The sequence below is a fragment of the Colias philodice genome, chromosome 14 (genome assembly GCF_061535455.1).
Source record: "Colias philodice isolate Cphi_HAF_F1 chromosome 14, ilColPhil1 Martin Lab GWU primary, whole genome shotgun sequence".
NCBI lineage: Eukaryota > Metazoa > Arthropoda > Insecta > Lepidoptera > Pieridae > Colias > Colias philodice.
In genome coordinates, this window is record NC_143099.1 from 8,110,385 (window position 1) to 8,182,473 (window position 72,089).

Genomic DNA, 72,089 nt, shown 5'->3' on the forward strand with positions numbered 1-72,089 from the left:
GTAGAGATATTACGTGTGTATTAGGAATCCAATAATAAACTAATATGAAGACAAATTTAAATGTCATACTACTTCCTTAATTATTGTTTAAAAAATACAATACCCATGAAAATAATTGCATCTAAACTAAGTAAAAGCCCCCATCCTGTCTCCTATACGTGCCTATACTCCCAATAATTCATTCACCCACACATACATACCCTGTATGTACAAAATTAATCATACAAGTACAGCTTTTTCATATAATTACGCGAAATGAGCGGTGGGCGGTAACAAAGTACCTCCGTCCTACTGAATATGACGACATTATCATAAGAGCAGCTGTCACTGATGCTAGCACGATAAATGTGTATTTATAACGCGTTTTTATTGAAAACAGTATTAATGACGTGCAAAATATCGTAAAGTTGCAAAGTATCGTGTTAAGGTTAAGGTTTCACACGCTTATTGAAATAAGCGAATTTTTTTTTGGTAGTTGCCAGTAAAGCTTATGAATTTCAATCAACAAAATATTTATGCGTAACTTTATCTTCCTGAAAATATGCTATAAATACTTTATACAGTAGCACCTCGTTAAGTCGAACCTCGATAAGTCAAAAACCTCCAAATCTCGAAAAAATGTTATGTTCCCTTCCCTTCAAACCCGAAAACCTCCGTTACTTGAAATCTTGACCCTCTGTTAGTCGAAAATATCACCAAGTCCCTTCAAGCCATTTTGGTACAAATTTTCACTCTATAACTCGAAAAATTAAATTTGAACTCTGTATCTCGAACATAGCCACGTTTTATTTTACAACCTTTACAACTTGATCATTTGGAATTTATTACCTCTATTGTTCCAACAAAAATAAGTTACCAACTTTAACAAATTGCCGACAGTGCAAGTACACTATTGTTTCTTAGAAAAAATTTTAGGAGTATACGATAATAAATTTATCCATCATAAGAAGAATTTTCTGCTCTTTATAGATAAGACAATGCTAGAGAACAACCAAATTATCTAAAGCAAAAAAAAATACTGACTTTTTTAATGCCATTTTTTTAAACTGATTTGAAATAATGTTGATTTGTAATAAATAAAAACATGTTTGTCACCTCTGCAAGTTGAATTTTTATGTACTTTACCTCTGTAACTCAAAATTTATAAGAATAAACCTCAAACTCTTTATGTCGAATCAAAATCCGCCTAAGTCGAAATCCTCCATAAGTTGAAAACTCTATAACTCGAATTTTTTGGCGTCTCCCTTGATATTCGACTTATAGAGGTGCTACTGTAATATACCTTCAAGATTATAACATCCCCAACCATTTATTCCTGTACAAGATCATATTTGAAAACAACATGTTTCATATCTGATGCAAATTCTCATATAGTTTTACAGTGATTACATAGTGATTCATGAGCCAGTTTCAAAGAAGTTTTATTTAAAGTCATAGCCGCTGGCCACTAGCTTGTGATATAGCGACTCATTACCTGCAGTATTAAGTACTATGGTCTGCATTCAACGCCACTGGTTATAAGCTTCAAGGATAATATTTAACATTTAATATGTAGTAAATTCACAGGACTAAAATAATATCTATCAAGAGTAATAGTTAATTTAGATTTTTGGAATGTATCTCTACAATTAAGGCAATAAGTTACTTCACATAATCTAAGTTAGCAAAAGTTGTCATATTATTCATGTTTTATAAAAAAAAAATTGCATCGGTCTTTTATAATGAACTATAGAAGCGGCAAGAATAATGTAGAAAAAATTAATCACTACAAATAAAATTCAAAGAATCCCATAAAATAAATAGCAATTTGAATTATTCACATAACTCTACTTTAATACATTTTCTTATTTTATAGAAATAACTTTTATAGAGCTTTTCTAAAACATCCTGTAATTTTCAGTTCTTATCCACTATAAATAACACTATTAAAAGAGAGTATGTACATTTATATAAAAAAGAAATAAGTATATACATTAAAACATTACTACGCTGCAGTTAGATGAAGGCATACCAGAATCGGCCATTACGATTAGAACATAGTTAGCAATCAGCAGTAGCCGCCGGGTTGTATTGATTAAACCGTGATATGTTTACGTAGGTAATTGCGAAATTACTGCACATTATATATGTTATCTAGTTCCTTGTAAAAGTAGCTTGTTAGCGAGATTTAAAATAGATAGCGCAAGGCTTCCTGCTCGATATTGACTGTTGATATGGAAATTATTTTCAATTTGTTACGTGTTTTTTAACATTGAACGTTCTCTAAGATGCTGTATGAATGCCAGATAAATTTTAGCCTAGTGTGATCGGCGAAATTATCCGAAATTATCCCCATATTACATACCCAAATGAATGAATACACCCTAATAGTCCGGGATACATCGCCCATTTTTGCAAGTGATTACTATCAAGCTAAATTTTCGTGAGTAGCTTTATTTTGATGAGATGCCCAATAATTTCATGTATGAAACTCTCGATTGTGGTAGCTACCAGAGGAAACAAGGATAAAATATTTTGATTTGATGGTTCTCAAATATTAATTACTAACTGAATGTTTTTTTTTTGTTCAATCTCAAGATAATTATCTAAATTATTCGAAAAAATATTTGTCCTACAAAATCTATGGTTTGATCAAAGAGTCCCCCTTTCCAATGTGTATCGATAACGAAGTCATCATAAATGATTAGTAACCAGCTGATTTTTTTATTTTCACTTATTTAATACTTATATAATTCAACAGACATATTGTCCTACAAATTGCGTAATAAATATTTGAGAACCGTCAAATCAAAAAATTTTATCCTTGTTACCTCTGTAAGCTACCACAATCGAGAGTTTCGTTCATGAAATTATTGGGCATCTCATCAAAATAAAGCTACTCACGAAAAATTAGCTTGATAGTAATCACTTGCAAAAATGGGCGATGTATCCCGGACTATAAAGTTAATGTTTAGAGCTACTCGAAATAATAGTTCGCGAACATTTCAGTTGGTCATGTGTATCAATCTATAATTTCTAAATCTTGGTTCAGAAATAAGCCATCGAGATTTTCCATTTGTATAATCCATACTAATATTATAAATGCGAAAGTAACTCTGTCTGTCTGTCTGTTACTCAATCACGTCTGAACTACTGAACCAATTTGCATGAAATTTGGTATAGATATATTTTGATACCCGAGAAAGACATAGGATAAGTTTTATCCCGGAAATCCTACGGGAACGGGTTTTTCTCTGAAAACGCGGGCGAAGCCACGGGCGGAAAGCTAGTTATTAATATAATGGAAAATTATATACTAATATATAGCCATTTATTCCTAAAAATAAACCTTCTACTTATTATACAGATCAATAACAGTACATTCTAAGAAGCAACCTGTTCTCAAAATTGATTGTAACTGCATCCATGACATTCTTTTACATTTGGCAACATAATATCAGCTTACTATTTACGAAGTATGTAATCAATACGACCACACATGATATTCAATAAAATTATTACAAACAATAAAACAATAAGAAACGATCTCATTTCATTGGTTTATAGTTTATACAAATCATTGGATTATTGATGGTAATTAAAAATATAATTTTATGATTTGTAATGGTGAGATGGGAGCCAATGGTAATAAAGTTTTAAATGTAATCTATATTGGTGCAATTTATTAGTCTAGTAATTATATTTTAAAGTGTAAATACTTATAATAAACTCAATAATATAGCTTACAGTGTGTCATTGACATATCTAAAGGGATGTTCTATTAACTTTGCGTTTGCTTTCAGCTTAAATGTAAAGACAGAAAATTTATAGATGCCTAATATATTTTAGAAACATTATACAAAATATTTATTTCATCAACTAAATTGCCCCGTAGTTAATTCAATTAATTTGGAGACGAAAGTATATAAAATAAAAACATTTCATAAAATTCCATTTCGTATTGAAGCGAATGTCTATATATTTTCCTTTTATGACGTACTAACGGTAAATATGATATAATTTATCATCCATTACCAATGTTTTCCAACATACGTGGTCGACCGCCTGGTGGGGCGCAGTCTTCACAAAGGGGTCGGAGTTATTTAAAATCCAATAAAGAACTAATTAAATGTTCCTTGATGGCATATAAAATTATTGGTAAATTGATAGGTTGATGTATAATTGTTTTTGTTTTTTTACATCCAAAACTGTTATGTGGGTTAAAAAAACCTTTTTAGCTTGATAACATTTCAGTAGAGGTTTTGATTAATATGAGACTTACCAACTTCTTTGTGTAATCTATATAATCCGCCCTTTGCATCAAATGTCCTGTCTGTGTGTGTGAAATTTGTGTTGTATGCAATAAAGATTATAAATAAATTAATAAATAAAATAATATTTTCATATTTAATATGTAAAAAGGCGGAACTATATTATACTATACTATTTAAAATACTGCATCGCCATTGAATATTATTTAAACAACTATTGCGTGCTAAACAAATTAAGTTCAAACTGCACCTAGAACCACGGCAACAATTAACCGAACGATTGCCTTAATAAAGTCATGCAACTACAGAAACTCTGTCAGATCTATGCAAATAAAATGATATATCACTTGCATTTGCACTCCGATACATTGCAATTCACATTAACAGTCGATATTCTTATGGACAGTATACACTGGCTTAGTAACTAAGTGCTTGTCACCAATAATGACAAGTAACAAGTAACTGTAGGAGCTAGTATAAGTGACCAGCCAATCGAAATGGTTTTTGTTTTCACTTTCCGGTACAACTCTTCTCTAATTAACTCGTCGAAATGTTTACACGGTCAGCAAGCGATAACTTCGCGGTCAAGTAACGACTAGTCGCTTAGTAAATATAATCTTAAACAGATTCACCAACACTAATACTAAGCACATATCTACAGAATACATTTTGGAACGTAGTATTAGTGACAAGCACTAAGCACTTAGTTTTAAGCGAGTGTAAACCGACCATAATATGCAGCTATTTCACAGAAACCGTTAAATAGCAAATCTATATCGCAGATTCAAGTGTCAATTTAGGTTATGGAGCCTTAATACAGTTATGTGCAAGGTTGAGCGAAATGTATGTGAGAAATTGTTTTAAACTTTATTTATATAAAACTAGATCGTGTTTTTGTATACTAGCGAATATATCTGTAATTAGTGTTAAATAAAATACGTGAATGAATTATTATATGTTTTGTTTTCTTTTGACCCACGTTTCTTTGTAAATTCTTTATTGTAACAATTTTATAAAGATTATTACTGTTTTTTTTTAATATCTAGTATTAAAATAAACCAATATATCTTTGTTAAATATTAACAATTGAATTTCCAATCTCGATGTCGGTGGTCGATATAAAACAATTGGTTTTGCTATTTTATGATCTTAGCTGATCGTGTGGAAGTTTATAACCCTTTTACTGTTCAGAGTTCAAGAAGCTACATACTTTAGAAAACTGTTTCTTACAAAGCTTTTAAGACTTTGCGCAGCTCTTTGTATAATATGCTAAAGTATAATTGTATTAACATATTTGTATTTAGTTTATTTCAAAATCAAACTCAAACATTTATTTATTCAATTAGACTTCTTCTAGAAGCACTTTTGAATCGTCATTACATTTTTTTAAACATTTACCACCGATTCGGAAAGCATTATCTATGGAGAAGAACCGGCAAGAAACTCCATATTTGCTCTTTTAAAATCATGTCAATATACAATTTAATTTAATTTAATATTCCTTTCTATTTAGAAAATAGGCTATCATTATGCGCAAAGTCATTTTCATAATTTATTTAGAAGTTTGAAAATTTCTCACAACACAAGAAGAATACCAATATTTTCTTAGTATAGCTTTCAATAATTTTCCCCTTAAATGCCATTTATTAGAAGAAGGAAACCGGAAAACCTTTTTGAGTACATCGATTCCAATCGTGTAAAATTTCGGGTCACAAAACAGTGTGGATATTATCCTGACTACGTTAACTCGGGGTCCATTTTTTCAGTCCATTGATTTTTATAGGTTCTCATGAACTGATACCCACGCGTGCGATTACCATAATAACATTAAATGCTTGGATGTTTCTTCCATTATACATAATATTAGAGCATTTAACTGGCCTGAAAATTTGAAATTCTGAATATTTCTTAATAACTACACAATAAGATTAAAGTTTTCACTTCTCGGGTATCTCGGTATCCGTATGTATGTATATGTATACTATGTATTATAGTCTTATTTATTTAATGATTTTTATGTTTTGCACCATCAACCTCATCATAAAACGTAATTCTCATGATCCTCGACTAAAGGTTGTCTGGAAGAGATCGCTGCTTTAACGATAAGGCCGCCTTTTTGCACGTGTTTATCTTGTATGTGTTTTATTTCGTATTGTTTCCTTGTTTTGGTGCAAATAAAGTATTTTCATTCATTCATTCATTCATTCTCGCGAAGAAACGCCTGATTTTACGTATCATTTGAGAAGGGTCATGATTTACTTAGATTTAAACTTCAAAGCCAAATGTCAAAACCAAATAAAACAGTAATCTTGTGCACTAAGATCATCATATAGAGCCAGGCGCTTACATTGTTATCGATACATATTTACATAACTCAACTGAAGACACGAGTTCAGCAGAAGCAAGCGTCATGTCTGTTTGCAATTAACGATGTACTCCTTTAAGTACATTGTTCCAGCATTCTTTCCTTTAATAAATATCGCCGGTGCTGACGTCATATTCTTGTGCGGTAGAACAATCGCCAATTGTTTATCTTTCTTATTATGAGAGGTGATCTTAGTGCTTTCTTTGTTTGTTATTTATGCGCTGGCTCGTGCAGTTTGAATTAAGTAGTCGGGATTTAGTTACGAGCGTCTTGGAATTCTGAACTATCAACAATAACAGTAGGAGAAAGACAATGGTACATCTCGGTGCAAGTAGGTACTCATAGAGTAATAATACAATTAGTTATTAGATTAATCGATGGTTTATATCTAATAATTGTTTCTAGTAATTATTAATCTGATATGTTACTGACAGGAAACATCAATTACGATATAAATTTATAATATTTGTTAATAAAGAGTTTATATTTACGACGAAATGTTAAAAAGTGTAAAATAACCACCAGTTTCGTACATAGCTACGAAATTGGTATCAAAATCTCTTCTACTAGATCACATATTTGTTATTCGTTGTAGTGAACATATCATATAAACCATAAAACGCCATAAGCACCTGCAGAATCGTGTAAATACTAAGAAAACCGAGTATCTTACAAAACACAGCACAAATACCTCAAGATTATCTCGAATCACATTTTGATAAGAACGAGTTTCTAAGCTCAATTTTCTTTTACAAGTGATCAATAATGACGATTCGAATATGAAAATAGGTCCCTAGCTCTGTAATAAGCTATGCAAGAAGCAGAATTACTGACATGCTAGAGGATAATTTCTTGTGATTATAGTATTATTTATACCGTCTAGTGACTTGCATGCGCCCGCGATGCGCTTTCAAAGATTAAGCGGAAAGTAGAACTGACACTGAGATTATGGGTTTTTGAATTGAATTGGTATGAAAATAGGGGGTTTATAATTTGATAGTATTGACAATTACACAGTGAAATATAATTTTTGTGTTAGAGGAGATAATTATCGTAAAAACAAAAACAACATTTTAACGAAAATTATTAGGGAAGACAATTTAGTTACTTATTCGTTGGTTTGATAAAGTTTAGTACCTATAAAATATTCTACGAATAGCATAGCTTAAAATATGATTTAACAAAGGTACACTGTAATAAATACAATCCGATACAATCACGACATAACTTACGCGCTATTTACTAAAATCAATCATGTGCTGTTACGTCAATAAATTCCGACTTTAATTTTTATTCATAGATACTTAATTATTCTCAAGGTGTAACAATAAAGAACATCAGTGGTCTTTAAACTGTCAAGACAATCTTTATAATATTTCTCTTTGCCCCAATTCCCAACGCGCCGCCGGCGAAGCAACCTGTTCAAACCATCATTGAGCCGACTTAAAAATTATTCCGACGTTATATAATAAATCATAGTAAACCGGTAATTAAGACACTCTGAACCAGAACTTTAGAAAATATAGTTTTTTTTCTTCCCATTAAATAACGATTTCGACGCTTAGACGATCGATAAAGTATTTTTAAATACGGACGTCGGTTTCCTTGGTTTTGATGAATGGTCAATTGTTGGTGTAAATAATGCTTGAATTAATATTTCTTTTTATTCACACATTTAAATGCTAGGTAGTTCTTTTATAATTGTTTACAACGGTGAATACAGATTTTAATATCTTATTAGTTTGCTTCCTATAAAATTGTTTATCTAATCGTTTCCTTTATTACTATTTACATACTTTCTGTCTCACTAGGCAACTTTTGATGCAAAACTTAATGCGCGTTGAGAGTAAAATTAACGGTCGTGTCATGGCAATACCATCACGTCATGGATTAAGGCGACGATTTTGCTATCTTTGAATCTTGCTAAAGATGTTTCACACGCTCTTTTTTTTCTAATCACGCTCACCATTATTCAACAAAGTTAATACATATATACACGGTCAATACATTCTTAACATTACTCTATCACACTACCAGTTAATATACGTTTTATTACACTATCACACTTGACACTACAGTAACTTGTACATTACACAGCTATAATTTGCAATATACACACGCCTTCAAAATATTGATTGCATTAAAACGGTACTTATATTGATAAGACGTCAATCACGGCTAATCAAGTTCCGAATTGTTACCGCAGCTTGTCAGACATTACTGCATATTGGTGTTTATTTCAATGGATTGACATCTATTAATCATATTATAACCTGCGTTAATAAAGAAAACCATCTAACCCGGCGGTCAAGTGCATGCCATCTCTCTTGCACATGAGCGTTTGATATCGTGCTATCTCGCTCGCACCTATAAGGGGTTATAATATTTATGATTCACTTCTATTAGCCGGGTTATATCTTCCGTGAATTACCGTTATGAGCTATGATTAGATTCAGGTAAAGCTTTGAATGCGTTATTCAAGGAGCTGGTAATCACTTTATTCAGAATCTAAATGGATACAGCACATTAAAAGTTTATTTCATTATTTAATCGTTTAATATTATTTAAATAACGTTGTTATCGTATTCACTGCAATATATCACAGAAACTTTATTGATGCGGCAATATTCAGCTTATTTTAAAAGTGATGAAAAAAATCCAAGACTTCTTATTGATTGAAAAATAAACACGCATTATGTGTTTGAATTTTACACTTTAAATACCTACTAGACAAAACTAGGAAAATTAGCAACATAAAACATCAATTCAATATGCACCTCTATCAACAGGCTCTTTAACATTCTATCAAGTTTTAAATATGAACAAAAGCCCAATATAACATAAACAATGCCCAACAATAAGGTACGTGTTAAGAATCACCGTGAGCTACCGTTACCCACTAAAGCATGCTTAATCGCTGCCACGGATGCTTCAATCAATTCTGGTAGCCGGTGATAAGAGCTGATGAATAAATTGGAAACAATGATTGGTAACGTTTTTAATTAACATTGAAAAAATGTGTATTTTAATAAAAATTTGAAAGAAAGTGAAAATTGTGTTTGAGAAGAAAAGGGGTATTAATATTATCATAGGGATACCTACAGGGAAAATAATATATTATAATAAATACCTAATATTAGAGTAGGTACACATTGGACAGCTTTACAAATTAATGTCTAGCAATACATTTTAATTTCTAGTTTAATTTAGAATTGTTGAAGAGTAAACTTTATTTACTAATAATTATAATATTTTTATCAATTATTAGAATATTTTCTATCATTCGTAATAACATCGCAAGTTATCTACGACACATTAGCACAATGTAGCGATTCACTAATAAGGATGAACACGGTACCGCTCTAAATAAAACGAAATATCAAAATAAACTACGACTCTTAAGCTATATTCTTGGCCATAACACCACACTACCCACATTGATTGCCCTTCCTCCTAAACATAATTTGCCTCAATAATTCTTAAGAGTCGTTCAGTTCTTTAAGTAATTTGTACACGGGTTGAGTAATTTAAAACAAGCAATTATTACAAATCATCAGCCATTAGGTGGTAAAAGTCAGATTTCTTTAATTCACGTTATAATTCTATAATTAATTGACGCTCCCGGCACAAAATTAACGTTGAATGAAATATTATACTATAAGTCGTCAGAATTTAGTCGAATACATGTTATATGCCCCTTAATTACATTTAAAAAATAATTTAAAATTAAAAGTTACCTTATCATCTAAATACCTTATAAAATAATATAGAAATAATTTATTTATCTGCGTTGTAAATGTCGTCCTTCCCAAGGTAGTTCATTTCACATTCTGAAAGTTCTATATTAAGTGAGTATTATTTATTTTATACATATTTTAAGAATGGTAACGGCTTAATAAATAGGGAATAAAGGGATGTTTAATTATTCCAACATAAATTCCAGATAATTGCACGAATAAAAGAAATTCAACATTAATCGGTAACCTCTTTAAACAAAGTGCGAAAATCGTAAAATTGAGACGTAAAAAGTTTTTCGAGTTCCAAACGTTATCCCAAGTTTTGAATAAATTAGTTTTCGGAACGGTAGAGCCAATAAAAGTTTTAAACAAAAGAGTCATAAAAGGAAAGGTCCGACTTGAGCACAACAGAAGCTTCGATGATTTACGAGTGGACTGGGACTGAATTGCCTAAAACTTTTCAAATAAACTATGAATAGATAGTATTTACATAATATGTTTTATGACAATAGGTTTAATATTTTTAAGACAATAGGTATACGTATAAATAGTTCGGGTTGTAAAATGTTCGAAGCATACTAAAATGTATGATAAAATGCATCTGGCATTTATGAGATGATGTTTTAAACATGATTTATCAGTGTATGTAGGTCAGATTAAACATAATATTATAAAACCTACGTTGTTGTGTTTAATGTCTGTTCTGTGTGTTTAATATTATTAATGTAAAAGTCAATATAAAATAAAATAAACGAATAGGAGAGCAAACACACAAATTAATTTATATTAGTCTGTAACTTGTTTTAATATTATGTTATAATTTTTTAAGCTTAAGTATGAAATTATTATAACTAGATAAAATAAATATTTTATAGTTCAAGGAATGAAGATTTGTGGTATTTATGAACGTTTTCGTTTCAATTTAATTATTTCCTTGTATATATTTTAATATGAAGATCGATACAACTTGCAAAATAATCATATTTTTCATATCAATTATCTGTTTTAAATTTCTTTAATTCTAACGTTACTAAGCAAAGAAAACTCAGCTTTACATTAACTTAAGACTAAGAGACATTGGTTCCTACATCATTTATTATTTATTACTAATACATTCTTATCAGTCAGGATCAGAAGTATTACTGAATCATTGATGTTTTACCAAATTCATAAACAACCCTATTTTACCATTAGCCATAATTCGGCATCGACGTTTTTAAGCACAAAGGGGAGCATTTGACATAAACACGCCATTACAAAGTTACCGCGCAATAAAACTCAATGTCTATGCGTTTGATCGGTTTCGGTCTACTGATTCCGCATGTGTAATGCCGGTATGTTACAAAAACGACGAAAAACTTCGCCGTATGTGTCGTAATTATCGGCGCCATCTTTGAAGTTTTGAACGTCTGAAATTCTTTTGATGAGAGAACTGCAGCGGAAGCTAGATGCGCTTTTTAATTATGAAAAACTAGACTAGAATTATGTGGTTATTTTTATAATTATGGATATACAGCTTGAATTAATCTTCATTACAACTTTAATTTTTGTAAAAAGATGATTATTTAATTAAAACGTTTTGTGTTAAAATATTATATACTAATATAATTGTTAGAAACTATAAAGGTTATGTAAGGTATAGACTGGTTCAGTGTTAGCGAATATAAAATATCGTGAGATCCAATTCTATTGACCTGTTTTGTTTAATAATAACACGTACCTCCCTTGTTTATATAGAACCGTTACACTTAACTCAATATGCCTTCGGTCTTAATTACCCTGATTTAAACCGACAAAAGTAATATAATTGAAAGCGTCAATAAGAACACAATGGTAGGTTTCACAACAGCTACCGTCCCTTTATTTAAAAACAGAAGCAAAATGTTCATTGTTTTCGCGTCAAAACTAAATAAAAAAATCTTTAATGTGTAACAATGTTGCAATAAAACAGGGGACGTTTACAGCTCAAATATTGTTGCGTTCGGTAGCAATACAAACTTTTATCTTAAAGTCTGACGGGGGACATTTATTGCCCATTTTGCCTTTTCTTTCGGCATTTTTTCCTGACTTAAATAAGACATAATGTTCTTAGAAACGGAACATTAGAACGGACGGTAAGCTTTCTCTTTTTGTGACACGTACGATGGATTTTATGGTCAATTGTCTTACTTGCTCGGCAAAAAGATGAGCTTCCGAGGCTGTTCATTTAAAAAATGCGTAATGTTTGAGTGTTGAGAAAACACATTTTACGATCAGTGGCAATTCCTACGCTTAAAGATGTTTTGTTCAAAACTATGTTACTGGTTTCTTAGTACAATTTTTAGTCATGTGCAAAAAGTCTTATACATTAAATTATTCTAATTTATGAAAAAATAAATAAATACTAGAATGAATTGGTACTTAAATTTTACTATAAGCATAAAAAGTATAGTTTTATTCCACACAAACATTCTGTATTGAAGCAATAATGTTGAATAGTGCAATTAGAGGTGGCTTTTCAAGTGAATTGTAGGCTGCAGAGGTCACACAATTACTTAATGAAAGTATAAATTGAGTATATTAGGTAGAGAAAGTTGCCGAGACATTGTCATTTCGCTATTAAAACGTTTGTGTGGTATTCTTTGCAAATTAGCAACCAGCGAAACGATAAGAATGTGGGAATTGTGTAAGAAAATATTTATTATTTTCCCAGATTTACTTATCATAATAAATAAGAATAAAAAGTTATTTAGATTGTAATTAATTAAATTTTGAATTTTTCACTAAACCTAGTGAAAATTTTGCTACCTGCACTAGGTATTTACCTACATAAGTCATAGGTAATTAGTAAAAAACAGGTAACTTAAATGTCATATTGTTCTCGTTAAGTACTGTACCTATGTCGCTCCCAATAGTCATAGATCAATAATAATTACTTGACAGCTGCTAGAGCCTAGAGTACAAAGCTGATCGAGCTTTTAACTGTTCTCTCAGAATCAATGACCTTGAGGATTGTTATTATGATTCAAACAAACCAATACCAACTTTACGGTCGCGTACGAAACACGACAAAACGAAAGAGGTATTTAGAGATATTTTTTTAAACATGCCTCAAATGGAGCATGTCAAATTAGTGGTTTAAACCACGATTAAACATCGTTTAACCCTAGAACCGTACCCATATTAAAATTTCATTAACGGTACCCAGGGGTACAAGTGTACCCCTATGAAAAAAAATAGATTACAAAAAGATTATTAACTTTTTTGAATGTTGTCTTATTAAGGTCATCTTAACATTCATTTAGGTCATAATAATTTAATTTATAATGGAATTTTTATATTTTTTCTACAATTTACACACACTTTACGTTGGTGATCAAAATTTATTAAAAGTTTTCACTTCCTGCATTGTGTGCGGGGCTGACGAAATTTTAACGTGGATATTCACAGTTACATCTCAGATTTTGAAAAAGCAGTGGTCCCTGCAGTTATTGGTAATTGTTGTCCTAAAATATCTCCATTACTTATTTGTAGAGACATTGGCAAAGTTATGCACTGAAATCATTCTTCTAGGTGAAGTTTTTATAAGAAAAAAATTAAAAAATTTTCGTCAGGTTCATATTTTGATGCCTCACCAAGTACCAGCTCTTTTTGTTATTCCACCTCCCACAAAAAAATCAAAATTCATCCATTATTTGCCATCAAAAAAAGAAAATGAATAACTCAGGTATTCAAATCATGCAGCAAATCATAAATTTGTTAAAAATACAAATTCCTACACTATTTAACAATAACAGTATGTATATAACATGAATGTAAAGTAAACTTATAATTGTACATCAAATTTATCAATAAAAAATATAAAATAAAAGGACCAAAAGGCGAAAAAATAAAATAAATGAACCTTGAAATACTTACGTTCGTAGTACCCAGGGGTACTGGAGTACCCCAACAGGTTCGTACGACGTGTTCTCAATAGCTTGACCACTGATCGAATACGGTATCTACGTGTCTCCTCATCCCCGATAAATACACGAACGCGCAAAAGAAACCGTTGTTTAGAAAAAAAGATATAGAAGATTTTCTGAATTTTTTTTCATTTGTACCCCAGGGTACGGTTCTAGGGTTAATAACTGAACGCGAAGTGAAAGCGTTTAATTTAACCAAGAACATGCAATATACAAAACTAATGTTAAAGAAAGTGTCTCAACATATTTATTGTAAATTGTAATGTACCGCAAAAAATTGATGCAAATTACAGAAATACGAGAAAGTAGTTCGAATGTTATAAAAATTACGCCTAAATACACATAATGGTGGACATCAATTTATTTCTATGGTTGGCCGAGTCAATTTTATTTTATTATCAGTAGTAAAAGTAAGGACGTAACTTTAAATTCTCCAAATATATCATACAAAAGTATTGAAAGTTAAATATATTTATAAATTGTACACACGGTGACATTTTTTTGTTTTATTTATTTACCTATTGGCGATATTTAGTGTAGTTATAATAACATACTTATAAATTTCTTGTAAAAATACGTGATGAAATTTCTTACAACGGGTTTTCCTAGCAAGCGGTTAAACGTCTAGTAATTATGGCTAAAGAGTGATAATATGTACAAAGAAATAGCATATTTGCAGTAACATAAATAAAGAAACATAAGAAGAACGTATTAATACCAAGAATACCATTTGTTATTGCGTGAGTATATTATTGTTTACAAAGAGAGAATTAAAAGCAGAGGTGCTAATGTACTTCGAAATTAACATCATTAGTACGAGCTTAGCGATTTGAGTCGATCGGAATTTTAGTTTTGAAATTTGTAATGCTTCTCAAATTATTACGAAGTAAAGTTAAAAACTGTACGTGTTTATGATTTGTTAAATGATGTAATTTATTTATTTTAATAGTAAATTAATAATTTATATAAGGTCACTAGCGCTTAATATTTATAATTTATATTATTAAATGCAAGCTTATTGTAATTTATTTTATTAGAATTATATCTAACTAGCTCACCCGCGGCTTCGCCCGCTTTGTCTAAAACCTAATAAATTATATACTAAAACCTTCCTCTCGAATTACTCGTTCTATTAAAAAAACGCATCAAAATCCGTTGCGTAGTTTTAAAGATTTAAGCATACATAGGGACATAGGGACAGAGAAAGCGACTTTGTTTTATACTATGTAAGTATGTAGTGAAGGCTATATTCATAAACTTACAGAGGAAAAAAATTTCAATCTATGATGTATTTGACACTCATATCACTAAAGAAAAACTCTACAATTTACACCCAAAATATCACAATTATAACTATATTCCTAAAGCTTAAATACGTGATATATCACACAAATAAAACATTTGAAATGAATTCCACAGGGAACATATTTGTTTATAACAAGTTCAATTCACAGATTCTACGATTCTCTGTTTTATTTGAGCAGGACAAACTTCGGCATTGGTAATTTATTGCAAACATTTGAAATTGCCTGTCGCACTGAAAATTAATGATCGGCTTAACAAACTGAGTTTATTTAACGCCATTTCATTACATTCAGTGCATTCGATGTCGTTTCGAAAAGAGCTTTTATTCGGATATGATTTATTGGTATATTGACTATTTGTAGTAGGTATAGTTTCATCATATAGAATAACGAATAAAAAAGAATGTAGAGCGAAATTAGAGCTAATATTTTGGCATTTATAGTAGCAAAGCATCTTGTCTCGAAAGTCGAAACCTTGAAGAACTAGACCTATATGTACTCGTCATATTATATTCTGTATTTTCGTTTATTGTTAACAACCCCTTTGTTCACATCTAAATACATTTTGTATAAAGCTTTCTATATATGTACCTATGGAACTAGCCTTATCTGTATCATAACATTAAATTGTTAGGTACATAAGTTCATAATTAGTTACTGTAAAAAATTGAGAACATATCAACTTAACATAATGAATTGTTTTTATATATATTTTTTATCGAGTTACTTGCCAGAGGTAAGTACCTAATATGAAATGTATAATAATTATTATGATCGAGTGGGCAGTAATAAAAGAACATATCAAATTACGATCTAATTGAAATTAATTGACTTTTAATATACCATTAATTATTATAGAAATTAGTTCATAGGTATTCAGAGTTTTATGATTAAGGGTAGCTCTACACTAACGCTATTCAATTAATCTATAATTATGATTTGAGTTCATTATTTATTGCGTTAATAAATACTTTATTAGAGTTATTCAATTAACATAATGAATGCGGTTATTTTTATTAGTAGTCCTAAATTTAATTTTAATAGAGCATAGAGTCAAATAGATTTTTTAAGAAATCAATTTTTATCTAATACCGCTAGACTGGACCATTGTATTTATAGTAAAATTTATTTCATCAATAGATACGGTTTGATAAGCAGTTACTAGGATGGAAGCAATAATTGAAAGTACGTAAGTATCTACTAGGTTAGATCCCAGGTAGAGATTTAAAGAAACCTCACACTGATGAAATACAAAAGATACTGCTGATATTATTGAATACTAGCGGCCTCGCCCGTGGTACATGTTTAAGTTTTCTCTACATAAGAACCATCCTAGTACCTACTTCAAGGAATATAATAAAAAAAGAATTATCGAAATCGGTTCAGCCGTTCTCGAGTTACGCGCTTACCAACACATTTTGCGATTCATTTTTATATACATATAAGATTATAGATCAGAGAAACAGATGTTATATGCATCTGCATCTGACCCATACCCCATAAGAGCACACAGGATTTTACAAACTGACAACTTTAATACAGAGAGTAGAACTAATGTATATATAACATATAATTCTCTATGAAACAAATAGTATGTATTCGTATAAATATCAGAAAATTTTATAAACCTTCTACCGTCTATAACCTAGTCCTAATACAAGCTTTAAGGAGACACGAGACGCAAAAAATTCAATTTGCGTCGCCTCACGGACAAGCAGATGTCAAAATTTGTCGTACACGTGTTTTGCGTATAAAATCTACCGAACATAAACAAAAAACGCTATGGTAATATACATATTTAAAATCATTAAAAGGATATTTATTATTCAGTTACCTACTTAAGTAAAAAGTTCGTCGGCTTGTGATTCAGCTCTTTGTTCAAGTTTCATAAGATGATACCTTAAATAATTTTAAATTGGTACAAAAATAGACTTTATTGTGTTGCTTGAGCTTGAAATAACTTCGCACTTACTGAATATTGTTCTTTCATTATAAAGAAGATATCTACTTAAGTATATCATTATAAATAAATTTAAGTAAAAACTTTTCATTAAGTTCCAGTATTAAAACTTTTCATCAAAATAGAAAAGTCTTGTTTACATTTTACAGACAACATGATAATTCAAACGAATAAGTTTTACGTAAAAAGCTAATTCTAACATTCCTAAACATCGTAAGGATATCTACCATCACACAACACGACATAATTCGCAATTGTAGATAAGTACCTACATAACTATACCTAGCAAGTTATTACTCATACGTCATAGGTACTTAAAAAGTTTACGTCAAAAGCTAATTCACCACTACATATTCCTTCGTAAGGACATCGACCATCATACAACACGCTATAACAATATATTATTATAGCAGTCGCGTTCATTGTGACACAAAAGTCAATATAGAATTATAAACAAGGCTCAGTATACGCCGACTAACTAGACGAATCTGGTCACGTGTGCCAGCGGATATCGCGTCCGGTGGGGAAAAATTGTATTCCTGTTTGTCTCTAGAGTTAATCCTTTATCATTGCCCTATTAATGCTAATCCCGAGCTAGACTTTAATGCTTGTAACAGCTGAATGAACGTTTAGAAACGCTTTTTGTTGCTAAATAAAATTTGTTAAACAATCTAGTTAATTAAATGTATGTAGTTGTGTAACCGAAAGATAAAAAGGATGGTAGAGTTGAAAATAGTTCCGAGATAAAATTGAGAAGCGACGTCAATGAAACAAGAACAAAAGATTGGGTTGTAAAAAATCCTTTTGTTCCAGTCCGTAAAGCAGGCACGCGATTTGACGCACTTTTTACTGAAATACAAGTTGCGAGTTGCGACAGAGCCCCGGTATGCTGTAGATTGTAGAATATATATAAAGAAAGTTGTGAGGATAAAAACGATAGAAGTAAGGCACGACAATAAATAGTATTTATCTAGTTAAACTATTTAGTATTTATCTAAAGTGAATGTTTTAAACATGAATGCATTAGCTTTCAATAAAAGTGGAGCCGACAATTATTATTAATACAATGTATAGAATTTGATCGATAAGAAATGAACTTGAAACTTTCGATGTTAATAAATTAATATCAGGACATAATTATCATTTGGTATATGTAAAAATAGAAACGAAAAAATAGTAGGTATAAACAAAATATTGAATGGAATAAAACATATTTTTATTTATTTGTGCCAAATTACCAACGAATTTACTAGATTTGCGACGCACAATTAAACTCAGTCACAAAAACAACACATTAAAACTTAATTTAAATTATAATAGCTACCTTATAAAAATACTGTAACAGTATGACGCATTGAGAATAAGAATCTAAGACAAATAAATGCATTATGAAGGAACTCAATCTGGGTTGGAGCCAAATTGAATTTCCGATTATGGTAACTACTAACTACAATACTTTACTACTGAATGAAATGAGTCCATTCTTATGATTTGTGTCTTATTTTATTTGTGTAGGCTTCCATTCTAACGGGATTATAATGTGTGTAATAAAAACTATGAGTGTTTCGTTGAGATAAATCTGTGTGCGAATTTTGTTGGCAATTGTCTGTTCAAAAGTGTATTTTGCATAATATTGTAATAAAAATGGGCATTGTTGTAAGAATATGATCTTCTATTATAGGTTAAGTCAAAAGTTATTGTTTTATATCAACAATGAACAAAATATACTCATTTTAGATTTAATTTGGAAGTCAATTTGACAAATAATTATGGCCCAAATTGTGTAATTAAGTAATCAATATTAATTAATTAAACTTTACAATGACAGTTTACGGTAATTAATTCGAAACCTTGAACAAAACTGAAATAAATGATTTTACTTTTAAATATGTAGTTACTTTATTGTAAAATATGATACAGCTCAATTAATTTAGAGCATTATAATGTTTATTGAGTAGTATATGTGAACTTTAAAATTTACTAATTTCATTGAATTTGATTGAGAAAGAAGGATAAAATCAAAATGCAGAGATATAAATCATCATCATTTTATTTTTTATTTGTATAAATAACGCAATATTACTGATATTCATGTAGTATCATCACTTGGTTTTGCTATTTACAATATTACAATATGCTACAGCAGTCTTTATAAATTTATTACGAAACCTATGCACAGAATAACAAACAGGCAATAATAAGTTCACTTACATAAAATTTTGGTTTAGCACTTAATAACTAATAATTACAATATTTACATAAACATATAAACATCTAGGGAAATATTTACAATGTGACTGAGAATGAGCTTGTAAGCTCCTAGACTAGGTAAGCTTGTACGGCATTGCCCGTGTCAACTAATGGCGGTGGAGGGGGCCACTGACGAAGGTCTCGTCTTCGCCCCGGTGCCATGCCGTGTTCTAACGACGAATAGTCAGAATCTATTGATGAATAAATATGATCTGATATTGGCCTCCCATCGGGGCCGTACGCTACTCCCTGCGTCTGTCTCACCGCCGAAGGCGATTGTCGTACTTCAGTACTATACTCGGGAGGCGCGCTAGCTCCCTGCCCCGAGCCACTTATCACAGGCGATTTATCGGGATATGGCAAAGTTCTATTACCCCCGCTCGGTACAGATGAATCTAAAGTATACGTGTTGATATTTTTTCTATAATTATGCGTTCGCGTCTTGTGGTTGGGATGCGAGGCGTCTGGCATCATATACCTGAGCCGCTCCCAAAATCTCTTTTGTCCCCATCGTAATCGGGACCCCGTTTTAAGATACGGCCGCAAATCGGGGTCGCACATTGCGTCCGCAACCACGGAGCACTCTTCTATTAGAACTAATTTATAAATGCATCCTTTTAGTGCTTCGTGGAGCCCTTGTCGGAATTCGTACCGAGACCATTCTGTTTGCATAAAGTTTCTTGTTAGCACTAGTATTACTCGTTTAGAAGCTTCCGCTGCCTCGACCACCGGCGGCGCACATTGCATGTATTGTGCGCCGTGGTGCGGTATGTCTCTATAATGAAGGCAGAGGTGGTAAGACGGATTTCCATTTTCTAACTCATTAGCTAATGATTGTATAACGAATTCTTCGTCTTTAGGGCTGTAGCAAATATACGCATCATAAAGCTTTTCAGTTTCTTCAAATGTACCATTTAATGCAAATACTCGAATCCCACAATTAGTATACAGCCAAACTCGAAGCGAGTCTCTGAAGAGGAATAGCACGACAAGGGCTAATAAAATTAACATAAAACCGGTAAGCGTCGAGACCATCATGGGAACATAGTTTGACACTAACATACTTCCGATGGCGGAGTTATTATCGGCATAATAATCGCTGCAGGCGGTGCCGTTTAAATTAAGCTCTTTTTTCTGTGGCGGCCGCGCGTCACCGTTCCAGCACCACACGTCGGTAATGTCAACAATTTTTTGTGCATTCTCAGCCAAATACGAAGTCAGTTCTTGTAAGTAACGGCATTTGCATGACCATAAATTATTACCGAGCGATAATGCTCTCAAATGAGGACTACTGCTAAGCGTCCACACATCAAAGTCCACTAATCTATTCCCATCTAAGCGTAACATTTCTAACGACTTCAAAGAGAGAAATGATATGTTTGCGATATGGCTTATTAAATTATTTTGTAGGAACAATTCTTTCAAACTACTGAGTTGATGAAATTCGTAGCCATTTAATTCTTTCAATTTGTTGTTTCCTAAATGCAAGATCTCTAAAGCGTTGAGGCCCGCAAATGTTCTGTTTTGAATATTATCTACATTACTATTATTTACATAGAGAGATCTCATCTTTTGACGTCCAATAAATACATGATTTTGTAACTCTTTTATGTTATTACCATCTAGGAATACCTCAGTTGCATCCATGGGTATTTTATGTGGTATCTCCATGGACGATTGGCCGGAACAGTCGATGACATTAGTATTCCACAACGGGTCGTGATAGCAGGTACAATTTTGTGGACAAGTCATTTCACAGTCACACGCGTCGTAATCACAGCAATGGCAAATTGCAAAACAATGAGTTTCGTATTCGCACAAAAAGTCCGATGTTTTGAGATTAGGCAAGGGAACATGGGTACCACTACGAGTGTTCGTCATTTTACACATAACATTTTCTAAGTCCATCACACGCGGGTACTGTCTCATCGCGGTCATATTGTTTATTATTGGAAGCCACTCCATCGTACAGTCACACTGGAATGGATTACCGCCGACATAAAACTCCGGCAGCGTTCTATTACCGGGAACGGTTGATAAGCGTAAACTATTTAATTCTAAATGCACTAGTTCATTGGCGTACATGTCCACACGCGTTAGATTCTTTTTATCGAAAAAAGTGTTCACATGAATACTATTTAGATAATTGTTATTAATAAAAAGTAACTCGACACTGTTAGGTATGGCCATAGGCGATATTTCCACTATTCTATTATGACTAACATCCAAAGTTTTTATATGAATTTCGTCTTGCAATTTGTAATAATTGCCCAAGTGTTCTATAAAATTGCCGTGAATGTCCAACCACTTTAAATTACTGGGCACAAACGCGTAGTCGAACCACACAAGATGATTTTCAGACAAGTTGAGCCACAGCAGACTGGATAAAGTTGAAAACACACCGTTGATATCCGTTAAAAAATTTCCATCTAGTCTTATAGCTTCCAGTTGAGCGTTTCGTGTGAATGTCCCTCTTTCTATGGCTTGAATTTTGTTTTTCGCTATATTCAGCACTTGTAAGCTTGGTAAATCCCAAAACATGCCAACACTCAGATTTCCAATCTGATTATCGATAAGTCTTAATCCGGTTAATTGATTAAGGTTCTTAAATGAACCATTTCTAAAGTCTGATATTTGATTTTCGCCTAAATCTAAAGTCTTCAAAAAAGGCAGCTCCCACAAAGCATCCGGAACATCAAGTAATTGATTAGAGCTCAAGTCTAATTCTTTTAAATCGGAACAATTTTTAAAAGCTTTTCTATCAATGTTCACTAACAAATTATTATTGAGGGTTAATTTGCTAAGAACAAACAAGCCATTAAATAAGTTTTCATCGATTGTATGTAAACGATTTTCGGCTAAATTCAATGTATGTAAATTGTACAAAGGCAGGAAAGCATTGTCTTCGATGTATCCAATTGAGTTGTTTTTCAAGTTTAATATTTGTAATACAAACAAGTCTTTGAATGTTTTCCCATCAATTCGTGTTAACGCATTGTTAGACAAATTTAAAACTATTAGGCGAATCAGACCGAGAAATGTTCCATCATCAACGTGATTGCTAGTAAGCTGATTACTCGACAGATCCAAAACAATCAACTGTTCAAGCCGATTAAAAATTCCACCTGCTAGTTCAAACAGAGAATTGTCATTGAGGTAGATTTCTCTCAACTCTCTCGCATTCGCAAATATTCCCGCCGGTAATGTATGTAATCGATTATGTGATATGTTGAGAACCCTCATAGATACGAGGCCATCAAATGCTTCGCTTGATATGTCCGTTATATTATTATGTTGTAAAAATAGATGCTGCAAACTTCTTAATTTCAGAAGTTCTGAGTCAGCTGGCAGTGATTTAATTTCATTATGGCTTAAGTCCAAGTTATGAAGGTTTGAACCGCAGCCTTGTCCAAATCCAATCTGGCCGACGGTCCTTATTCTATTATGCGTCAAGTTCAAAGTGTTCAAGTTTTCCAAAGAACAGAACACGCCGGAAGGAACAAACTTGATGTTATTTTGAGCGAGATCTAACGCCTGCAATTCCGATAATCCATTGAACGAGTTCAAAGATAACTCGAGATTCTTGGTAGGACTCCACTCGAAGTTTTTCGATCGAAGCTTTAACCTCCTCAATTTTCTTAAATCATTAAAAGTGTTGTTGGGAATGTGTAGTAGTTTGCAGTTACTAATTGATAATTCTGTGAGACCGACGATAGAGCTAAAATAATGTGCCCTCAATGTGCTTTCAAACAGTAGGAGATGATTGCACTCAATAGCCAAACGATGTACATCCGTAGACACTGAAGTTATACTACTGCCATCAGATTCAAGAGTCCTTATTTTACACAGCACGCTACTTTCAGAGTCTCTTTCGTTTACTCGCACACATTTGTCTGAGCCGTAGGGGAACACGGCCGATCCGAGTTGTAGCAACGCACAAAGCACAGCCGTTACACTGAACATTATCACAGACATATTTTTTCCACAAATGAACGTCTCATAAACACTCTCCGTGGGTCGATATCACCATTTCCGAAACTAGGAACGTAGACCACTCAAACGAAGGATAAAAACTTGCTAACATTTCACTTCACTAAAGTCCATTTTATTGTACAATAATTGTCCGTTTTGGGTAGCACAAATTTAATTTTTTATACATCGACAAGTTTGATACTTGACAGTTTTGTGTTATTAAATATTAAGAGCGTGTACGGAAAATCGGTGCGCGTTGTGACGCGACCTCTCCGCGGCGCAGTTGCGTTGTGACTGTCAAGCGAAGTGCTTAGCACTTGGAAGTACTGACGAGGAACACGCAAGGAAGCTCCTCACCCCGCGCCCGCAAAAGCTTTAACAATGAGAACACGTTACGCCATCTAGTGAGAAGTAGCTCTAAACACGTTTTTTAGATATCCTTTGACAATTTTTTGCAGCTTTCGTTTACCTGAGTCTTGAATAGTTTTATTTTGACACAAAACTTTTGAACCGTAGAGATAAAAGATAATGACATCGTGCGCTATCTTTTACAATCTAAAAACGAAATAACATATTTAAAATTTGTAAATGTAGACAAAATATGATATAAAAAGTCGTATTTTGTTTCAAGTGTGCTAAATAACTTTGTGAACAATTTAGATGTGGATTTTAAGTTGTTTTAAATATTTGGTTTTTTTCATTCCGATTTAATACCTATACCTACTAAGCTGGTTGGGTAACTGTAACATCACAATATTATACAAATAACAAAAGCTTAAAATGTGTATCATATGTTGGAATTTATCAATATTTTGCAACAAGCTTTCGTATTCATCTTTCTGGCTCGACATCTAAACTAAGATGTTTGAACATGTAGAGCGAATTATTATCTATTATTAGAGAATAAAATCTAAGTATGGAGAGTTAATTTATTATTATGTAAGTATATTTAAAAAGGATGACTATTAATGTAGGTACTACAAAAATATAATTTTTATTACCTTTTCATAAACCTATCTTTAATAAGGAATTGTTCTTAGAAAAAATATGTTCATGTTCACGTTCCAATTATGACTATTCAAACAGAGATGGCGCTAGTTTCCTTGCCAGATAATACACGCTTTTATTATAAACAATTTAGAACGCATTTAATTGACCATTACCGGATATATTACAAAAATTTTCAAATAATAATCATTTTTGTAGGTACGTAATATGAATTTGATAAAAGGAAGCGTTGTTACTATTATATTATATGAACATAATACCTATTTTGTATGACTGGAATTTTTACTATAAGCTTAGCAGGGATATCGGTCGCTATTTGCAATTATTATTCTCATACCAATAATCTATTGTATTATTTTATACTATACACACATTATAATATGGGCTATAACTTATTTAAATACAATAAGAGTTTTCTAAAGTGTAAAAAAATTACGTGTTCCCATAGCAACACTGCTCATATTTACTAGTATTTTTCCAATACCATTTCGCCTCTTTGCGAGAAAAACGTGATATTTCGCAAAATGTTTTTTTTTTTTTATTTGATAATCGAAACCGCCGTATTCAACTTTATTTTGTGCAAAAACGTGGTGTTTTAAAAGTGAAGGACAGCGAGACCATGAGCGAAAAGGACGTCACTACAGTGGTACGTTGCGTTATCGCGTTGTCCCTTTCATATAGTACTCTGTTTTCAACACTGTGACAAGTTAGTTTTCTCTTTAAGCGCCAAAGGTAAGGAGCTCTCAGTTTTCTGCAAAAACGTGATATCACGAGTGTACCACAGTTTTATTGCAAACATATCTTTAAATTCAGTGATATTTTTTGTTATTATACTGTGGTAAAGCAATATAACTCGGTTTTCTTGAAAAAATGTTTCAAATGCAACTTTTTATAAAATCTGATATCACGTTGTTGTTGAAATAATAACATTTTTGAATTGTGATATCATAAGGTGTAACATTGTTGATGATGAATGGTTTTTTATTACAAGAAATGAGTGATGGTCATTTATTGTTGTTCCGTTTTTATAGATATGTTTCTTATTTCAATGCAATACATAATGATTTATCACGTTGTAAGCACTAAAAGAAAATACTATTAAGACTTATTTTTTCAGATGGGGACGCGGTCCAAATACTTAGTTTTATTAGCAACAAAAGAAAATAATGACGGAGAACACAGCAATTCCATTTCTCAAATGGAAATACATGAAAATGAAAGCGACAACAATAATATCGAGCAAGGCGATTCAACTTTTCCAATGGAAACTAACTATGAAAGCAACCGAAATGAGGAGGTGACTGGTTGCAGCGCTGCAGCAGTTGCCGAATGTAAGTAACATTATTAGTTAATTTTATTGTATGTAATGTTATTCGACGCCCGTCTTTTCGTGTGTTTCGTGTGAGGCTTATAGATGGTAAAGTGAAGCGTGGAAAACATTATGGTAGTTATCATAATATTTATCATTTTGATATTGTTTTAGACAAAGAAGACTCAATGGTCACTAATCGTCGCCGTTGTGAATCAACTAGTAGTAGCACCAGTAGTTCCTCAAGTAGCAGTAGTTCATCAAGCAGTGGTCCGTCTTTCTACGAAGGTATAAATTTAATAAAACTCATATTATTGTGGGTACTCGATAACTGTATCTTACATTTATTTACTGACTTATAGATAATTGAAAGTTTAATAGATTTTTTTTGGTTTTTTTTTAGATAGTGATGATTCCGTAAAAGACCCCAACTATGAAATTATGAAACCAGCACGTGTGAGCTCTTCAGAATCTGACGACAACAATGACGTCTATACCAACATCGACTTTCGAAAGGATCAAGACGTTTTTCATTCTAGTGCAGCTACTGTAAGCACAGTACTCAATGCTATAGACCTGAATGTGACCCCAACAGATGAGCATGAAATTGTATTTCATACCGTAAATCAACAGGACCTGCTAATATCAGAAAATGAACCACCTGCCGTCGAAAATGTTAGCACCACGCAAGTAGAGTCAAATGAACCAGATAATACCCCTACTAAAAAAGGTAAAAAAAGGCCCAAAAGAGAATTATTATGGAAAAAAAATGTTGCGAAGCGACTAAGAAACTGTGGAAAATCATACAAATCAACAAAAACTAATAAAATTATACCGGAACGTAAACTAAAACCATCTTGCAAAGAAACATGTACATTTAAATGTGGATCTAATATCACTGAGGAGCAAAGACAACAACTTTTAAAAGAATACTGGGATTTAGGCGAGATTGAAAAGCAATGGTCTTTCATCGCAAACAATATCGAAGTAGTCGTCCCTAAACATCGATACGTTAAAGTTAATCCGGACGGAACCATAGCATTAAATCGTGATAATAATAATGCTTTCTTTTTGACTGTTTCTGGAGTGAAGATTAGAGTATGTAAACTGTTTTTTAAGAACACTTTGGGGATTAATAATCGCCCTATAGAGACGGCTTTAAAGAAAAAAAATAAAGATACTAACATTTCATTAATGAAAGATAATCGTGGGTGTCATCAAAATCACAACAAAGTGGATGAAAATATAAAAGATGGTGTAAGAGTGTTTATTGAGTCAATACCAAAAATTGAATCGCACTACATTCGTGCTAACTCGAAAAGACATTACATCGATGGTAGCAAAGCTATTACAGATCTCCATAGGGACTATGTTGAACAATGTAAATCCCAAAATACCCGTTTTGCAACATACTTGATGTTCTATCGCATATTTACACAAGAATTTAACATTTCATTCTTTATTCCAAAAAAAGACTTGTGCGATATATGCGAAGTAAATAAAAATAGTACAGCTGAAGAGAAGGAGTTAGGAAAAGAAATCTATGAGATGCATCTAAGAGAAAAGCAATTGTCACGAATTGAGAAGGCAAACGACAAGAATAACAAAAATATTTTAGTTGCTGTTTACGATCTTCAAGCAGTCTTTCAATGCCCTAAGGGTGAAATTTCAGTTTTTTACTATAAGTCAAAACTGAATGTACTTAACTTGACAATTTATAATATTCAGACTAACAATGCTGAATGTTTCGTATGGGATGAATCAAACGCTAACAGAGGCGTAAACGAAATCGGCACTTGTGTATTCAAATATCTGATGAAAGTTTCAGAAACGGCCAAAGATCTGGATGTTGTCTTCTACTCAGATAACTGTGCTGGCCAGCAAAAAAACAAGTTTATGATAGCGATGTACCTATATGCTGTACAGACTTTGCCAAATCTCAAGTCAGTGACACATAAATATTTAATCAAGGGTCACACACAGAATGAAGGCGATTCAGCCCATTCTCAAATAGAAAGAGAAGTAAAACGTCAGTTAAGATCAGGTCCTATGTATACCCCTGACGCATTTATTGGTGCCATAAAAGCTGCCAGAAAAAAAGGGGAGCCTTTCCATGTGAATGAATTGAGTTTCTGTGATATAAATGACTGGAAAAATGTATGCAACCTGATGAACTATGCGCTGGTAAAAGATGAAGATAATAACGCAGTGAAGTTTTCAGGAATAAAGGTAATACAAGTTAAAAAAGAGGACCCTAATGCCATATTTTTTAAAGATTCGTATGCCGACGTACAGTTCAAGAAGGCCATCGTTTTGAAGAAGAATAAGAAGATAAGTAACAATACCAATATTGAATTGAAAAAAGCTTATACTCGGAAACCTGGATTAGCCGAAAAAAAGAAAAAGGATATCATGGATTTGGTTAATAAAAACCTCATCCCAAGATATTATAAGCCATTCTTTGAAGCCTTGTAAGTTTTAATAATACTGTTTTGGAAATGAATGGCATTTCAGCACAAAATATGAGTGATATGGTTTTATCTATTTAAAGTTTTAATAGGCGATTTTTATGTTTTTTGTTATTATAATGTTTAAGATTTTGCTCATAGAGGAGATTTATGTTTTGATAATTATTATTTTTTGTTTAGAATTTTGCTTACTTTATAAACATACGTTTATAAAGTAAGCACTTAATTGTGCAAATTTACTGATTACTTAGTTTATGACCGAGACTGAAAACTTAGATTACTAGTTTTTTGAGATTATATAATTAAGATGATTACAATGTAAGAAGAAATAAGCATAAAGTGAAAAGAATATTGATTACATTCAATAAAGGCTGACTAACTGTTGATTAGTAATAGTTTTGTCCAAAGAAACCACTGTTTAGCTACAACTATTTCATCTGTTTAATAAATGTTTCTAATTTCAACAATGTGTTTTTATATTATAATTTAGCATAAAATAAAAATAATAGCATCAACAACGTGACAGATTAATTTGCTACATCGTTCTTCTTATACTTTTTCAGAAAAAATGTGACATATTTTTTCCTTTTTTTTTTAATGCTTTTTTTGTCCTAAAATCTTTTAAATTAGGGTATTTTTTTTGCATTATGCAATAGTTAATAAGATAATTCATATAATTTGTTATAGATGTAACCCATAAAAACGTTCATTTACCTAATATACCTTTTTGAAAGTTTAAAAATGCTCTCCTGTAAAATCGCCTTTTTCGAAATAACACGGTTTCGTCGCAAAGAGGCGATTTACATAAGTGTGAACACAACTTATTCCATACTTCACACAGAGTCTGATCGATTCAAAAATTCAACTCAAAATGACTATTTCACAGCGAGCATTCATCGGTATTCAAACGTCTGCTCAATCCATGTGTTATGCAAATAAAATTATGTGAACGTCAATATAACACACTTTAAAGTCAATCATCCAATAGGAGAAATGTCTTACGAGGGAAACACGGGTATCTTGCTGTATAACATTTACATAAATCACTTCAATGTGCTCATAAAAGCTATCAAGATGCTCTCGGATTTGAGAGTTTAGACGCATCAAAGGCGTTTGCATTTTAGATTTCTTTGTTACGAAGCGCTTTTCTGGAATATTTTTGTAATGGGAAATGCAGATGTGTTGTCTAATGGTAAAATATAAACGCTGCTCAATGTTTAACTACAACACCTTGCTATTTTTGCTATATAATTTTAAATATATGACTATAATATGGATAGGAAAAAATTCTTAACAATATAGAATATGATGCGAATCGTTGACGCAGCGCCATCTTGTGTTAAAATATATACCTAAAGCTATATACCTGACGTGAGACAAAGTACACGTTAATTAAATCACTGATCAATATACTATACCTATATAAAAAATCCGATTATTATCGATTAATTAAAATTTTCGTACACATAATTAAATATGTAGAGCCAATAACAACAGGTATCTACAAAAGAGACTCTTTAGTCATGATCACATAAACACATGCCGACCTTTATAAAGTTATGAAAACATAATAAAATTTTAAAATGATATAGAATCAAGAGTTGTACAAACACAATTCTAACAAAAACACAATAAAACTCAACAAAGCGAATTCTCTAAATTTACACGCGATTTATTCATTTGCATTTTACATAACGCCATTATTAAACCTAAGCTTTTAAATTATTTTCATAATGAGTAAGAACCTGAAACAAACAAAAATATCATAATAACGCAATATATTACAATAAGTCAAATACACGTAATTTTCATATTATAATTTCATAAAATCTTGAAAAGCAGACTTTATTACTAGATGTATTTGAATACCATATGTGGATAATACAAAGAGAATATTGCGAAGTTAAATTGTTAAGATTCTACGGTTGGACGCATGATATTATAATATGTACTATAATAGGAAATGTTTGGGCTAGTTGAATTTAATTTCTGTTGATACTGTTTATTACTTGTTTTTATACGTTGCACAGTTTTAGGTTTCTTTACTTTATTTTGAAACTAAATAGTTATGTGTGAAAAGCGCAAATTTATATTATTGAAACGCTAGAAACCATTGAAATTAGTATTTGGTTGTATTTCAAGATTTTATATTGATAGATAATATTTTCTATTCTCAATCTCTTCAATTAGTTTTCTATTGTTAAAAAATTGCGTAGTTGGCCTGATTTCATGTAGATTATTCACTTTAAACGACAATCTCAATCAAAATAACTATATATTATATAATAATTATCGTACTAATTATATTTTTAAGAAAACAAAACAACATCAGTGACAAAATTTCGGCAAAATATAAGAAAAGAAAGTAGAATTTAAACAGGTTATAAGCAAATTAGTGCATTAATTAAACACCAATTTCGTTCATGTAACCTCATTTCGTGACGAGATACAATTAATTAAATGTTATCTTACAAATGTGAAATACAAATAAAGTTGACCCAAAATGTCGCTTAAAACATTCACAGTTATTTGTGGTAGTAAATTACATGTTTAATAAATTAAGACTCGAAAGCTTTAAATTAAGAGCTTTTTGTTTTTTAATGAAAGAATGTAATTTTTCTTTCATTAAAAAACAAAAAACGTTTCGTATTTATATTTTTGCTCCCGAAATAATCTCAATTTAATAGCGACGATTCTTATCTAATCAAATTAAAATTACATTTACAACAGACATTAAAACGTCAAACTAACATAGTAATAAACAAATCCACATTCACTTAATGCCGTAGAAAGTTATAGACCGGGAGATACTGACACAAAATTTCGAGTCATTTGTAACAGGATGGCGGTTCTACAGGGGTCTTAGTACGCAATGACAAAAAGAAAAATGATGGTGTGAACGCTGGTACCGGTGGGTTAGTCGCGTGGGCGTTAGTCGAACTCGTCGGAAAAATAGCGAAAGTCAAACGATTTGTAACACAAAAATTTTAGAATTTACCGATAGCCCATAAAAAAGAAGTAGGCGGTAGTGTCATGCCATACTTTTCCGGTATGACTTACAGCCCGCCATACCGACGCGAATGTGTTGATTTAAAAAAAACAATTATTCAACCATTTGTACCAAGCTAACTTTTGCACAGGTAACCATCGTCGTGCAGCCATTTACGAAAATCGCCATGCCATACTTTTCGGACGATTCCAAATGGTCGCCATACCGCCGAAAATCTGCAAATTTTTTTTATTTCGCCTATCTTTTTGTACCAGTATTGCATTTGGCTTTTTGGAGAGTATTTGATAAAATGTGACCATTATTATATTTGCCATACTTCTAGTAGGGGGAAAAAGTGCTGTCATACTTGAAAAATAAATTTATTATTAATTTATATATGTTAAGATTTCCAACACCTAGATCTTTGAAATTTTGTATTTATATTCGTCGATCCTCAAACTTACAGGAAAAATAAGTGCCATACTGTTACAAATCGTTTGACTTTCGCTATTTTCCGACGAGTTCGACTAACGCCCACGCGACTAAGCCGCCGGTACCAGCGTTCACACCATCATTTTTCTTTTTGTCATTGCGTACTAAGAACCCTGTAGAACCGCCATCCTGTTACAAATGACTCGAAATTTTGTGTCAGTATCTCCCGGTCTATTAATAAAACCGACTATAATTTCGTTCAAACTAAATGTTAACCCTTACACTGCATCCGGTGTTACGTAAACACTTTGTAGAAAGCCTAATCTAACCCTCCATTAGCACTTCTTTGAAACGCAATTGTTTTTTTCAATATTTAGTTCTCACACTGATGATTCACCTGACTTACCTTCCTCAGGTTGATAAGTGATAATCCTAATCTGGGATTAGCCATTTTAAGGAGGATTCCTTTGTTATTGTATCTTAACATTTCCCACATTTGCGTTTTGTTTTACATAGTGTGAAACGAATTTAGATAACCTTCAGAGAAGGGTGTGAAATCATAATTTTAACTGAAGTTGAATTAAACGCAAATAAAGGTTCATGACTCATAGAAATCTGAGATAACGATAGAAACTTGTTATTAAAAATTTAGAAGATAAATTCTTCAAATGTGCTTTATAATATAAGTAAAGCACAGTTGAAGAATTTATCTTCTAATTTTTTAGCTATTGATTATATTATAAAAATGACATTATTTAAATTATATCGTACGAAACGTACCACATTTTCAGTCAACAACAATATTCAGTCTTACAAGTTTGTGTCTCATCTCGTATTTAAGGGGGGTTAGGCGGTCAGCGAAAATTCAGCTATTCGGGCCTGAGGTAAGCGGTGAGGGGGTCCGCGTTTAGTATGGAATCAACGTGCTCGAAACTGAAAATCTTAAGCGCCATTCACATTTTTATCAAAAAGTGAATGAAAATATTTAGTATTTTCTAAATCTAAAACAGTCACGAAATCGAGAAGGTAAATACCTATGTATTTGTGATTTTATACGAATTATTATCGTAAAATACAGTTGTAATGAGAATTTATATGATATTTTAGAGGTAACTTCAGGAATTTTTTTTATCGAGCAAAATTTTTACAATCGTGTTTTGGAAACAGTCATCCCATCACACATACGTTCTGTAATACATATTAGAAATTTCAGTGCGAAAAAACTTCAATATTTTCAATTATAGCTCATAGAAAACAGTCCATTTTTCCGTTTTCACCTACTAAGGGCCCTTAACGATATTACATAAAATATAACGTGGGTTACGTTATAACATCAAATTCGTATCAAAGTAGTACATAAAACGTAAGCACTCGTATACCTCCAAATGAACAATTGTAGCAGCGAACGGGTTAGTATCAAATAAACATCGCCTGAGTCTATTAGGTACTCGAGCACGCCCGTAATGTGTTGACATCATTATATACCCGCAATAAGAGCCTGACAATGCAGATACAATCCCTGTTTGGAAACGTTAGAGGGTTAAGCTAAATTTGTATGGAGAAGTTTGCGAATAAATTTAAACTTGGAATCGCTATGAATTTTGATACGTATAATTGCGCGTTTACTTACAATCTCTACTTATAATATTACTAGCGGTCCGCCCCGGCTTCGCCCGTGGTACCTACATGTTTAAACTGGCTGGAGGGATGGAGTTGACCTTGGCAAAAAAAACAGCGTTCTACTGTCTATTGTATTATAACGATAACGATTATTTTGAAGGATATGCAATCTCATAAAATACGATAGATAGAATATGGTAAGATATACATAACCTCTATATAAAAACTTATACATTGTTCGCCTGTGTAAAATTACAATAAAATATTTACCAAAAGTTGATAGGAGATACCTTTTTTCTGTAGGTACTCGTGCTTAAAATTTTTAATACGAACGTAATCGATCTCTAACTTTCCCCTATAATAGATTTACATAGGGTGTTCCTTTAAAACTTAAAAAATACAATATATAAAAGTTGTGAACGTTCAATCCAATTGATCTTAATCTATTTAAAGACATGTATGTCTCTATCGAGTAAATTATACACAACATTAAAAAAATCTAAATAAAAGCAAAACTTTAAGTCATCTCCATACTTTCACAGCACACACCGTCCCCATATCTTCGGTAGTGTTTCCTGCTTCGACTATAGCCTTACAAAGAGATTACATACGCTATACACAAATAAATAACATCATAATGTCTGGCTATTGTGTACCAGTTAATACAAGTTCTGCAGTGTTTTAATTCTTATTGATTTATTTTTACTACAGTTAAGTACGAACTGGTTAAAGCTAGGTACAGATATTCTCGCGTTGTATTGTTATATTTGAATACTAGCTGTGCCGCGTGGTTTCACCCGCATTGATCCGCTCCTATTGAACTTAGCGAGACGATTGATAGGTTGGAATTAGCCTATAGCCTTCCTCGATAAATGAGCTATCTAACACCGAAAGAATTTTTCAAATCGGACCAGTAGTTCCCGAAATTAGCTCGTTCAAACAAACAAACAAACTCTTCAGCTTTATAATATTAGTATAGATTAGGGTAACAACATTCCATCTGCGTTCATTTTATAAGTAACATGTAATTTTTAACTGACACCACGAAATGGCGGAAGTTCTTTAATTGAATAATATGTTTAGTTTAACCCATTCGTTTGTAGGGTAGGTCTGATATAATCAAGTAAAAAGTATTGAATAAGTTATAAAATGTTTAGCACTCTAAAGTTGTATGCTTTTATCAAGATCTATAAAGAAATACAAAAATATGTTATAAATGTAAGAAATACAATGGTAAATAGTTAAATTTGAAACTTGTAGAGACGTAATTTCTTTGAACATGTAGAGCTTTCTACCTGTCTTCAATATTAAACAAAAAAAATATGTAAATCCAAATCTTATTACGTTAAAATTAATCCTTTATCCAACCACATCTAAATAGAATTATCTGAATAAAATTCAATTAGAACATAAAATAGAATGTCACTGAACAGCTCAATAAGAATGTTCGTTAGTAGTAATAATTATCACGGTGTCTCATACAACAAACTACATTCAAATTCCGCATTGTTTATTCAACTTAGTTTCAGTGAGGGTGCCTCGCCTGGAAACTTTAATTAATCAAGATTAATAGCTGACAATTTAGCACCGCCCCAAAGAATAGTAATTAGGTCGCAGACTCGGCAATCACGTGTATTTTTTCACAAAAACAGCCGTTAGGGAAACATAAAGAGGGTAAACAAAGAAACTCGATTTTCTACCCTTCGAGAGCTTTAGGGGTCGTATTAAATTTGCATTAGGTGAAATTGAAATACGCCTTCCAATGAGTTCTTACAAGGGAAGAGTAATAATGTCGTCAATTCGTGAAAATCTTCAGCGTCATGCCGTGTCTGTTTGATTAATTGAATCATTTTTTATAAACCTCCTTAGTGAGATGGAATTTGTCAATGCTAATATGCCGGGGTGCATAGTTAAGTCGTGTTATAAATTTGCAAAATATGAAATTGCAATTCTCATGAAGCGTAAAGCATTATGGCTTATGAGATTATTGTTAGAGTTGAAACTTTTTTATTAAATTTCAAACAAAATTTAAAAGTTTCAATCGAAAAAGTCTACGTAATCAAACTATGAAGAGGTGATTCACATCTATTATTTTTTTATTGAAAATAGAAATGGGTGAAAGCTTAGGTAAGGTATTTAAAGAGATTTACTAAAATAGGAATTTTAAATTTTCACCATTTCTTCAAAAACAATAGTTTTTTCGTCTCTGCCAAATATCACGGAGATAATTTTATTCTTTAACTTTACGTGTTCGACGTCACGTGAACTATTTAACTTACGGAAATGCTAAAACAACAAAATGCATTCATTATAATGAGTGATATTAGCACTTATCACGGGATTAATAATATTTAAGTATCTAATAGAAACAGCTTTCATTTCTTCATTCATAGAACTATTTTACTACCTATAGCTTGTGTTTTAATCGTCTCCGTATATCAGCCTATTAGAACCTTAGCTCATAGCTACTTATTTATTTATTTATTTATTTATTTGGAGATCTTACAGAAACAATTAAAGGGGTATACATAAATTAATGACATAATCAATAATAACATTAACAATTGTTTCCTCTACGTCTCACAGTGAACATAAATAGAAAAAGTAAAAGAAAAAAAAAACACAATACAATTATTATCTGTTGCAAGGTAGCCAAATATTTAAAACCAATACAGACTTCTGAAATATTAAACCGGGAGAAAAAGCATTAATTTAAGCATAAGCATAAGCATAATTTAAGCATGTACTTATTCAAAGTTAAAGGTTTATACATATAATTGGTTTATTGAACATTTGAAACTATATCGGGAGCATGAAAACAGATCTATTTCATTTAGTTTGTCATTGTGTAAGACACACATTCTGTGAAGTGGCGCGCGTAGTCCTGCGTTGGTTCTGGTATGTTGTATGTGGAAAAGACATTTGGAACGAGTTGGTCGCGAAGGCACACGAAAGGACAAGTCGGCTAGTAAGTTCGGAGAATCAATTTCACCCACACAAATGCTTCTTAAAGTGACAGCATCAGTTACTGAACGTCTGTTGGACAAGGACATCATGTTATATTTTTCTAAGAGTTGATTGTATGAGCATCTGGGAGAGCATAAGCGATAGTTAAGTGTGCGCAGAAACTTCTTCTGTATCATTTCCAATTTATTTATATAGCAATTATAAAATGGATTCCATATAGGAGATACATAATCGAGGTGTGATCTAACTAATGATTGGTAGAGGCAAATAAATGTATCCTTTCGTCTGAAATTCTTAGTAATTCGGGTGATGAAACCCAACATACGGTAAGCTTTATTCAATATGTAGTCAATATGTACGTTCATTGTGAGTTTAGCATCAAGGTAGACGCCTAAATCACGAATAGAAGAGTCGGTATCAAGAATGTGTTCTCCTAGTTTAAATTTTGATGGAATAATATTTATATTTTTAGTAAAACGGACATGTTTGCATTTATTATAAGATAGGTATAGCTTGTTGTTTTTGCAGTATTCGCCTAACCTATCAAGGTCTTCTTGTATAAGACGAATGTCATTATTATTTGAAATGGAAAAATATATTTTTAAGTCGTCGGCATATAAAAGAAATTTTGAGTGAATAAAGCAACTGGATATATCATTAATAAATATAGTGAAGAGCAAAGGGCCGAGAATAGATCCTTGAGGAATACCAGATGTTACAACTACTGGAGAAGATGTAAAACCGTTCATTACTACCACCTGGACACGATTTTGTAAATATGAAGAAAACCAACGGAAATGATTGCCTTTTATGCCATTGTAGGACAATTTTTTTAAAAGCAACAAGTGATCCACTTTGTCAAATGCTTTTTTAAAATCAGTGTAGATGGTTTCTATTTGACACTTCTTATCCAAACCTGTAAAAACATAGTTAGTGAATTCAAGCAGATTTGACAAAGTGGACCTGCCTCTTACAAAGCCATGTTGTTCTGCAATAATAAAATGTTTAAGACTAGAGGATATTCGACCGTGAACCAATCTTTCAAATACTTTTGGAATTGCTGACAGTATAGATATTGGACGATAATTTGCAATATCATTTTTGGACCCAGATTTAAAAATAGGGGTTATAAAAACTTTCTTCCACTTATTCGGAAAAATTCCTGTTTTTAAACAATTATTAAATATTATTTGTAATGGCAAAGATATACTTCCACTTACATTTCTTAAAAATATGGGACTAATATTATCAGGTCCTGAGCCTTTATTAGGATCGATATCCTTTAATGCTTTGTATATTTCAGTCTTATTTAAGTTTATATGATGCAAATTTAGTATACTATTATTGTCTAAGAGTTCAATGGCATTGTATGCTCCAGGGGTAACAGGTTCAAATACAGATTGAAAGTAGTTGGAGAACATTTCGCAAATTACGCTGGGATCGCAAGATGAAGTGGTTGCTAATTTCATGATTTTAGGATAACCTGAGTTGGTTTCTTTTAAGTCAGATGTGTATTTCCAGAAATATTTGATGTTATCCTTAAGTGATGATTCAACGTTAGCTATATACTTGGCGTAACAATTCCTAATAAGTAATTTTACTCGCTTTCTAAGCAGATTGAATTCCTGATAGTCTCTTAGTGATTTATAGATTTTCCAACGCGTCCAAACTTTAACTTTCTTTCTTAAAGTAGAAATTAAACCTTTAGAAAACCACACTGGATAACGTTTAGATTTAGTTTTTACTAGGGGTACATGTTCCTCAATAATTTTATACATATAATCATAGAAATGATCAACCGCATCATCAGGAGTGAGGCTACTAAGTTCCGATATCCAGTCTATTTATTTATTTATTTTATTTTATTTATAAAAAGATACCTTACAGCTTATAATACAATAAATAGTAAATTAATAATTAAGTACGCCAATAACAAGGTACACCAATTATCAGTTCAACTTAAGTGACAAAAATAGAAAACAGTGCTTAAAGTACTTAACACTATACAAATTGGAATTGGTTATTATAATTAAATAGCAAATTTCAACCCAAAACAGGTATGTGTGTATGTGTGTGTGTGTGTGTGTGTGAATGTGTGTGTTGTGTGTGGGTGAAAGAGAGTGGGTATGAGTGGGTACATTGAATGTAGATATAGTTCAACTAAGTATGCAAATTATTTTTTATATTCTAAATTAATCAAGTCAAGGATCGCAGTTTTAAATTTAGCGCGAGATAAGTGGAAAATGTCGACAGATGAGAATTTTTTATTGTAAACGTTGGGAACTCTAAGAAACGGTGTGTTTTTAAGATAATTTGTTGATACAGCCGGTACATGGAATAGGGGTGTGTGGCGAGTTCTCTGAGTAGGTGTGCAAAAGTTGATGTTTGAGAGCGCTGATAAGAAATCAAACTTATTACTTACGATATCATGCAATAGCATCATATCAATAAGATTTCTTCTATCTTCTAAGGTATTAATATTAAAGTGTAAACAAGCCTCTGGGTAATTTGTTGAGAAATATTTAGTTTTAAAACTTAATTTTTTAATAAAAATCTTTTGAAGCCTTTCTATTTTCTCGATGTGGCATTTATATATTGGACGCCAAATGACACTAGCAAATTCGAGGATGCTGCGAACATATGCAAAATAAATTACTTTAAGACAAAGGATATCATCAAACGGATCTGCCTGGCGAAGAATAAAACCTAGATTTTTATATGCCTTTTGGGTTATTGTATTAATGTGTATGTTATAAGAAAGTTTTTCATCAAGGATCACACCAAGGTCCCTCACAGTTGTAGCAGCCGGAATAATTTCATCGCAGATTTTGTAGTTGAAAGATATAATAGATTTATTACGAGAGAATGATATTTTTTGACATTTTTGGATATTTACGGATATTTTATTAATTTTATAATAATTCGAGAGTCTATTTAGGTCTTCCTGAAGTAAAAAGCAGTCTTCTAATGTGTTTATTTTCCTAAAAATTTTTTTATCGTCGGCATACAACAAGAATTTTGAATTCAAAAAGCAGTTAACAATATCGAATAAATATAAATTGTATAATAAGGGACCGAGATGTGAACCCTGAGGAACTCCTGAGGTTACATCGACGAAGTTGGATTTAAAGCCTCCCAGTACGACTGATTGACACCTGTTTCGGATATATGATTCTGTCCACCTAAGAAGATTTCCCCGTATTCCGGCTGCAAAAAGTTTACGCATTAAGACATTGTAGCTAACCCTGTCAAAAGCTTTCTCAAAATCTGTGTATATGACGTCGATCTGAACACGGTTATTCATATTATTATTTATGTAATGTGTTAATTCAAGTAGATTAGTTACGACATTGCGCGATTTAATAAATCCATGTTGCTCGGAAGGAATACAGCTGATAGTGTGGTTATAAATCTGTCGGTATACTAGTTTTTCTAACATTTTTGCGAATATATTCAGCAGTGATATCCCTCTATAGTTTGTTATACATTTTTTGGAATTTTTTTTATGAATAGGTATTATTAATGCTTCTTTCCAGCAATTTGGAAAGATGCCTTCATCTATAGATCGTTGGAAAAGAATACGTAAAGGAGCGAGAAGACTAGTATGACAGCGTTTGATAAAAACTGCGGGTATACCGTCAGAACCCGCTCCTTTCCGACCGTCTAATTGTTTGAAAAGCATCTTAAGATCCTTATCTTCTATGGCGATGGTAAATAAATTGTTAGTAAAGGGAGACTCACATACCGAGGGCAGAGAATCCAAAGGATTATCAGATTGAAAAACAGACTGGAAGTATTCGCTAAACGCTGAACAGATGTCATGTCCATTCGTTAAGTTACGATCCCGGTAAACCATACTACAAGGATAGGTACAGTTACTACGTTTGTTGTTTATGTATTTCCAAAATTCCTTAGGCGTGGATTTAATTGAATTTTGACAACGCTGAATGTATCTCGTATATGATTCTTTTTGTATTTTTTTAACTCTAGTTCTAAGTAACGAAAAAGCCGCATAGTCGTTAGGATTTTTATGAGTTTTCCATCGCGAATGAAATTTATATTTTTCTTTAATCATGTTAATTAAAGCTGGAGTGTACCATTTAGGATATCTATGGCGTGATGAAATTTTTATTGTTGGTACAAACCTATCGATCACATTATTCAATACGCTATAAAAATAAGCAGTAGCTTCATCGACCGAACCCGAATTTAGAAGTGAACCCCAATTAACTTTGCTGATTTCAATATTTATTGCATCATAATTCGCACTAAAGAATTTTTTTAATTTAATAAAATGAGGTCTAAAAGGTTTAATATAAATATCATTTATAGTTATGACTAGGGGCCAGTGATAGCGGTCTATATTAACAAGTGAATCGGAGCACACAATGTTATTACATTCTATTAATAAATTCGAAAAAATAAGATCTAGGATATTTCCACAACAGTTTGGAGAGAAATTATACTGTCGCGCCCCCATTAAATTTATAATATTTAAAAGTTCCAATGCAGCTTCCGAACATTGAGAGTTATTGTTACCAGTTAAATTATACGTGAAGTTATCACTCCATGAAATAAAAGGTAGGTTAAAATCACCAGCGACTAAGTACGTATTATTAGGGTAATTTTCATAAAGTGTTAATAGGGCGTGGTTAAACTTTATTAACGTGTTAGGTAAATCTGAGTTTGGAGGAATATATACGGCTATTATTTGAAAATCACCTTCGTTTTTAGTAAAATGATTATTAAAAACCTCCGCAGGAATTGTGATCCAAACACTTTCTACGTCGTCGCACCGTATATTATTATTAACATATGCCATTAACGATTTTTTAACGCACAATAAGACACCACCACCTTTATTTTTCTTTTTTCTATCGAACCGAAAAACGTCGTAGCGAGCGTCACAAACTTCCGAGTCCAAAACACTGTCACATAACCAACTTTCCGTTATAATTATAATGTCATAATTACTTGATGCTATGTTTTTATGCAATTCTGGTAACTTAGTTCGTAAACCACGAGTATTCTGATAATAAATATTCAAACAACTACTTTTCGAAGCCATTTTAAGACATAGTCAAAAATTTTAATCAATATATTAATGTACCTATAATTATTTAATATGTAAGTTAACTTTACAGGCGTAAGTAAAGATACAAAACAACGATAGAATAAAATTGTAACGTAATGTACGGTAAGTAACATGATGTTATACAATTGAATTGCGTAATAATCATTAAAATATAAAAATAAATTCTTGTGACAAAAAATATTGCGAGAAATGCGGGTATTTGAGAAAAAAGTATTCAAAGTTGTGGAATGTTGCGATCGTACGATGAATATTAGGGGTGCGAAACCTTTTGTATTTATGATAATTAGAAATTTTATGCAGAGTATAAATAAATTTTTGATTATTATTAAAGAGGTGAATAAAGTTGTGTTCTGTATTCGATAATTAGAGTAAATGTAAAAAGTGTATGTATGTGTGTTAAAATGAGTTAAAATTTGCGTTACAATGCGGATAATGTAATTATACAAAGGGCACACTAAAAAGATGATTCTAAAAAAGTTTTTAAGTCCTCTTCAGACGAAATAGCTTTGGCCGGGGATTTTTCACTCACTCGCAAATATATTGTGCAGTTTTTCACCCAAACAAATTTAATGTTCCTCTCCTTGGCGCGTTGCTTGCATGAGTTTAGTAAAATTTTATTAGCTATGGTCAGATGCTCATTTAAAAATATTTTCAATGAGTTACCTTCAAAGCCAAGGTCATTCGATGTTAATCCCTTCGCTTTATTATATTTTCTGAAGTTGTTAATTAGGTTATCTTTAATGATCTTGTTCCTCAGTTTCACTACAATCTTACGTGGAAATCTATATTCGAGAGATCCTGGTTAATTAAATCATAGTTAGCTTTAAAAAAGTTTCGTTTTGTTTTGGGAGCGCTACACATAAGCTCGAGTTGAGTATCTATTTCCACTATGGTATCTAGGGGTGGATGGTGGGGAACTACGTTAAGCAACGGGTCATCTGCAACACAAACAGAAGTTCCTACATTATTACTTAGAATAAGGTCGAGTATTTTATTATTCTCATTTGTAATAGTGTTATATTGCTTTAAGTTAAGGTAGGACATAGTGTATGATAATAACTTAGCCGTATCCGTGTCACATGATAGTGGGTCCGACGAGGGGCAGTCCGATGACCATTTGAGATAGGATAGATTAAAATCACCTATTATAAGAAAATTACTGAATGTACAATTTGTATAGATGTCATGGAGTTTGTAAAAAAATCTATCGTAAATATTATTTCTAGAAACTGGCGGAATATAACAAGCACATAAAAGCAAATCTGAGTATGATGGAAAATGTAAATATAATTCTTCTAGGTTATCGGCCTCCAAATCAAACCTCCTCAAGACATTAATTGAACTTTTAACCATTATTAAAACACCCCCACCGCCTTTTTTATTAAATATACTAAGATTTCGATCTCGGCGAAACATAGAATAATTATTAACGAGTATTTCCGAATCAAGTATACTATTGGAAAGCCATGTCTCCACCAATATTACAACATCGTAATCAGCCGCAAGTAAGTTTAATTTTAATTCATTAAGTTTTGTTTTTAAGCCACCACAGTTTTGGTAAAATATGGACAATTTACTTGTTTGCATTATTAAAACAAAAATAATATAATATGTCAGAAATATTTGCAATACTTTTTTTGAATTTTGTTTTCATGCTTCCGGTTAGTAAGACGTACATAATATGAATAACGATATTCTATAAGAGTGTGACTTAATCTCAACAATAATAGTCACTTTATTTTATCTAGATCACAAATATCTTTTATATGAATAGCACGAGATTCATCGGTTTTCCGTATAAGAATACAAGCATTTTTTACCCACACGTATTTATAGGACATATTTTGCGCATGTTGTCTAACGGATCTAAATAACATTTTGTTCTTGAGTGTTAAATGTTCATTTATATAGAAACGCGCACTTTGAGAGACTGCGGTGGCGGCAGATGTTGGAGTACCGAGCAGCGCCGCGACCGTGAGTGTGCGGCGCGCCCGCGCCGCCGCTATTATATTGTCACGTAGTCTTCGGGAGGAAAGTTGCAGAATGATATTTTTTGGACGATTGCTAGTAGAACCGGGAGCCACACGATGCACGGATCTTAAATCAGTCTCAGTAATTTTCACGCCGATTAATTTACCCATCTCAATGGAGAGGTGAATGAGATTTTCAGTCTTTTTCTCGGGCACATTTTGAATTTCCACGTTACAGTTGCGGGAAGCTTGATCGAGATCATCGAGCTTGGACTGAAGATGTTTCAGGTCAGCGCGAAGTTGGGTATTCTCCTGAGACAAGTCGGGCTGATTAAAAGATTTAGATGTACTTATTACTTGCTCCAGTTCCGTAATACGTAGCTCCGACTCCAGTAACCGCGTCTCTAGCCTTTCTATATCACTTTTAAATGATGAGGATACTTCCCTAATTGCTGCATGGAGGTCGTCCCGCCACTATTGTTGCCAACTTTCGAATTTTTCGTCGAAATACTGCATAAGCGTTTGCGAGTTCATATTGAGAATTTGTGTCGGTGCACTGTTTTCTTTGGGGGAAGAAGACCCACTAAGCAATCCTTGTTTTTTAGACTTACATAATAGACATTTCCATTTAATTTTATTCATTGGAAGTATTTTTTTAAATTCACTTTCTGATAAATTAGCACATTGATAATGTAAAAACATATCACAAGAATTGCATTTTATCATATCTTTATCATTTATATTCTTCTTACACTTCCCGCAATCCATTGTTAATTTATATCAGGTAGAAATTGATTTTCCACAAAATTGGGCAAAATTTCTTAGTATGGCAACACTACGTCTCCCTAGTCCGTTCTCTTTGCACAAATATCATTCAGATATGACATATGCCAAATGCGAGTGACAGAAGGTGAAGGTGAAGGTCGTTCCAATTATAAATTATTATTCACCTACCTCCAATAAGATTAATAACGGCCAAAGCGTGAAATAAATCTTCTAGTTTTTAGCCACAATACGGAGTCTAATCACTGATTATAGTTGTTCACTGTGTTCTTCAAAAGTACTACAAGTGATGTAACGGCAGTTATAATGATATAATCAAATTTGTGATTTTAAAAACGCTTCGACAATAGCAACAGGTGTGTACCGTAAGAGTTTTGACAGAATGCATGACACTTATACCATACAAGGCTACTCTCACAACATATAATTCCAAATGTTGCTTTTGGGCATAATACGGCATTCAGCTTCATATTCCTTTATCTGATTGTCTTGCTTGGTACGCATGTCACGAGGACCACGTTTTAGGCACGCGCCTAAATCGAGTTGGTTACGTCATAGAAAATTCTGGAATAAAAGCTCTGTTACACGTTATCCAGCTTGCAGACACGTGCGAGTGTTGCGTGGATATAATACTTCTATTCATACAATATGTTAAATGCTTGGTTATGTATGACGTATGGTTATTACTGTTCTTTATTGATAAAATAAATGTGATCAATATTGTATTCATCAAAGGGTAGTAACTAGGTATAATTAGCAATAATAATTCATAATATTTTTATTTTACGTCATTGTCATCTAGTTATGCATTATTTAGGTATAAGTCGGTTAGCTACCACGAAAGAAAACTAACATCACGAAACATACATAATATAAAGAATCTGTGAAAAAGCACATTAACATAGGTCGATAAGATTGCGCAAACTACAAAACGTCAAGAAAGATCGTGTTACACAAACACCAAGTCTAGAAGAAATAAACTAGAAAAATTCGTGACAATAATTTATCCAATTATAATCAAGATTAGGCAAGGCTCTCGTTACGAAGTTCTTCTAATTCTTTTAGACTAATTAATATCCGAATATTGCAAAGACTAAGCTCTAATTTAAATAAAGTAGAATTTCCTAACTAATTTGTAATCCCTAACTCTTTAAAATAATTAGCGATAATTGTTTCCCTTCTTGGTTTCAAAATTTCAAATATTTTGAGCTTTAGAATTATTGTACGCAAATATAGCTTGACAATCCATACTAATATTATAAATGCAAAAGTAACTCTGTCTGTCTGTCTGTTACTCAATCACGCTTAAACTACTGAACCAATTTTCATGAAATTTGGTATGTAGATATTTTGATACCCGAGAAAGGACATAGGCTACTTTTTATCCCGGGAAAATGATGCAATCCCGGATATCCCACGGGAACGGGAACTATGCGGGTTTTTCATTGACTGCGCGGGCGAAGCCGCGGGCGGAAACCTAGTGTATAATAATGAAAAATTACCGCAATATACTATCTTCTCCTATTCAACAATTTTATGCAAGTCATTCAATAGAGCATTTTTTAATGACAATATTGCCAACATTATCTTATACATACATTATTTAAATATTGAACCAAGAACTGAATATAGAAGGGGATAACCCTTGATTCAATGGAGCTAAAAAGAGCATCATCACATTAGTGGATGCTAATGAACTTTTGCTTTTTTTGTCCCGTCCAAAGAAGCGATGAATGAAGGCGGGCGTTTGAGTGACAAACATCGCTGTAGGTAAGGTAGGATTGCTTAAATGACGCGTTACGCGTGTAAATAACACAGCCAGCGTTTATTCTTTAACTAATCTACGAAAATCCCGCTCCAATTGGTTAAGGGAACATCGAAAGGGCAAATGCAAAAACTTCGTTAACATAAATGATGGCATTTGCTCAGAGTGATATATTATAACTGAAACTCTCGTACGAAGTTGTATTTCAGTAGAAAGATAGGCAAATAACAATGAGATATTTTGTTCTGGCGGTGAGCTGTTTGATCCATCGTTTTGGACACGGTAAAATGCTATAATTTTATGCCATCCAGTCCTTTATTCAAGACATTTGTGCGATATAAAATAAATAGCTTATAAATATAATTTTACACTAATACACAAGAGCAAATCAAACTCAATTCTTAGCAAAATCTATCTTAAAGCTACCTATATTATAGCTATTTCAACACGAAAACTAAATCAAAACGCCGCCCGTGTGAAGTGCCATAACACGAATGTGACATGTTGAAGCATCCCGGGATCCGACTAATGATTTATATCTTCCGGTTCCATTTCATCATATCGCTGCGATTCGCACGCGTATGATATGATTAGCAATTACAATATGGCGTGTCAAAACTAAAATTGATGAACTTGGGTGTTCTATGTTCCATTTTCTATAAGTATTCATGCTATCATGATTCCTACAGATGTAATTTGATCAAAAAGTTACGGGCGCAGTTTGTGCTATGTATTTTAATTGTTTTTTTCTTTATAATCGTATTGAACAGGTTTTCATTCATTCAACAACATTGGTCATGAAATTTAAACAGTAACAATACAATTCCTACCTACATAGGTAGGTATTAAACAGAGAAACATAAAATTTCAAAGAATTATTATTGTTTGATATTAGTAGGTATTGAAAACACAAAAAACCATATTCAGTATTTCAGGTATTCAACTGATCTCATATTGTCACATTGAAATAAATGTCTTAAGAAAATTGTTTGTTAATAGAGCCTCTATCTGAATATTCCGGTATTCATTGTATTCTAAAAATTTACATTCACTCGTACTAATTTATCGTAAGAAACTAACGATAACCTCGTTGTTTTAAATACCAACCAAAACTATGCTTCGACATTCCAATACAAATACAAAGCGGACCGCACTTACAGTTACATAAATACCATATAAAAAGATAATCATAAAGCATTCATAAAGTAACTAATTTTCCGCCTATAATATTTCATTTATATGCGTTTCAACTTTTTACAACTATTTCTCAACGCCAATTAGAGAAGAATCCGATCGCTATAAAGACGTTTTGATGCTGTCTTATGGCTTATTTTTTGTTTTAACAACCATCTTTTATAGTTCTACGTTATTTTTAATATTGGTGAATATAAAAGGATGTATTCGTCGTACCTAATTAAAGCATCATAAAACTGATAAAAAACTTGTTTCTTCTTTCAATATTATTGACTTAGTATTTTTATGGATTTATAAGACTCTCAATATAGTAATTGCCCTTATCTCGTCCATTCCGTTATTAATTCGATAAAATATGAAATATCTAATGAGTCATTGTAAATAATTTGTAAAAAATACCAGATTACATTTAGATCTATACCGCCGAAATATTTTTATTTTTCACTAATGTGCTAATATGTTATCTCTCTAAATTTAAATAAACTCGTGAGAAAACAAATAAAAAATAGTGATTCGTATTATAATGCCAAAAGAGAGTAGCATTGTTTACTATTATGAACTCTTTGGTTGGTAAAAAGTCTGGCCGTTTATACATACAGCGGATTAGAAAAAAAATACTTACCATAGATCCAAATGCTAATTCTAATTACAAAGAAATTAAAACTAAGGAGGTCTCATAAGAAAAGCTGCAAAGACGTAACCAAAGAAATTGATGGTGCAATTTACTGTGCCGTAATCGACCGTTGAACAGAGCAAGCGGCATGAAATTAGATCGTTACATTTTATATTTTGGACTAGTTATGCATTCGACTCCGTTTGTTTAAAGGTAAGTAAAACGTTAGAGGATACAATTTTACATTTTCTATGCAATAAGTATTGCATAGAAAATGTTATCGAACCTGAATATAAAAAATAAATCAACTAATCAGTAAACACAGGCTCCTGAAAAACAGTTTTGGGTCATCAATTGTTTGTAGCATATAACGGTGGAAAATAAACGATTTATTTAAGTATTTAATTTTAGAATCAACCCAACCCAAACATCAATAATAAACTTTTAGTCGATATAGAAAGAAGTTGGTATTATGTTGATTAAATATAGAGAACTTAAGAACTAAAAACTACTGCTATAAAATTTCATAGACACACTACATAATTAGATTTTAATTCTAGCTTCCTAAACGTATCATCAAGGATGGCAGACACTAGTAATTTTCAGTGACTAAACATAGCTCAAAAGATAATGCTACGAAATAGTCCTATAAAATTAACACCAATTAAACAAATCAACCGTCAAAATAGAATAACAATATAATATAATATAATCGAACATCAATAATGCAGAGACACTAATAATGGACTAAGATTTATAATTGGAACGGATGTAACGAAATAATTGATGAATTTTAAAGTTCGTGACCCCACATAAATAAGGAACAATCTGGTTGCCATCGCAACAGGAGCAAAACCATGGCCCAATTAAACTTGACACGGGAGTCTCCCCGAAGGTGTCTGAATCACTCACGCGATCTCAGCAGCTTCTTAATCGATACTATTCATTTTATTCCTTGAAATGTTTTTTTAAACTTACAGAATAAGTGGTTAGAGAAAGACCTTCCTGTTACGGTCGAATTGTTTTACTCGATCTGTTTATAAAATCAACACTGAACGATTTTTATCGTTTTAACAGTGCTGAAAAAAATGAGGTAAAATATGTACAGGTAAAATTTGTCTTAGCAGTTGATTTCAGGTACCTATATAATTAAAAATTAATATTAATACTGGACTGTAATATTATATTATGAACAATCTTTTAATTATTCCAAATACCGTTCCTTCGTAATTTCTAAGCAGTATCTTGAACCTTAAATTATTTTTCGGCAGTTTGAATCGTGGCAATAAAATGTAATTATAAAGAAATGAAAGGTAAACATTTTCTTATTTTAATTAAAAGAACGACTTCTAATAATTTCCCTTAATTTTTCCTTGAAACGAGAAATTATTTTTAATTCACATTTTAACAGTTTCACCCTTTGTCCTCATAATTTGATTTTATGACAATCGTTCAGTTTAATCATAAATTGTCTTATGACGACAAAGAAATGTAATTACTTTTTAAATTCGAATTTGAAGGGGTAGATTAGTTGACGAGGTGTAGGGTGCGTAATTAAAAGAGACGCCTCTGTCGTGAGGCTCTGTGTCTTATCGGTTGAGTTTTAATTTGAGGCCGGCACACGCGAGCGGCTCACGCGAACGCATGGACCCACTTCGAAAAATATACCTTTTTAATATCACTATCAGGACATCGTGCCAGCATTTTAAGCAGCGTAAATTAAACATTCCTATTTTGAATATTGTTTCGTGTATTCATTTTATTTTTAAAGTACGTTGTCTCTTTTGTGATGATTTTAATTAGTAGGTACTTACTTTTAATTTGATTACCAAAGTTAAACCAAAGCAAAGTAGCATTGTCGTACTTTAAATTTTTTTAACAAAGTTAAATAAAAAAGTAGCTACTTATAATTGTCGTAGAATGTTTGCGCTCTACAATGAATTACCTAAATGGTATCTAAGTTTGGTTTATTAAATGCTATCAATAACTAATGAACACTACGTTCAACAAATTACCGCCCGGGAGCCATTTTGTTTACTTTCTATGGACAAAGGTAAAGGAAATGAGATTTCACGTCATAGTTTTTTGTAAAACCCCTGATCGCGTGTCGGATTGTAAATAATTACAGCTCCCGTGCCTCCTGGCCCGTAAACTATTGTTTGTTTAAAAGAAATTGTTAAAATGATGTCTTCCTTCGTTATAAAATCGTTCTGTGTTTGTTGTTTCACAATGCAAGACTAAAACAGCTCTTTGTGCATTCAATTAGTTATGAGAACGCAAAAGAAGTAGCAAAGGACTCGTATTAGTTCATTTATTGTGTTATTACAATTAGACCGGGAGATACTGACACAAAATTTCGAGTCATTTGTAACAGGATGGCGGTTCTACAGGGGTCTTAGTACGCAATGACAAAAAGAAAAACGATGGTGTGAACGCTGGTACTGGCGGCTTAGTCGCGTGGGCGTTAGTCGAACTCGTCGGAAAAATAGCGAAGTCAAACGATTTGTAACACAAAAATTTTAGAATTTACCGATAGCCCATAAAAAAGAAGTAGGCGGTAGTGTCATGCCATACTTTTCGGGTGTTACTTACAGCCCGCCATACCGACGCGAATGTGTTGATTTAAAAAAAACAATTCAACCATTTGTACCAGGCTAACTTTTGCACAGGTAACCATCGTCGTGCAGCCATTTATGAAAATCGCCATGCCATACTTTTCGGACGATTCCAAATGGTCGCCATACCGCCGAAAATCTGCAAATTTTTTTTTTCGCCGAACCATTTGTAACACCCTAAATTTTTTTTTCAACAACTCCTGAATGATTATAAATAGAAGTGTGATAATGCCATACCTGTGGGAGGTGGCGAATGTGTATAAGATTTTTTTTTATTGTATGATTTTATTCGTATTTTGAACGATTTGTAACAGTATGGCATTAATCTTTCCTATAAGTTTGAGGTTCAACAAATATAAATACAAAATTTCAAAGATCTAGGTGGTAGAAATCTTCACTTCTATAAATTAATAATAAATTTATTTATAAAGTATGGCAGCACTTTTTCCCCCTACTAGAAGTATGGCAAATATAATAATGGTCACATTTTATCAAATACTCTCCAAAAATCCAAATGCAATACTGGTACAAAAAGTTTGGCGAAAAAAAAATTTTTGCAGATTTTCGGCGGTATGGCGACCATTTGGAATCGTCCGAAAAGTATGGTATAGTGATTTTCGTAAATGGCTACACGACGATGGTTACCTGTGCAAAAGTTAGCCTGGTACAAATGGTTGAATTGATTTTTTTTAAATCCACACATTTGCGTCGGTATGGCGGGCTGTAAGTCACACCGGAAAAGTATGGCATGACACTACCGCCTACTTCTTTTTTATGGGCTATCGGTAAATTCTAAAATTTTTGTGTTACAAATCGTTTGACTTTCGCTATTTTTACGACGAGTTCGACTAACGCCCACGCAACTAAGCCGCCGGTACCAGTGTTCACACCATCGTTTTTCTTTTTGTCATTGCGTACTAAGACCCCTGTAGAACCGCCATCCTGTTACAAATGACTCGAAATTTTGTGTCAGTATCTCCCGGTCTAAATATGCTCTTTTGTTTTCTCACTTACGCAAATTTGAAATCTCATCCTTAAAATTTGGTATTGTACTTTGAACATTGTAAGTAATAATAAACACTGTGTCATTAGAAAACATACTCTTATACATGTAAACTAAAAATAATGCATTAAAATTATAATAGCGATGTATTCAATGAGCAAATTTAGATATACATCCATGCTCTGCTAAAAATACAAAGAACACGTAAAAGGAGCTTCTTATAAATCCAAAATATAGTACACAAACAAACACATCATATCAATCCCATTCTTATTGTTTTAATACAGCCAATATGGGGTGAGGTTATTAGTTTACAAGTGTATCAAATACCCCCGTTTATTGACTCAACCCAATATTACTTTCCAACTCTTTCGGAAGTTTGCCGTCTTTGTTGACATCTGCCGTTCGATTATTGGAAACTCTTGATACATTTGGTAACGATAATTTATCGTATTTTCACCCTATGGATGTAACTACGGGAGTTATATTATATGGTTTGTTGTAAGGGCAAATATACCCGATGATTTTTAGTTTATTTCAATCTCTAGGTACGTAAGCTAATGATCATTCATTTTACACAGATTTTTTTTAAACTTGCTGTAGCAAGCTAGAGTTTTCTCTACTATCATATTCTTCTTATTTCTAATTTATGTGCTAGAAAACGAAAGAGATTTACATTTTGTAGAGCTTGTAGTGTATTTGATAATGCCAGTATTGCCTTAAATTTTGTCAATAAATCAGTTCAAAGAACAACCGAATCCTAACTTGCCGCAAACAAATCCAGAACACATAAGCAATAAATATATTTCTGCTACAATAAAGTACCAGCTTAAATATTTATACCGACCCGGACGCAGACCGTTCCCTCATATGATGTATGACGTCACTCGCTAACGACTATATCCACTAATCTTCTCTATTGGCTTGTTAGCGCTACAACGTTCTTTATAGAAATCATACCCCTTATTTTATACGCTTTTACAAGTAATAAAGTCGAAGAGAATATACGACCATAATCCGTCCACTAATTATAGACTGTAAACATACAATGTTATTTTACAATCTTGAATCACGTAGCGCGTAATATTTTTTACGTTCAATCAGCACCTCCATGGTAAAGTGATTAAATTGTTTTATGTTTGTTTGAGAATGTAAAATATCGGCACATAAAAGTTCAAATTAATTGCATGCAAACAGTAGATACTCTTTTATTTGGGAATTTTCACTTTGTTTTATGTTTTATGCTTGTTGTTTGCAATATATTATTCATGAGTTGAATACAGAGCATTTTTCCAAAGAATTCATTCCACTTCTAGCTGATAAAAATTGAAATTAAACAAATATTCCTGTAATGAATATCGTGCAAATATTTATCATGAAATTATAATATGGTGCTTCTCAGAAACACAATATATACTTCTGGAAAAATCTGGATAGCGTATGGCATCTGTTTCTTGGAAGGATTTTCTTTACATACGATGTTCTTGCACCCTACTCGACTCTTTCTGGAACATTATCAACTACTACACAAAATTATTCTCAGTTATAAGGTTGACATTCACTAAATACTGTACAGAGAAAGTTCTAGTATATATTTGTAACATACTTTTAGAGCGTTAATGCCAATGACTCTCTTTTTTATATATCATAGGTTAATGCCCTATTATCTTAATAGGGGTATCATTCATACACAACCCATATAAAAACGTTTAAGGTTTTCACCTGACTTCCAAAAGTAGGTTAAAGCTACCAGCTACAGTCACATACGTGTATTATAGTAAGTATTACGTGACCAGGCATTACCAACGTGACCACGCATTGTAATTTACTGCCTATAAATCAGTTATGTATTTCAAATGCTTATTGGATTGGTATATCTTAATTATTGCTAGCCGTTGGCCCTTCTAATGTTATTTGCGTTATTGAAACATATTTCACGCGAGGTTATTGAAACCAATGTGACATCGTAACTTATTATTGTTGATATGATTTACTCAAAATAATGTAGCAGAGTACATAAGTCTGAAAATGTATTATGTATATTATGTATTATATAATTTTATAAATAAATAAGTGTTCATTGTTGCTTTAATGACAAATTACGGCTCCAAATGTACATTCGTACCAAATACTCGTATAACTGAAGTTTACCTCCATTTCATGTGTTTTTAGTTTTAAATCTATGCTGACTGCTTACTGAGGATTAATCCTCAATTGAGTGTATCTCAATAAGAATACTATAACTTCATAAAACAACAACCCACATAAAAAGCTCAGTAAAAATGATCTCTACATCAACATAACCACAATGAATTCCAAATAACCCAACTTAAAAACAGTTCAACAAAATTGCAAAGTTTCGCTATAGAAGTCGTAGCAATTATCTCTGCGGTGTACACTGTACAACTAATCGAAGTAGGCGTCTGCTTCATCAGACAAGGCTGGCACAATAGAAGCAATTGCTTACACCACCGCACACCGCAAGCTATGAAGCTGTTCTTTAGTCGAGCTAAGGATGCCTCCTGCTTATCGATTAAGTGTATTAAATTGTGTTTATTGGAGGAGCGACTGATTTACATACTTGTTGTCTCTATTCATGTTTCCTTATTGACTTTGAAGTGGATAGTAGTGCTATAAGTTATGAGATTATGTACATTGTTTTCATTGCATGTATTCTAAACGTTTATATGATACAAATACAATTAACAGTTACTTATGTCTCCTTTTACTTTGTCTCTTTTTTGTGATTGTTTTTTATTTACATAGAAACGTAATATAAGCAATCCCTTTAACGAAATAGCAATTTAATACCTATATCTTTGCATATTTTTTCATAATAAAGTAACAGTGATCAATATACTCGTCGAATCACTAGCAAGCTCTTCTTAGTTCAATGACAATTCATATAAAAGGGCTTGAAATCGAGTGTAGAGCCCGTAATCAAAGAACTTCATTAAGTGAGTCTTAACATTTAAGTATTTAGAAGAAAATGTACAAAATTGACTGAATTTTAAACCGCCCATTAACAAATTAATATGCCGAATTTGAAGAGCTTAAAATGTATGATTTTGGGGCCAGACTTTTACTTTACAACTCTAAGACAGAATCATATATTTTAAAAATTATACTTAAAAATAATAATATAAGAAGATCCTTAAATGAGGAGGCATTGAATAATGAATAACACATGTGGGTACATCACACATCACAATTATGAAGCTTAATCTATATAAACATTTAGTCAAGAATCAAGACAAGAACCAGACAATAAGATCCTGTTATTCCCATTATCCGTTCATACAAGCACCAATAAACTATTAAAGTTCAATAGTCTTTTACATGTAGCGTATCACTCTAATAACTTTTGTCTCCAATAAAAAATTAAACACTTCCTTTCAAAGCTGTCACGTATTTAATGGAGGTGTTACAAAAAATCGTTACTTCTTCGTGACGACAGTTAAAAGGATAATTTAATTGATAAGTACAAACCAATGGGGACCACCGGCCATAATTCTGATTAAAAATTGAGACAAGATGATGGAAAACGCCTCTCAACGTTTGTCATTACGCGGTATTTAATAATCTTAAGAAATGCTGAAAGCTTTTTTGTTTTATGAATGGAAAGGCGTGGGTTTGCCGGATTTATATCCTTTCCGGATTGAGGATTACAATGCAATAAATTTCATGTACCTACAACACGACGACGAAGTGACCTGGCCATAAGATAGAGGAAATGTTTAATTAGATAGAGTCTATTGTAAATATTTCTTCGTACATTGTTTTAAACTATCTATAGTTAATATTCGGTTATGACGGGTAGTCCCTGTAGATAATACGAAGATTAAATACTAACAAAGTTTACGTAGCTGTTATTAAAATCAATTAATTAATTGTGTGATATACCTTGGATATACTTACCTAATTTGATTTTGTCTTTGAAATTTGGATAGAAATTTGGATAAGCGACTATACTGCCATCTGTAGTCTTTTCGTAGGAAATTATAATTTAGCATGACTTACGTTACTCATATTATGTAATAATTTGAAGTTAATAAAAACCACAGATTCAAGATAATATGACTCTTATTTCCTTTTTTCTAGTCAAACAGTTATTTCTATCTCTAATAAGACATTATAGCCACTTTACTCATACTTAGTACATCATAGCGGAAGCGTCAATCCATAATTTTCTCGAGGCGTCATCGTTAAAACTATTACTATATAGGATTCATTGCACAGGAACGACCCTAGATTGACGCTAGCTCCGGTGCCAGCCGCGAAGTAATTGCTTCGAAGGTAGTTTGCCGGCCAATTAAACACCTTCGCTTTATTAAGAAGCCGCGGGAAGCGTAAATAGCGAATCAAAAGGCTGCAATTTCAAAGTGTTCGCTTTGAAGGCTGTTTTGTAAATTTACGTTTAATGCTGCTCGTAATTATCATGCTGTTACGTCAATCTGTTATCGTGATTTTCTTTTTATGGTGATGTTTTGCTTTTATTTTTCGTAATACCGATCTACATTATTAGGGAAAAAATATATTGATGACGATTTATTAGTAAGTTTGGTAAAAGTAAACTAAAAGACATCTGCATTAACTTTGGAAATTCTTTCATTCGTAGGGAACTTCAATTCCTTGGTGGAATTTAAAAAGAGTTTTATTTCTGTTCGATAAACAATATTTTTTATCCGTGGACAACAGCTCAAGCTATTCTGTTTCTTTACAGCAGGTTTTAGTTATCTTTTACATAATATATCTATATCTTTGCTCTACATCTTCTAAGAATATGTTGTCTTCAATCTTCATGTATGTTAAATACAAGATTGTTTAATTTCAGAGGTACATTTTCTTACACATATTATAATTTGTTGATAATAAACATGTTTAATATTACAACGTATCCGATGGAAATTTCTAATCAAGAATGGTTTATGATTTACATTCTTTGTATTGTATAAAATACATATTTAAACAGGTTACTAGATACATAAATACATAAAAACAATACCAACCTTTGAACTTTGAAAAGCTCATATTATTCTAATCGTTCAATCTAATTTACGTACTTATAAATGACTACAAGCCCTTTATAACTTTATAGTGTTACAAAAGAATCGTCGATCTATGTCACGAAGACGCATTCTATTCATAGAGGTCCGAAATAAAGGACTAGAGAGGTAATGAAAAGGATTATTGTTTTAGTTTTATCTTAATCTAACGATATAAACGTCGGTGTGGGATAGTATGAGACAGAGGAAAGAGTGGAGTCAACTTATGTTTTAATAAATCTGTGTTCATCTGATGGCGATGGCATTTTAAATATTTGTTATTCTTTTAAACGAAGAGACAAAGTTATATTATGTATAAAGATTCTCTTAGTCCTGAAATCTAGAATGTATATTGTATAATCTTCAGTTATATACAGGGTGTCCCAAAAAGTATGGATGAACTGAAGCCAGGAGGTAGAAGACCTAGAGGGCTATCCGAATCACCCCCATGTATGTTATGCGATTTTTCGTAGTTTCGGAGTTATGACTCTTTTTTCAATTTTTCACTTATCGCCGAGTACGATGAGATTTTGACTCATGGTGACGTCAATTATTGCGGTAGATGCTTGATTTTTTTTGTGTGCTAAGCTGAAAGATAGGCCAATTCAGTATGGTTACATTTACCGTCGTACGATCTTTGAATGGAATAAAAAAAAGAATTAAATGCCAAGAAAGATAAAATCACCCAGTAAGTTCACAACTTCAAGGGCCCGTAAAAAAATAAAATCACATAAAAAAAGTTTTCCGTTTGGCATTTAAAAACTTGCTCTATCCATCAGGTAGCTACCCTAAAAATTTAATTTTATTATTCAGAAGGCTTCAATCTAAAAATTGAAATCTAAATGTGATAAGTGCAAAAATTTAATTAACATGATGATTAATAAAAACAAATTAAAACCAATAAAAAGGTGCTTAATTACCAGAAATTTTTAAAATAACCCCGCTGTTGGTCAATGCAAGTGCGACATCACCGTAAAAAGTTGTCTTTAAATGTCTGAATGCCCTTTTATCGTTTTTAATGGTTTCTTTTGCTACTATGAATTTCGGGGTTATTTCGTCCAAATTGTGGCTTTCTCTCGTTTTTGTAGTACCCATTCCCACGGAAAAAAGTCAATGGGATTTATGTCTGGGGACCGTGTAGGCCAGGTTAAAGGGCAAAGATACCCTGAAAGATGGATTGGTCGTTGCAGCCTGCGCATGCGCCGGTGACGCCTGCCTTAAAGCCTGGCCTCCACGGTCCCGTGGAGGCCATTCATTTATTTCAATGGGGATACTACAAAGACCTCGGCTACTTGAGAGAATGCCACAATTTGGACGAAATAACCCGGAAATTCATAATAGCAGAAGAAACCATTAAAATGATAAATGGGCATTCAGACATTTAAAAGACAACTTTTTATGGTGGTGTCGCACTTGAATCGACCAACAGCGGGGTTATTTTAAACATTTCTGGTAATTGAACACCTTTTTATTGGTTTTAATTTGTTTTTATTAATCATCATGTTAATTAAATTTTTGCACTTATCACATTTAGATTTCAATTTTTAGATTGAAGCCTTCTGAATAATAAAATTAAATTTTTAGGGTAGCTACCTGATGGATAGAGCAAGTTTTTAAATGCCAAACGGAAAACTTTTTTTATGTGATTTTATTTTTTTACGGGCCCTTGAAGTTGTGAACTTACTGGGTGATTTTATCTTTCTTGGCATTTAATTCTTTTTTTTATTCCATTCAAAGATCGTACGACGGTAAATGTAACCATACTGAATTGGCCTATCTTTCAGCTTAGCACACAAAAAAAATCAAGCATCTACCGCAATAATTGACGTCACCATGAGTCAAAATCTCATCGTACTCGGCGATAAGTGAAAAATTGAAAAAAGAGTCATAACTCCGAAACTACGAAAAATCGCATAACATACATGGGGGTGATTCGGATAGCCCTCTAGGTCCTCTACCTCCTGGCTTCAGTTCATCCATACTTTTTGGGACACCCTGTATTAATATCTACTTTACTTACATATACATTGTTTTACAATCTAACTCCTCTTGGTAAAAGATGTTCCAAATGGACAATCTGTTTGATTAATTACAATTACAATTACTGCAATGAAATATAATAAAAATTTACAATATAAAAATGTACCTATAATAAAAATACCCGCTCCATACCACTGCTGTTCTCATCATTCGGGCTCTAGACAGCGACATTTCGTGGTCTCAGTCATTAATTATACGTCTCTCTTTGTCCCTAAGGCTCTCGGCCCATTGTGACAATATTTGGGTTGCGCCTTTCAAAGTGACTACAATGAACTTAAGTCAGATCATCTCAATAGGAAACAGTGCAAGTTGTGAAACTATGATATTATTTAATTCATCGTGATATTAAAGCGTTTTGGACGGATTAAATGTTAATTTTAAGGCAATTTGGCTTCAGGAATTAAATGGAATCTAACAAGTAAAATAAATTTTATGGGTTTCAGAAAATATAGTTTAATTTAATGCTTACTAAACATAAGTTCATGGGTAGGTATATCAAAAAAGCGTCATTGTGATTAACACAATATGATATTAGCACTTCTTCCATCTTAGATTTTTCTGCACTTTAAAACAAAAGCAGCTTATTCCAACGATTGACTGATGATGATAATCAATATTAGTAGATATTAATTTGAATCAAATGTTTCATAGATTTGCAACCAAGAATTAAGTCCTTTAATACTTACTCCAGTAAGTAAAAATGGTCCTGAACACAAGTAAACATTTGTCCATAAACTTCTTCAAACTAATCAGGAGCTGAAGGTAAAAGCAAAACATTGTTACAAGTTCGACTTATAACGGGAACAGCAATCGCAAGTTGTTTAATAAGATGATAGTAGAAACTTGGGATACACAACATAGATTTAGTGTAACTCAAACGTAATAAATGTTTAACTTTCGGATAGCATTGACTTTCCGTAGAAGTAATAAACAAACAACTGAATTAGTGTTTGTGGATCATTATGGATGTAGGCCTTCGATCTGAGTATATGATAGATTTGTTATGATTCCGAACAGCGAATTTCCTTGCTCTATTCCTGGAGTATCGTGTTTTGATATTACATTCCAGGACATTATATACCAAATATCATCCAAACAATCTTCGAATTATGGCAAAAAAAATTCCATTCCTATTGTACTTGGAAACTATAGAGCCCTTGTGATAAAATTTTCATTGATACATTATGATCCCTCGATACTAATTATTGATATTGTCGTAGATGTGTGAAATGAGCTGCGTATTTAGAGAAGTCATAGCAATTAGTATGAGACAATTTTCCCATTCATAGTATGTGCAAAAGGAATTTATAACTGATCAATGGAACTTTATCAGCCCTTTATACCATAGCTATCATTACGGCCATATTGAATCCTCAATTTGTACATCGACATGAACTATGCACTGGAGACCTCCACGGGTCTACATGTTTATCAGATTGCACACGATTAGCATATCTATCGCTTTAGTTTAAAGTCCAAATCTATTTAGCAGGGGTTCTGCGTTGGTAATGTTAGCGGTAAAGTCATGCAAACATTTTGATCCGGTCAATTAGGTGGAGCATATCGGAGTATGTTAGATGATTTTGTCAACATAGCTCGAATATTAGCTTTGTACTCAATTACGTCAAATTCAAATTGAGTTGTGTGGACATCGTGTTTCTTAGCTTGTTTGAGATGCTCTAAAGATTTTGTTGGTGAGAAAAGTTATAGCTAACTAATTTATAGTTTAACTATAGTTTGTACTGGGATCTTTGCTAAACTAAGCAAGCAAGCATGGTCACGATTATAGACATGGTAACCTTTTATCAATAATATCGATTATTATTGGTGTTTATTTCATGAACGTATATAAAATTAAATTATAAAGAAAATTAATGAGTTTTAGTATTAAATATCTAGTAATAAAAGATCAACGAACATATTAATTGCTCATACATCGGTACCGAGGAAAATATTCATCTTATTTTCTCTGTACATATGAAATCGAAGGCGACTTGTTGTATTTCTAGTAAAATACATACTCAATTAATATGCTACGTTATACATATGTGTGTCCGTGCAATACAATTGTGCTCTCTAATGAACCAGCCAGACGCAACACCAATTAATTGTCAAACGTGCCTCGGATATAAACTCGACCAGCGTAATTAGATCTCTGAGGACAGTCTTAACCAAAAGAAAAACGTAAACAATATCGATGGATTTCTTTTATTATATTATGTCGATATAAAATATATATGTATTATCACAATCAGTTTCAAAGGAAGCAAATTAATGTCGCTTCGTTAGATAATTTTGTTTTAATTGTACAGGAAGGCTTCTTGTCTTACTATTTTTCTTCACTTCAGTCACTATTTTTGAGTAACAAATTAATTAAAATTGAAATTTAACGAGCTAGATGAAGTTTTAAGCACATTGCTGTCGCAAAAATATAGTATCTATCTTTTATAGGTATCTATAAAATATGCCACAATAACGTACTTTACACATAAAACAACAGAATAATATGTTCCGAGCAGTAATTTTCGTATATTTCTGTGGATTCAATGAACAAACCAATAATTTGATTGGCAATCAATTACAGTGATAGTTGGTTATTTTACGTGAATATTTTGTTTTATTTACATAACTCTTTTATATTTTTATAATTTGTTGGGTAATGCAAACATACAGCATACAAAACCCAATTACATTGTAATAAAATATACGAATGGTTGGTTATTTTATTTATACTCTTATATTTTTAATTGCATCTCTACAAATAAACAGAAATCACTACTACTACCTACTTAGTGGGAAGTTATGGAAGCCAGGTTTATCTGTATTCAATGTGTATTTAATTTGAATATGATATTTTCTATGTCAAAATAAAATTCTTCATCTTGCCCAACACAATATTTACTGACATACCTACGTTTTATTCATTATGAAACATAGTTAAACCCTCAACCTTCATCATACTTATCGTTACCAAAAAGCACAATACATGTGGGCTGAAATCTTCAAATATCTAATCACATCCACAAATAAAATCCTTGCAGATTTAAGACAAATCCCTGTCCCCAAAATTGAACAAGCGATTGAACAAGTCCAAACAACGCTCACAAAGCAGCGACAATTCGTGCGAAATTGTTTTCAGCAGATTAAAGGACTGTCTTAGTTGCCACAATAGGCCCCAGGGACTGTTTATACACTGTCACTCGCATGGCTATACTCACAATGAATTGCTTTTGAAGCAAAAATTGTTTGTTTAATAACAATAGCGTCTTAGGATGAACAGCGGACTTAAGTCGTTGTTTACTCAATGTTATGTCTCTGTCGTTTATTGTTGCAATATTGCAAGTAAGTATTTATCGTTTATGTTTAAATGAAATATATTTCTTTAATAAATAATTGAACAGTTATAATATCGGCATCGTTAAACTGTAGTTTGAACTTTTAAATCCACTTTAAATTGAATAAAACAACTATAATCGTAAACAATAGTGTAATAGAATGTGAAAAAAAACCCACAAATTCTTAACTGCGGTTACATCTATTTCAAAGGCATTCTAAGGACACCGTGTAATGACTTCGTGACATTCATGTTATGGAATTTTATATCGTTCACTAAGTTTTCGGTGCATTATCATTTCGATCAGTGATGTGTACCACACACAGTGTCCTTATGAGCAATTAACACGGCTATATTCTAAGAAATTTAGAATGTTCTAGTAGAACTAGTTTAGTTGTAAAAGATTATTTCGTGTGTTGGTATGAATCATGGTTTCTTTGAATCGTGTGAGATTAAGAGTCGAATGTAGTTCTCTTAAAACATAAAATATTATATGGTTTGACAACTATGAAATTGTTATCTGTTGTAACCATCTTATTTTTAGGTGATCACAAACAAGAATTTTTATTTTTGATGCCTATTGTGATACGTTTTGATAAAAATTGTTCATTATGTTTTTTATTAATGTAATGTAGAAAATAAATATGCTAGAGCTAGACTCTAGATATTTATTAAAATGTTATTGTTATTTTGAAATAAAGAACGAAATAACATTCACTTAATACGGTCCAATTTTTAAATATAAAAATGATGTGGATGTTGCATATACTTGGTACCTGTAAATTATTTAAAAAATGGTAGATATTATCGAAACAAAAACGCCTGAATGTTTATTTGAGCAATAATGTTGTTATGTAGAATGCGATATTATGTTTAAAGCATATTAAATTAAACAACATTCCCTACAACTTATTATAATATATTCATATTCCTTATCTTGTTTATTCGAATATTTTTATGTCTCTGTTTGTTTGTTTTTTGCTCTATCCAAAACAAGTTCAAAAGCAACTTACAAAAAGTTAACGATCTGTAATAATTCTAAAAGACAGAACATAAAACGCAAAACTTATCTATAGGCGCTTTGGCCTTTGAGAGTAAAATTTCAAGGTCACGTCATGGAATACCGTCACGTCATGGAGTAAGGCATCGATTTTAGTATCTATGAATCTTGCCAAAGAAGTTTCACGTCTGACACGTGTGCTCGGCGCAAACGCTCTTTTTCATTTTGATTACCATACAGACATGCTTAATGTTTGTTATTGCCACGATAATTGCAACTGATAACATCTAACCTCCATAAAGCTCCTACAATATTGCTTACCGTGAACTTCATAGGACATTGCAAGTTGCATCCTCAGATGTCACCGCCGAGATACCATCAAATGCAAGCAATTGGCTACAAAAAGCGCCTGCGAAATATAATCACTAGTCAAAACACGTGCTGCACAACACCACAAAGATCAGAGATAAATTCAACAAAAAAGATTTTTCTGCCTTAAAAGTGACTTTATCCGCTTCAATCTGGAATCTGTTCGGCACACATTTGTAAGCCTTTGTAGCTCTTATCGACCGGATTAATCACTGTAGAAAAGCTTTGGGTCCCAACCGCGATTTTTTTCAACTACAGCCCTTAAATAAACTTCCTTTTAATGTTTGTTCAAGTAAAATGGTTTGCAAAAAGTAAATACAATTGCTTACAAATTCGTTTGTCAACGAAATTTAGATAGATTACTTACTCCACAATGGATTTACGTAACCGCCCTCACATACATTCTTTGACATTAATTTAATTCGACCAAAATGGTTGTCGTTAATTTGGGTATATTTTACCAAGAATTAAGCTTTATTTTTATTACCTACGTATTTTTATATGTTAGGTTACGGCATGATAACTTCAAAGATGTCATACACATTTTCATAAATACAATAAAAGAATACCTGGAAGCCTTAGAAAGACACAAAGATCAAAAAACAGAAAATGTCCAGCAATATACAAAAATACGATATTTTACGTAACGCCAAGCTATTCTGAATGCGGATAGTGTTTGTTCAAACAATCAACTGTTTACAAATACTATCAACAAAATCAAATGTTGGCAAAGCGATCGACAGTTGAATCCGGAACAATATAGTTTGAAATGGGCGTGTTTTATTTATAGCGTTCACACAATCGGGGTGAAAAATGTTTCGTGAGATTTTGCCCACGTTTGACAAATTGGACGTTTGTACTAACGCCTTGAGGTTGGCTATTATTTTATTTTATTATAGGCAATAACATATTGTTTAAAATTTAAATATAAATAAAATCCTAACTATAACATTATAAATGCGTGTTTGTTTGTATATTCTTTTATGTCGCAATAACGCGATTTTAAAGTATGGGGATAGTGAGGACGAGGAGGCTAGAGACTAGAGAGTGATATAGGGTACTTCTTACGCAGTGAACAGTCATTCTGATGGTAATTTCTTTTAACCACGCTGGTAAAGCCGCCTGCAATCCTTATGTACTATAATTTAAATTCACAATTTATAGGGATAAAAATGTTACATAATATTTATAATGCCTTACAATTTGCAAATTAAACTAATTACTTCTACTATTACAAAACATCTAACACATAAATTCAGCTTTCTAAGCTACAAGGATTAGAGCTATAAACAATATCCAGTGAACCTAAATTTAATTCGCGCCATGCTCTTACAATTTACCAGAATATCGTCGATAAACGGCGACATAACCACAAAATATACGCAGGGGCGATAATAGCGCAGTCAATAAACGCCTGCAGAGGTCTAACATATTAATAGAGGCTGCAGTGTTAATAATAATGGCTATTTGCCATGCTTTTGTCAATGTGGGCTTGAATGGCGGACCGTGGGCGCGTCATTATTCTATCAGGGAATCGATGCGTTACGTTTTAGACAGCCGTAGTGATGTTACAAGTTGTCGATTGTCGATAAATTTACCTATAGCTGTTTTGCGTGTTCACATTCTTACAGAATTTTCAATATTAATGTATTCAGAATGAGATGCAGAAATGTTTTACAACAGAATCTTTTGTCTTCGCTTAACTCATTAACGCTTGAGACATTTTCGTTTATTTCGTTCAGTAATAACTTGTTGTTATTTTCTATTATTTATGAAAGTAACTATACTATGAGATACAATTAATTAAAAAAAATATCTTTCATCATGATCACAATTTCACCTTTATATTAACTACCCTACAATATTATACAGAAATATACACATATTTTATTACCTACTTATGCATTGTCTTATGCCTCCATATTAGGTTATTTATTTATCGATAATAATTTCTAACAACACTATCCAAACTGCATATTTCCCACATTTTTTGTTCCCAACAAGGGATTACCAAACAATATGCTCAAGCGCAGGCGCAGGCCACACATCATCTCGCAACTAGACCTTTTTGCACGCTTAATGGGATCCAACAAAATTGTTAAATTCTTTGTAAAATATAAATAACTTTAATTTTATACGCACCACTCCTGTTTTGAATGAATTTCATTTCACTTGAGTTTGCTGTTTACAATGTGTGATGCAAGGATAAATCACAATTTTCGGTAAATTAAAAATTATGGAAGTTACATGCTCTATATTTAAAAAAAATATTGAAATGTGCGAATTTTCAGTACTATGCATTAATGTATACAAATAAATAAATTAAAAGTGATATTGAGAATAAACAAAGAAAGTATTGTTCATTTTTTAGATATTATTAAAAAAAGTTTATTTTTAACATTACCACAGAATAATAACTAGTAGCTAGCTAACTTTACACACGGACATTATAATTCTTATTATAAGCCAAATATCACACTTAATAAGTCATCGAACAATTTAGTAACTCAACTATAGGTAGGTATAAATTACTCTACTATCCATAATCCTCATTTAACATAAACTCACAAGAAGAATTGTTTCATAAATAAACATGAAATTCATCATTTCAAGTACAGCACTTGTAAAACATATGTAATTCTTATTTGAACTAATAAGCACTAGGAACTTTTTAAGTCATATTAATATTTGGTTCATGGCAAAATTCCAAAGTATGAATGAAAAACCAATAAGACTAATAATATTGCATCATACTCAATGTCTATGGAATAGAAATGTATACAATAATATAACAATGAATCTAATAAGAAATTATCTCAATGCTTATTTGGCCATCAATATTCAGCAAAGCCTTCGAGATGAGGCGTTATAATAGTTCTGCAAAATTTTAATAGATGGCGCTGATACATTTGATTTGCATTTACATAATATTATAAGTACTTAATTATGCAAAAACAAGTTCAATAAACGAAGTATTTATACAACATAAAAGTAAAACGCATAATATATTTTAAAAATGTATCTTTAAATTTAAAATATTACGAATGTTTTCATGTACTTAAATAATCAACATTAATAAAAAATGCACCTTCAAAGTTATAACTTTGAAGGTGCATTTTTATATGTAGATAATAAATCGGTACAATGAATCAAAATTATTATTTAAGTACATGAAAACATTCGTAATATTTTAAATTTAAAGATACATTTTTAAAATATATTATGCGTTTTACTTTTATGTAATTATTAATTGTACCTAGGTATATCATCAAATATTCTCACATTTCAGTGTAATATTTATTTTTACACGCTTTATATTAGCTTCACCTGTATGTTTGTATGTTTGTAACCGACTTCTTTGGGCGCGATTTTGACCCACTTTAAACGGTCAGATTTCGTTCAAACTTTGTAGATTTATTGAGGACCGATGACAATACACTAATTTGATAAAATTTTCTATTTTTTACTTCGGTTTTCTATAAAAAGCGTGTTTTTTAGTTTTTTTAAACTATTATTATTATTAAACATAAAATACTCTTATAACATGCTTATAACCTGATATTTATTATTTTACCCAAAGTTCATTGTTTTATTGTCCTCTTATTTAAAGTTGAGTTGGAGAATCTTAATATTTTAATAAAGTAATCTAGCTATGCCCCGCGGGTTCACCTGCGGAAAAAAATCTATTGACTAAAACACTTTCATCTTCTATGACAAGGGAAGTTGTCATCCATGTACTATTAAAAAAAAGTAGCATAGGTTTTATTCTGATCCTTCAAATATTTTCAATTCTTAATAGAATCCATATCTGTGCTGTGGTTTAGACGTAATAGCATAACAAACAGACAGTAAAACATGTGCATATTCGTATGGATGTCCAAATAAACTAAATTAGAGGTCGTCAAATGTTTTTAGGACACTTTGAAATCTAGAAAGATTATATTCTTTTTTATATTTTATTCAAATAAATTAAATTATGTATTTAGATTTCAAACCTTTGTTGTAGTTTTTTTGTGTTTTAAATGTATATTTTCTTTTATGTAACGATAAGATACTAACTAAAATTAATGAAGATTTATTGTAATATACATTTTTGACGTAATTTTGTTGTTAAGTATTTTTTATGTGATCAGTGTATGCTAAACTACAATTAGTCTCTTCGCGCTTAGTATACCAATAGTGGGACACCCTGTATACCTACATTATGCCAAATTGTATGTTAAATTATTGCAATTAGTAATAAACATAAAACTTTTGCAATAAGGTAAAAGGTCACTTGTACAAAAATTGTACATGATTTGTAACGACTGATAATAAAAGATTGAACGTCCAGTAACGTTTTTTGGCTAAAACCTGCAGTCTATTTAATTCAATATTTTTAAGGCTAGTTTTTATCAGTATTTCCACAACATTAAACACAGATAAAATATCATTTGTAGAATAACAATGTATTTTGAAGATGTACGGTGTAATATTTAGACATGCCATTGCATTATAATTCAACGTATTGGTAATTAAATATCATAACTATTCGAATCGTAAAATCAGATTAACACAGATAATAAAAAAGTATTTAAATAATTTTCCTGTAAACTTTTTTTCAGTCCATAACTGGGAGTACCTCTCAAAACTACTAAACTTGATAAACATATTTTAAATAAAAACACCAGTAGGTACACCTGATTATATGCGCTACATCAGCCGATTTTTAATCTACCAAACAAAATTATTCTTATTCACAATTCAATTAGGTACCCACAAAGCTTAGCTATCGAATAATGAAATCAATCGCATAATTTAACTGATAATGCCAAATTTCAGGGACAAAAATACCCCGTCAAAAATTCTTTATCGCACCAAAAGTTTCCCTCAATATCCATTTACGAAGGCGTGGCGGAATCAAAAAAGTCAATTTAATTAAAATCTCACATAAAGACGAAAGTTTGGGCGATAACGTCCCTCGCCGTATACTCAAACAAATCTAAAATGAGAAATTCTCCATTCATTTTGTTGAAAGTTTTATCTTGAAGACGCAACGCCTATTTGTATACGTTCATTACTTGGCAACTTTGTTTTTCTACTCAATGTATTAAGCAAGGATAGGTAGATGTAGATAGCGCCTTTTGAATACGAATCCTTAAGGAATCAGCGTATTTTTGGTAGGTAGAGAAATTCCATGTATGAACCTTTGCTAAGAAGGGTTGCCTTATGTATCCAAGAAAACCACAATAGAATTCTTGTTTTGTGTTTATTATATCCGTTTCGTGTTTATTATATTCTGTGCGTTGATAACTTGATAACCTTTCACGTATCCAGAATCTCCACCTTATAAAAATACTTAATTATAATTATGTAATATAGTAATGATATCTGCAGCCCTATTTGACAAAGTCGTTTGAAATTTTCTTTTTGGTCTCATCGCTCATTAGGTATATCCAAATACTTTTCTCCAGTCTTTGCCAGTCAATACATTGCATCACCAATTAATAAAATAGTTTTAATTTGAATAAACAAGCTATTAGATACTTCTTAGTAACTTAATTAACTGCAATTATGTGCATACTGCATTACAAGATTACACGTGTATCTCTACGTATTCGGCGCTATTCGTTTCATTATTTTATTAAGTTTTTAGGTGTATTATTTCATATCTACAGTAAAAAAACTCTGGAAATATTCGGCGTTTTACCTTTACTATTAATTTTATTAAAATTAGGTGTGTTATTTACATCTCCAGTAACATATTAAGTAGGTACCTTTACAATTAATTTATTCATATTTTTTACGCTTACACACTTGCATTAGTTAATGTTGAGTTAAAATGCATGTTTACTTTGTGAACAATAAACTTTATTTATCATTTTTAAATGCAATAAATGAAACATAATTCAAATTTAATTTGCTAGTACTGATGTAGCCATTTTATAAATATGTATGTTTTTTAATTGTAGGAATGTAAATATAAAAAAACTGATATAAAAAAAACGCCAGACAGTAAAAGTAACTGGATTTCAAGATTCTTAAAATAAATATTATAATGGTATATTCATTTTAACTTTAGTTAATGAAGTAGGTATTCAACTATAAAGTTATTAACAAAAACAATAAAGATATTATTATCAATCAATCAACGATTTCTTAGCTTGAAATTAAAACATCCTCTTCTCATATCATAGAAAAACTAGCGCTGTCCAAGTGCGGGATGGCAAATCTATACTAATACTAGATTTCCGCCCGCGGCTTCGCCCGCGTTTGCAAAGGAAAACCCGCAAGGTTCCCGTTCCCGTGGGATTTCCGGGATAAAAACTATCCTAAGTATATGTTAATCCAAGTTACCCTCTATATGTGTGCTAAATTTCATTGTAATCGGTTCAGTAGTTTTTACGTGAAAGAGTAACAAACATCCATAGTCCATACATCCATACATCCTTACAAACTTTCGCCTTTTTAATATATATTAGATTAGATATTAGATATTAGATATTAGATTATAAAGCTTTATAATATAAGTAAACAAAGCAAACTGTTCAGCTGAACAGTTTGCTTGTTTGAACGCGCTAATCTCAGGAACTACATGTTCCAATTTGAAAAAATATTTCCGTGATAGATAGCCGTGGGTCACAGATAGTATCCTATATTTCAAATACTGATACAAATCAAAAATGATTGTGTCTTCCTTTATACACAATATTTTAATGTTTTGTCTTATTTTATTTTTGTTTAAACATTCGATAAATTCACTGTTTATCCTCGTAATTGGTTCTGCAAATGACAAAACAACTAATACAGATTTTAATAATTATTGTAACTATTATGTATTTTCACAATTATTTAAATCACTATTATTAGTAGGTATAGGTAGTATAATGAGCTAATTGTCTTAATTACATTTTATTACATTTCATTTATTTATATAAGTGTAGTAAACATACAATAGATAATAAGAATGACTGTCTTTTCTACATTCATATCTTTAACTAGCTTCCGCCCACGACTTTGTACGTGCATCCCCGTTTTTCCCCGTTCCCGCAAGAATTTCGGGAAATCCTTTCTTAGCGGATGCCTACGTCCTAACATCTACCTGCATGCCAAATTTCAGCCCGATACGTCCAGTGGTTTGGGCTGTGCGTTGATAGATCACTATATCAGTCACCTTTGAGTTTTATATATATATATGTATATATATAGATAGGACTTCCACGGTAAAGCTATTGCATAGCATCGCATCCTGTGATCGCATCGCTGCAGCTGTGCCGGTTGGAGTGGGGGGTTGTTAGGTTTTTTCGTTACGGAATTTTTACATTCAATCGCCGCGCTCAAAGTCAAGATAAAAGCTATGCAATAGCACGCAATAGCTTAAAAATTATGGAACGGTAAATAAGCCTATCAGCAATTGCTTTACAAAGCAATTTATGAATTTAAAAATTTGATGACAGTTTAATACGCTCTATACCTACTCTTTATGAGAGGTGTGAAAGTCGAGTATTATGAATAAAACTTGCTTACAAAGTTTTGAAAATTTATATATAATGTAATACCTTCATGAAGTATATTATATAAATTTTTATTTACTACCTATACTTTGAAACTTGTCCTACTCGTAAGTACTTCATAAGCTATAAACTTAACCACAACAAACAGAAAGATATAATCTAAATGATGTTTAGTATATGTTCAGTACATAAAGACATGAATAGTATATAAAACCTTTATAAGACTTAAATGTCGATTCTCTTAGTCATAAAGATTTTTGAAACGACCGAGGTCGGGTCTCGCTGCAAATATGGGATCGATTTTAAATCTTCTAGTTTTTTCTGTAGTCCTTATAAATAGTGTATACTCTAGTAAGTATTCATTTTTATATTTGATTTTATAATTATTATTTTATCTAAAAAAGAGGCACATAGAGGGATATTTATTCTCGAATCCTCCGAAACGGTTGCACTGATGAAATTTTGTGTGCATATCGGGTACACAACATCTATTTTTCGTACCCCCAAGCTAAAAGAGTTGGGCTGTGGGCAAAACAAAGGTAGCCGGGACAGCTAATTTGTTTAAAAAAATTATGTGTCTTTTTTCTTTATAATATACCTACATAGGTACTTAAAACCTAATCGTATTATGCAAAGACGTCATAATTATACAATACTTTATAATATTTTGTTGATAGATTAATTAAATAAATTAATGATACAAATGTAAACAAAATTATGACCTCCACATTATTCAAACCAAAAAATAAACTTAAGACTGGTTTGTTTTAAATGTTTTAGCAACCTTGTTTATCAACCTTAAAGTAGGTAATATTTACAAAAAATTGCAGTAAAAATTGCATCTATAAATAAATAATGCAACTGATTGTAAAATAATACTTAACGTAGATTAAAAACATGCATTATGAAATGATTGTGTTGTCACTGATCCTTAATACGAAGTAAGTAGGTACAACGTTTAAATTAAATCTAACTAACCGTAGATAGTTTAAGAGTCGGTTACAAAAATAATATGCAGTTTTCTGTTAAATTGCAATAGTAATTATCACTTATTGCAAAGATATAATGTGGCGTTACTTATTATCTATAGGTATCTACTCAAAGCGTCAAAATTATATTAGCACTATAACATTGATCCCATTAATAATATTCCAGTATAACATAGCTAAATATTTATTCAAATCAAGAAAGA

General features: G+C 32.0%; 3 protein-coding genes and 1 pseudogene across 3 annotated transcripts in view; 2 read left to right on the plus strand and 2 right to left on the minus strand.

Moving 5' to 3' along the window:
* Positions 1–19,595: 19,595 nt before the first annotated feature.
* LOC149482949 (toll-like receptor 7 pseudogene) lies at positions 19,596–24,078 on the minus strand (annotated as a pseudogene).
* A 1,398-nt stretch (positions 24,079–25,476) lies between these two features.
* LOC149482950 (uncharacterized) lies at positions 25,477–29,101 on the plus strand. Its single transcript, XM_089703014.1, has 3 exons — positions 25,477–26,124; positions 26,277–26,390; positions 26,506–29,101. The coding sequence occupies exons 1-3, from the start codon at positions 25,911–25,913 to the stop codon at positions 28,575–28,577; spliced, it is 2,400 nt and encodes a 799-aa protein (XP_089559140.1). The 5' UTR covers positions 25,477–25,910; the 3' UTR covers positions 28,578–29,101.
* A 13,026-nt stretch (positions 29,102–42,127) lies between these two features.
* LOC149482951 (uncharacterized) lies at positions 42,128–44,886 on the minus strand. Its single transcript, XM_089703559.1, has 4 exons — positions 44,791–44,886; positions 43,427–44,117; positions 42,645–42,815; positions 42,128–42,471 (listed from the first exon to the last, which is right to left on the minus strand). Exons 1-4 carry the CDS (start codon positions 44,884–44,886, stop codon positions 42,128–42,130), a joined length of 1,302 nt encoding a protein of 433 aa, XP_089559685.1.
* Positions 44,887–71,152: 26,266 nt separating this feature from the next.
* The window catches only part of LOC149482952 (protein takeout-like), a 5,030-nt gene continuing 4,093 nt past the window's right edge, over positions 71,153–72,089 (plus strand). Inside the window, exon 1 of the mRNA XM_089703374.1 lies at positions 71,153–71,248. Coding sequence (XP_089559500.1) covers positions 71,188–71,248 — 61 coding nt within the window. The 5' untranslated portion in view covers positions 71,153–71,187. The remainder of the gene's footprint in view (positions 71,249–72,089) is intronic.

What these genes read in the sequence shown, in the direction of transcription:
- LOC149482951 (XM_089703559.1), bottom strand. Translation starts at nt 44,886, where the DNA reads ATGCCGTATTATGCCCAAAAGCAACATTTGGAATTATATGTTGTGAGA. An exon ending in ATTCTGTCAAAACTCTTACG is followed by an intron (nt 44,118 to 44,790) that starts GTACACACCTGT and finishes TGGCAACAATAG; the next exon opens with TGGCGGGACGACCTCCATGC. An exon ending in AATACTCGACCTTATTCTAA is followed by an intron (nt 42,472 to 42,644) that starts GTAATAATGTAG and finishes TTAATTAACCAG; the next exon opens with GATCTCTCGAATATAGATTT.
- LOC149482950 (XM_089703014.1), top strand. Translation starts at nt 25,911, where the DNA reads ATGGGGACGCGGTCCAAATACTTAGTTTTATTAGCAACAAAAGAAAAT. An exon ending in CGCTGCAGCAGTTGCCGAAT is followed by an intron (nt 26,125 to 26,276) that starts GTAAGTAACATT and finishes ATATTGTTTTAG; the next exon opens with ACAAAGAAGACTCAATGGTC. An exon ending in TGGTCCGTCTTTCTACGAAG is followed by an intron (nt 26,391 to 26,505) that starts GTATAAATTTAA and finishes GTTTTTTTTTAG; the next exon opens with ATAGTGATGATTCCGTAAAA.